The sequence below is a fragment of the Schistocerca nitens genome, chromosome 6, assembly GCF_023898315.1.
Source record: "Schistocerca nitens isolate TAMUIC-IGC-003100 chromosome 6, iqSchNite1.1, whole genome shotgun sequence".
Lineage (NCBI taxonomy): Eukaryota > Metazoa > Arthropoda > Insecta > Orthoptera > Acrididae > Schistocerca > Schistocerca nitens.
In genome coordinates, this window is record NC_064619.1 from 332,244,949 (window position 1) to 332,317,037 (window position 72,089).

General features: G+C 39.4%; 1 protein-coding gene across 1 annotated transcript; it reads left to right on the plus strand.

Moving 5' to 3' along the window:
• Nucleotides 1–2,291: 2,291 nt before the first annotated feature.
• On the plus strand, nucleotides 2,292–58,793 carry LOC126262843 (Golgi phosphoprotein 3 homolog sauron). The gene is made up of 4 exons (XM_049959706.1): nucleotides 2,292–2,639; nucleotides 21,274–21,520; nucleotides 22,279–22,454; nucleotides 57,357–58,793. Exons 1-4 carry the CDS (start codon nucleotides 2,445–2,447, stop codon nucleotides 57,603–57,605), a joined length of 867 nt encoding a protein of 288 aa, XP_049815663.1. The 5' UTR covers nucleotides 2,292–2,444; the 3' UTR covers nucleotides 57,606–58,793.
• The last annotated feature ends 13,296 nt before the right edge of the window (nucleotides 58,794–72,089 follow it).

Consider the following 72,089-nt stretch of genomic DNA (forward strand, 5'->3'; position numbering starts at 1 on the left):
GATCAATGGCTAATAAAGAATCTTGAATAAAGAATCTTGAATCTTGTATGTTCCTGTGATTTTGACGCAAACAACAGCATTGAATGAGCAAATGTTACCAGGAACAGAAAGAGAAAACCAATCCAAAACAGCACAGCAGCTGGATCTTCAAATGGTTTAGCAATATGACTGTCAAAAATAACAATCAGGTAGGTTCTGACGGAAAGAATAGAGTGAAAGGGCCATGCCTAATCACCATACATATTCATCTGAGGAAGGGGAAATAGCTTTTATCAAAATAACAGTTTAATCTCTCTCATCAGAAGCATCTCTTCAACACCTTTAAGAAAAGAGTCCCTTGCAGGAAAACAGAAATCATCTGTCGGTATCAGTCTCTATCATTCTTGTGTAAGTAACAATCACAATACTACTGTCAACCTCCATGGATTATTGATTGGCATCTTACCTGTACACACACCTTACACTTGGCACTGATAATGCTAAATTAGGACCTGCTACAAGAAATAACCAGTGATGTGAGCACACAGGCTGCCAGAGGAGGAGGAGCAGGAGGAGGAGATTAGTGTTTAACGTCCCATTGACAACACTTGGATTAGGGATGGATGGGGAAGAAAATTGGCTGTGCCCTTTCAAAGGAACCATCCTGGCATTTGCCTGAAGTGAATTAAAGGAATTGGGAAAACCTGTATCAGGATGGTTGGATGCAGGTTTGAACCATCTTCCTCCCAAAAGCGAATCTAGTGTGCTAACTACTGCACCACCTCGCTTGGTACAAGGTGCCTGACTGGCTGGATTGTGTCATGATGGAAGCCACAATTTTCTTTACAACACCAGTATTTAACTATTAACCAATTATTCAAATTCAACAAGATGCCTTTTCTGGTTTTACATACTGATTTTTAAGTGTGCCTTATGCCACACAATGACAACATACCTTGCTTAAAAAGTTCCTTATCATTTCTTTTAACTTTATTTCTTTTCCCAATAGATCACCAGTTCACTTAGGACACACCAATAAGGGGACCACAAAATCTGAATATTTCATTATTATCTCTAATTTTACTATTTATTTGGTACCAAGAAAGGATGCTATGGATTTGTGTACCCGACTGAATAGTGTTTCTGCTTCGTGAGTCCTGTCATTTATTTACTTCTCACCATTCCATCTCCTCCTTTGTTTTGCATAAACTGTCCAAAGTTTTATGACTTTCCTCTCAGTAAGACAATATGTGATGCCATAACAAACAGCAATTTGTTGGGGTAACACCTTCTGAAGTGTAATATAATGTCACACTGCATCACACAGACGAATTTTGTGATAAGTATTCATTATACAAAAGAAAGAAATTACAATTACATGCAGAGTTCACACAGACAGTAAGTTATACTTTGTGGGTACAATATCTGTTTCACTGAGTATATTAACCACAAACCTACAGTATAATCATTCAATGAAGAAAATTGTTAGGATCAATTCATTAGCTTTTAGAATAATAAAAATAATCACTAACATAATAATACAAGGAAACATAACTGCGGTAGTTTTAACTGAGTCTTACAGTGGTACAGAAAGGTGTGACAATCACAAAACGTCTGGTAGACAGTAACAGCAGGCTTCTCTCTACGCATACTTGGTTCTTTCTTTCTGGACATTGCTTTCTACAACGCAGAGTAATGACCGAACTTAAATAACTGGTTCATTACATGCCTGAAAAATTGTCAGAGAGAGAGAGAGAGAGAGAGAGAGAGAGAGAGAGAGAGAGAGTGCAACCTTTCTGACACATTTCACATACATTTTATCGTGAATTAACGAACTAATTATGCAAACTAAAATTGTTAACAAAAGTTCATGTCAGCCGCGAATAATAATAATTTTTTTAAATTTATTTTTACTGACAACATCTCCGTAGCTTATAAAATTTTGTTGACAGCAATGAAGAGCCTGAAAGGCGTACTACTTCAGTTCTAAAAGCGAAAAGTAGACGTCTAAAAACAGTTTCTATTAGCCTACATCATCAAACTACAGATTTCAGTACCTCTTCTGAATAAAGCTCTTCGTTCCAATTGCCGATCCTTACACTTGAGGAATACTTTGGTCGATCCATAATTTTGATAAAAAAAAGCAGGCTACCACTTCTGACAAATATGTAAAGCCTACATTTCAAGAGTGATGAATATTACCAGCAAAACAGGCTAATCGTCTGGCGTCCAAGACAGCTGATTTTTGTTCGTTGTTGCCTGGCAACGAAAATCTCTACATCCCTTGCAGTGCATTCTGGGTTCAAGGCTTCGTAACATCAGCAGCCGCCATATTTGTTAGACGTAAAGGAGTGTGTAGAGAGTGTGTTACACATGTCAACAGTAGACTGATGACGTTGAACAGCTAGTAAGCTCTCAGTTGCCGTACAACTACCTACAAAATCTTCAACAGACAATCGCTAGAAATGCATCGAGGTGATGGACTTGTGCAGAGACGGAATGTGTCTCGTGAAAATGGAGAAGGAGTGTCAAGAGATAACATAGATTCAGATGACAAGAAGTCGGGAGACCGAGATGACGACTTGGAGGATGGAGATTCGAAAGAAACAAGACTTACTCTTATGGAGGAGGTTCTGTTATTGGGGCTCAAGGATAAAGAGGTGATTAAACTGTGTGTGTTATATCAATATGCTATGTTAAGGGACAGCTAATGAGAAGTTCTGATTAACTTTTCAGTGCGATAGCAATCTTAAGTTTACAGTGAGAGTCACCATCACACTTCCCAGGCCCTCATTCGTTTTCTGTATATGGCGTACTAAGTGGTTAATAAAACAGTAAGTTTGGCGGAAGTAACGAAGTTACGGCAAGTTGTTTGTTACGAAGCATGTGTAATGTGCGTATTGCGTTAGCTTAACGCTGTTGCCTTCTTCGACGTTCGTTATTATAGTATTCATGAATAAAGCATTTCACTAGACATTTTTGCTTTGCTGGGCAGCCATCTAAGTCTCATCATTGTGACGAAGATTATATTTCTTCCGTAAAATGTTTCGTGACAGGCCACATGCGTGTGTGACATCAATTCTGAGGGGGCGGGGAAGAAATTTGCTGGACAGTTCTGTATGTCCATGTTGTGCTTTCAAAATCGAGATAATAGATTTATTGGTAAAAGGAGTCATTGTCGCATGAGTTGCACACACCATACGGATTTGAGTAACACGACCAAAGCACAATTATATTCAGAAAACTGGTGAGCAGAAGAGTGGCATTAATGTCGTACAATTGGCAAAAACGATTGCCCACATTTCGATATTGCTGTGCACTACATTTTCGAACTTTAATATTATGGAGTTGCTTTTCATGCGTGCCCTGAAATTGCTTCTGAAATACGTAACCAATGAAAACGAAATGTTAATTTCACTTCGGTAGCTAACGGGTATTTACGTAAATGAGAGGCACAACTTAAGGATTGATGAGTGAGCCTGTCAACTCTTGGGTGAACTGCTTCGTGCATGATATATTGGTACAATGTATCATGACATACTCGCGCATTTTCCATGAACATTCTGCATTGTGGAATGGGAGGAAACTGTAATATGTGCTGCAAAGAGAAATACTTTTTGCCACGCACTTAGGTGGCTTACAGAGTATGGATGTTATGTAGAATTGGTCAGAGCAGTTAACCAGAACTTCTTGTGCAGAAAATTGTTTATTCTGATTTCACCAGTGCTATAGCATTTGAGTACTGGCACTCTTTATTCTGCTTCCTACTTGTACATAAAAACTGTCTTCTATATAGAAATGGTGATGTTTCAGCTACTGTTTGTCATAGTGTACACTTAAACCCCAACATGTGTACGTGTTCATGTGTAAAGTTAGCATCAGTTTAGATTATATTGCTTGAAAACGGAGTTGGTGGGCATTCTGACTACTGTTACCAGTATACTTGTTCCCTCATGAAATCATCCATCAGGCTACAGTTCAGAAGGAATGACTACAATACTAGAAAAAATGACCTTGATTATGCCACATTAAGCTTGTCTTTAACACAAATGCTGCAACCAAAATTTTTGATCACTGACTGGTGCCCATTGATAAAAAATGTCTGATAGACAACAAAACCAATTTGAAAATAAACTGGAAAAATTTCTCTTTGCCAACTTCTAATCCATTGAAGAATTTCTGTTTCTGTACTGTGTAGGCTAAAAACTGGTGGATAGAACGACTACATAATTAACATCTGTATGTTTCATGTAAGCATATTTACAAAATAATTTGACTTGTTCCACTTCATAACAATTTATCATACAAAGGATTCATGGAACATGAAACTACCAATAACACTGCAGAAAAGTATAGCACGTGCTGGCTCTATAGCCATCACAACTAATCTACCACCAGATCCCCTTCCTGAGGAGATGCGTTGCATTACGTTTGAAACTGAAAACCAACAGCAGAAACATTGTTTTGCAAAGACTGATACAGTGCAGATGGTCATTTTTTGAGTCAAAAGACATTCATAATAAATGAGTAACTTATTTCTGTAAGGTAACATATTCACTTACATTGTAGAAATACTTCTCAACAGGAAAGATTTTAACTCTGGTCTAAAAGCCATTTCCTTCTCCAATCTCTTTATGAGAGTTTGGAGTGCATTATAATGAATGACACCAAGTGGTCCACTTGTTTTATATGGTGGGAACCACAGTTGTGAGTATTATAAATGTGGTAATCTTGAAATCTTAGTCCCAACATCAACTTATATTTGTATATGTGAAAGAAGGGTATAAAAAGCAAACCTAGTTTTTTAAGTAGGGGCTTGCAGTAAGCCCTAGCAGAGCTACATGACAAGATTTGAATAGCCCTTTTCAGTAATGTAAAGCTTTCATGTAAATGACTATTAATTTTATCCCAGTAGAGTATTCTGTAAGGGGCAGGGGCAGGGAGTAACCAAAATAAGCCATTCTAGCTCTGCCAGAAGAAAGTAGTTCAGAAATAATTCTCTGAGCAAAGTATGCAGAACTGAGTCTCTGGAAAAGTTCAGTTCAGTCTTCCCAATTTGTCTTGATCAAGATGCAATCAGAAAAGTTATGGGCAGTCGTATTTCTGCCCAGCACCAGTTGGAGATCTTGGTTTTGAGTTATCTTCTCAGATTGAATATAATTTGTTTTCTTCACATTAAGGCCAGCCTGGTGGCACTGATTTTATGATCAGAATGCACTGATGTAGAATGTACAACCTGTGATCTATTTTGCAAACTTCTTGTTTTCTATCCATTTTGTACCCATTGCTTGCAGCTTGAATGTGTACAGAAAATTGCAATAGAGATCAACATAAATATTTCCACGCTTTTTATTGCTCATGAAAACCACGCATTGCATGTTGTACCACCACACAGAGAGACCTTCAGAGGTGGTGGCCCAGATTGCTGTACACCCCGGTCCTTCTAATACCCAGTAGCACTTCCTCTTGCATTGATGCATGCCTGTATTTGTCATGGCATACTATCCACAAGTTCATCAAGGCACTTTTGAACCAGATTGTCCCGTTCCTCAACGGCGATTAGGCTTAGCCCCTCAGAGTGGTTGGTGGCTCATGTCGTCCTTAAACAGCCCTTTACAGTCTATCCCAGGCACCTACAATAGAGATCATGTCTGGAGAACATGCTGGCCACTCTTGTCAAGCGATGTCATTATCCTGAAGGTAGTCATTCACAAGATGTGCACGATGGGGGCATCCATGAAGACGAATGCCTCGCCATTATGCTGCCTATATGGTTGCACTATTGGTTGGGGATGGCATTCACGTATCGTACAGCCTTTACTGCGCCTTCCATGACCACCAGCGGTGTACGTTGGCCCCACATAATGCCACCCCAAAACATCAGGGAACCTCCACCTTGCTGCACCCGCTGGACAGTGTGTCTAAGGCATCCAGCCTGACCGGGTTGCCTCCAAACATGTCTGACGATTGTTTGGTTGAAGGCATATCCAACCCTCATTGGTGATGAGAAAATGATGCCAAACCTTAGTGATCCATTCGGCATGTTGTTGGGCTCATCTGTACCAAGCTGCATGGTGTCTTCGTTGCAATGATGGACGTCGGGAGTGAAGTTGTGCATCATGCAGCCTATTGCACACATCTTGAGTCATAATGCAATTTCCTGTGGCTGCACGAAAAGCATTATTCAAAATGGCGGCGTTGATGTCAGGATTCTTCTGAGCCATAATCCGTAGTAGGCCATGGGTGGCCTGAGTGAGGCATGTCATTGACAATTCCTGTCTCTCTGTATCTCCTCCATGTCCCAACAACATTGCTTTGGTTCACTCCGAGATGCCCTTGTTGAGAGCTCTTCCCAGCACAAAGTAACAATGTGAACATGATCGAACCGTGGTATTGACCGTCTAGGCATGTTTGAACTACATACAACACGAGCCATGTACCTTCTCCCTGCTGGAATGACTGGAACTGATCAGATGTCGGACACCCTCTAATAGGTGCTGCTCTTGCATGTTTGTTTACATCTTTGGGCGGGTTTATTGACATCTCTGAACAGTCAGAGTGACTGTGTCTGTGATACGATATCCACAGTCAATGTCAATCTTCAGGAGTTCTTAATTCAAAACTTTTGTGCATTTCATGTAATCTAACACTGTTTCTGTGTGTTAAGTTTGAAAGCCATGTTGATTATTATTCAGTAGATTGTGATTTAAGTACTTAGTGATTTGTTTTCCATTAATTTTTCAAGTACTTTAGAGAATGCTGACAGGAGTTAAAATGGCTGATAATTCTCAAATTTATTCCTATTACCACTCTTTACTTAAGGTGTCCCTTTTGAAATTTCTAATCTGTATGGACGGAGGGGAGTAAGGGGTAGGGGACACTCAATGAATGATAGATTTAACAACGTGAGCCATGGGTTTTGCAAATATGTGAAGCAGTGTGGCACTGGTGCATCATCTAAACCTGCTGACATTTTGTATTTGAGGCTTTTAATTACCTTTACTACTTCGTGTTCACTCGTTGCAGCTAACTTAATGCTGTATGCAAGTGTATAATACCTAAGTTCATCCTGATTTGCGAAATTTAAGATGTGTGTGTGGGAATCATTTATAAAGTAGTCTTGTATGTAATTTTACTGCATGGTTTCGCCTTTTACAATGTCTCACATAGACTGGGATTTATTGCCTGACATTCTTATTGTGCTGTTGTTCGATCTTTCCATTTGAGAACTGAGTGTTATTAAAATCCTACAGGAATGCCTTATGTAATCCAGGAAATGGTTTGGGTCGACAGAAGTGTCCGATCCCACGCGTCGGCTTTGACCCGTGACGTAAGGGTGTTGTGTGTGACGTCATGACGGCGCGGAGTTTGGTTTGAGTGTGGCTGTCTCCAGTTCTGTTTTATTTTATCTTATCTTATTTTATTTACTTTTCTGATCTGTTCGTTCTATCTCGTAAGATTTTTTTTTTTAATTTAAAAACACTTATTACTTATTTTAATTATCTGTTTCCTCCAATTTCTGTTTTAGTTTATTATATTTATCTTTCTGATCTGTTCGTTCTATCCCATGAGATTTTTTTTTTTAAAGACAAAAAACACTAACCAGCTACTGAAGCATCTTTATCTTCTATGGGTTGCAGGGGTTACGACCACTGGGGAGGTGGGTGGGTATTCATGCATGGCTGTCTTCACTTACACGTTGTAGCTACGCAAGGCGTCTAAATTTGTTTACATTTAGTTTGCCCCCCACCCAAAACACCCCATTTCCCGCGCTTGTCCCGTTAGTGTCATTAGGCTTCTTGTGGAAAGTGTGTGTGTGTGTGTGTGTGTGTGTGTGTGTGTTTGTTTCTGCCATATTTGTGACATCATGGGTCAAAGCAGACGGGCGGGATCGGACGCTTCCGTATTTCCAATGGTTTTAGTTATCCAACACGAATGCACTCTGGTCAGTTTATTCATAAAACACATTTCAAAATTGGATATGAATATTGAAGAGAAATCATCATAAGCATTGTTAGTACCTGGTTGTAAATGCACTCCTAACTGTCAGGATTTATTATTTAGGTTTTCAACAAAACCAGAATTTTTTTCCACAGAAAAATTTCTTCTGTAAGAAACAAGAATGTCCCTTTCTGTCACAGATGTAGCTGGAATTGTAAGGATGAGGGGCATTGTGATCAATCATTATAAAATTCACAGAACACCACAGAAAAGAGCAACTGTACAGCTACTTTGAGAACAACAAACTAATTTCTTCTTTGCTAAATGGCTTTAGGCCCTGTCTATCCACCACTGAAATTGTGAAATCGTCTTTTATGTCAGATGTTTCAAAATATTGTGTGTTACCCTCCTTCATCTGAGCGAAGCGCTTGACACTATATGAGATGATACTTCAATATTGTTTGTGTTTTCCATGTGTTCGTTGGAGCACTAAGGCAAATACCAGAATGGTTCCTTATCATGGCCACAGCTGACCACCTGTCCTTTCCCCATAGTTTGTGTCCTATCTTTATAAGGTGTGGTATGTATGCTGTGTTTCGTATATTTTGATCTTTTGATTTGCATTGTATTACCTTGATAAATTGAGTATCATTGAGAGATGATCCTTGAATGAATCTAGGTGAATAAAACAAAAATAACTCTGAATTGAACAAAATGGTGTCAAGGTCAGTGATAGTATCTTTAATTGAATCATATTTCTGTTAAATAAATGTTGATAGATTGCCCTGTCAGTTATGACAGGAATACTGGGAGATTCTGTCTTAGATCCTTTTCTTTTTCTACTGCAAATGAATGATCTCTCTAGTTCTTTGCTGTAAAAGCTAGAGATATGTGCTGATGATACAACACTTTTAATGAATGATCAATGCATAGATGAAGTGAAAAGGAAAACAATGACAATAGTTGGCAAGTCTGCACAGTGGCTACACTGAAACATAGTAATATTAAACAAAACTGAAACTATATACATATTTGTCCATAAAAAGAAGCACTCTGTCTTCAGGCCACAAGTGGCCCACCAGGACTATCTGGCAGGCATGTCATCCTCAGCTGAGGATGTGGATAGGAGGAGCGTGTGGGCAGCACACCGCTCTCTCGGTCATTATGATGGTTTTCTTTGACCAGAGCCACCACTATTCAGTTGAGTAGCTCCTCAATTGGCATCACGAGGTTGAGTGCACCCCGAAAAATGGTAACAGTGTGTCGCAGCCTGGTTGGTCACCCACCTGAGTGCCTGCCATGCCCGACAGTGCTTAACTTTGGTGATCTGACGGGAACTGGTGTAGCCACTACGGCAAGACCGTTGCCGTATTTGTCCATAAACTGGGTGAAAAATATGAGTGTAAATCTGTCCGGGTACTAAGAATTCATTTGTACCCACAATTGAAGTGGAATGTACACAGAGCAGTTGTGCATTGAACTTTTGCAAGTGATGCCTTTACTATGCAAATCAAACCCAGTGTCAGTAAGGAACACCTTCTATCTTTGTACTATTGATGCCACACTCACTTACCATATGGAAATATCCTGTGGGGCAACTCTTCTGTTGCAAAAACAGTGTTATGTGTCAAAAAAGAGGCAGTGAGAACAATTACTAGAATTACAAACATCTCCTCTCAATGAAATATCAACCAGAAACTTTAGTTTGCAAAAGTAAGGTCCACAATTAAGGAATAGAAATAATATAGATTTAGAATGCACTAGATTAAATAAATATGCCAAAATAGTTTTACATATACTGGTGTAAAGCTGTATAATAAGGGATGATCAAAAAGTTTGCTATTGATCTGGTGGAATTACATTTTCTTGGAGACATATGGCTCTCATCTTTATCTTCGATAAGAACAGAAGCTGAAGCAATGAATTAAAATTTGTGCCATTACGTACAAAGCTGGGGTGCTATTCCAGTGTTGGAGAACCTCAGCAATTCATATGATTTAGGAAGGGGAAAATGGGCTGAAGGGGTGATATGATTGTTATGTAAGGGAGGGTATTGGACAGTCCGTGCAACTGTGGTAGCCACAGTTCTACATTGGTGGTGTGATCAGCATATCTGCCTAGTAAGCAGGCTACCTGGGTTCAAGTCCAGGCCATGGCATATATTGTAATTCATTGCTTCAGCTTATGTCCTTATCGAACAAAAGTTGCCATTCAAAGGCCATACAGTCCAGAATTGGTATTTCGGCTGGGCAAAATTGCCATGATCATGGAGGCAACCATCTCACCAAAGAACTAAGTTAAAGGTACCTGTTTGGTAAAATAGCGTGGTTGGCTGCATGAAGTAGTCCATAACTGTCTGCTGCACATCCTCATCCCACAGGAACTGTTGACCCTTAAAGGCCTTTTTCGAGGTACTGAAGGCAGAGTAATCCCATGGCAAAAAGATGAAGGCTATACGATGGGTGCGATTGTCTCCCATTTGAGTTGGGTGAGGCTGGCCTCCCACATTGAACAGCATCTTCTGCCAAATTGTGACTGGCTCAGGACTTGATCATTTCACAGTGGTGGTTATCGACAGACATGCTGCTCCACACACATTTTTATTCTCCAGTATATGTCTACTGATGTTTGTCCTTTGGTGCCAAAGAAAAGAAAAGGCATGTTGGTCCTGTTTGGATGCATGTGGTAGTAACTTCACCATAGTTCACATTTCAGCATTTGCTGCACACACATCAGAAAGACACAAATACTACATAAATGCCTTGCCTACACGTTGGTGAATGTATTTGTGCATCAGAGTTGCACTACATTGCGTATATGCTGCAGGAACGCCCTAAAATGGAAACTTTTTGGGCGGCTCTTGCATGAACTGCCCTGACAATGTGAGAGCTACCATACAATGTCTTTGAGGGATATATACATGGAACCTACTAATCAACCGCTATATTAATGAGGTCCAAGGTGTGCCCCAAAACTAACGAAATATATTTTCTTGCTGTACCCTAAAGGTCACAACATGGGTGAGCCATTTCTACATCTACATCTACATCCATACTCCGCAAGCCACCTGACGGTGTGTGGCGGAGGGTACCATGAGTACCTCTATCGGTTCTCCCTTCCAATACATTCTCGTATTGTTCATGGAAAGAAGGATTGTCGGTATGCTTCTGTGTGGGCTCAAATCTCTCTGATTTTATCCTCATGGTCTCTTCGCGAGATATACGTAGGAGGGAGCAATATACTGCTGGACTCTTCGGTGAAGGTATGTTCTCGAAACTTTGACAAAAGCCCGTACCGAGCTACTGAGCATCTCTCCTGCAGAGTCTTCCACTGGAGTTTATCATGTCCGTAACGCTTTCGTGATTACTAAATGATCCTGTAACAAAGCGCGCTGCTCTCTGTTGGATCTTCTCTCTCTCTTCTATCAACCCTATCTGGTACGGATCCCATACCGCTGAGCAGTATTCAAGCAGTGGGCGAACAAGTGTACTGTAACCTACTTCCTTTGTTTTCAGATTGCATTTCCTTAGGATTCTTTCAATGAATCTGTCTGGCATCTGCTTTACCGCGATTAATTTTATATGGTCATTCCATTTTAAATCACTCCTAATGCGTACTCCTAGACAATTTATGGAATTAACTGCTTCCAGTTGCTGACCTGCTATTTTGTAGCTAAATCTTTCTATGTATTCGCAGCACATTACACTTGTCTACATTGAGATTCAATTGCCATTCCCTGCACCATGTGTCAATTCGCTGCAGATCCTCCTGCATTTCAGTACAATTTTCCATTGTTACAACCTCTCGATACACCACAGCATCATCTGCAAAAAGCCTCAGTGAACTTCCGATGTCATCCACCAGGTCATTTATGTATATTGTGAACAGCAACGGTCCCATGACACTCCTCTGTGGCACACCTGAAATCACTTTTACTTCGGAAGACTTCTCTCCATTGAGAATGACATGCTGCTTTCTGTTATCTAGGAACTCCTCAATCCAATCACACAATTGGTCTGATAGTCCATATGCTCTTACTTTGTTCATTAAACGACTGTGGGGAACTGTATCGAACGCCTTGCGGAAGTCAAGAAACACGGCATCTACCTGTGAACCCATGTCTATGGCCCTCTGAGTCTCGTGGACGAATAGCGCGAGCTGGGTTTCACACGACCGTCTTTTTCGAAACCCATGCTGATTCGTACAGAGTAGATTTCTAGTCTCCAGGAAAGTCATTATACTCTTAACATAATACGTGTTCCAAAATTCTACAACTGATCAGAGATATAGGTCTAGATTTCTGCACATCTGTTCGACGTCCCTTCTTGAAAACGGGGATGACCTGTGCCCTTTTCCAATCCTTTGGAACGCTACGCTCTTCTAGAGACCTACGGTACACCGCTGCAAGAAGGGGGCAAGGTCCTTCGCGTACTCTGTGTAAAATAGAACTTGTATCCCATCAGGTCCAGCAGCCTTTCCTCTTTTGAGCGATTTTAATTGTTTCTCTATCCCTCTGTCGTCTATTTCGATATCTACTATTTTGTCATCTGTGCGACAATCTAGAGAAGGAACTACAGTGCAGTCTTCCTCTGTGAAACAGCTTTGGAAAAAGACATTTAGTATTTGAGGTAGATTGCATCCTAGGTCAGTCTGCTCTGTGCGCCAGTGATGTCAGGACTACTGATTTAGTGCGCCTCTGTTATGAGACCACCTCATGGCAGATACTTTGGAAAAATTTTGGGAGATAAAGTTCTGCACAAAACTTGACAAAAAGCTGCAGAAACTCGTTAAATGCTGAAACAAGTCTTCAAGAAATCTGCTTTTTCGTATGTGCAAGTTATGAGAAGGATGAAAAAGTTCACAGGGGACCAAGAAGGGGATCCCTCTGCCAGGCAATTAAATGTGATTTACGGAGTGTCTGTGTAGATGTAGAAGTAGATGCAAGCGATGACCCTCACTCTCATTGTCCATCATTAAGCCAGATTGATGAAAATGTAACTCTTGTGTGGTGTTACTTGATGCTGACCTTCGAATGAGTGTTCAGCTGTTAGGTAACATTTAGAGCATTCTAAAAACATCACTTTATCTAAAAACTGAACATGTGGGTGGTGTGTACTGAGCTGCTCCTCAAACTGTTGACAGATGAGCAAAATGCTAACAGTGTGTTGATCACAAGTGGACTGAAGAAATGTGTGGAAATTGAACCAGATTATTTGAACGATGATGCTACTGGTGAAAAAATGTAAGCATTTCAGTCCAACTAGAGACAAAGCCCCAGAGTGTTGAATGACACACCCTGGAATCCCTGAAACAGAAGCTGAGGATAAGCAATCCAAATTGAAGGCAATTTTTGATGGTCTTTTTTGATGGGAAGGTTGTGGTTGACAGAGACTTTACACCTCAAGAGCAGAGAACTGTTAACACTGCCCCTGTGTGTATATTCTGGGAACATTGTTGTAAAGGGTTACCTACACGCAAAAAGACATTGGCACCACCTGGCTGCTGCATCACGACATTGTGCCCAGTCACACGTCTCATTGTATCTGAGTTTCTGACAGTGCTGCTACAGCCACTCTGCAGTCCCAACCTGGCTCCGGCTGATTTCTTTTAGTTTTACAAGGTCAAGAACACACTCAAAGGGCACCATTTTGACAGCATTGAGCTCTTCCATGTGGCTGTGACAACAGCTTTAAAGCAGATTACAGTTGAGGTCTTTGATGGGGTGTACAGGCTTGGGAGAGTCAGTAGAAAAGATGTTTGTATGCTATGGTAGGTACCTTGAAGAATTATTAACACTTTGTACGGGTACTATTAATAATACCATACTATTAATATATAACTTCTGGGACCCATCTTGTAGAATAATTATATAATAGTATGGTGTCCTAAATCAGTAATGTAAAATCTAAATGTAAAGTATAATTCTTACTGTAAACTCGTATTGTATTCCTACATAAGTGCAGTTATCAAAATTGGTATCATTTGCATGATCAGTGCTTTATGAATAATATGGGAATAAACAATCCTTTGGAAACAAATGCAACAAAGCTACAGATGGCGAGGAAAAGTTAACTGTATGAAGTTAATTTTGTAATTTTTGTTTTCTCTCTCTTCTTTTGCCCTACAAACAGGACTTTTGTTTCCTTATTTGCGAACTCCACAGGTTCACGAACATTTATTTGTAACCTATAAATCTTCAGTCTGTAAATTCATATTTTTAAAGTCAGATGCATCTTGTAAAGTAGCTACATCTTCACTTTTAGAAGATCCATATAATATAACTTTCCTTGCAGCCTTGCATTTAATATTTTGATTTCAGATGTCATTTTCTTTAAGTCTGCTCTTCAGCTTTTTCTGGTTTTTTAAAGATTTCCTGTTCAATTCAGTTTCTACTTAATACTGATGATTTCTCTCTTTTACTTCCTCAGTTTAATTTTTGGCAGTTGTCTTTGGTAAAGGCTAGATATCATCATCTTCTTCTTCTTCTTCAGATGTCCTTCTGTCCTTCACTTGTGCTTGCTTACAGTTCTTTGTTTTTTCTGTTTCTACAGCTCAGAACAGCTGATTTTCTTTATTTGTGCTAGATTAAGGTTAAGTTGTGCAGTTCATTTCTATAGACAAAGAACCAGCTACAACATCCAGATCATATATTCAAGAATTTGGATAGCTAAAAAAATCTACTCGCCAAGCTGCGGCAGAATGTGTGTGTTCTGCCGCCACTTGGTGAGTAGATAAAAGATAAAAGATTGTTGAGATTGGCAAGCTTCAGGAGCCAGTGGCTCCTCCTTCAGGCAGAAGGGTTGAAGGGGAAGGAAGAAGGGTGAAGGAAATGGACTGTAGAGATATAGTAGAAGGGACAGATTTTACATACGTCTCCCAGAACTGCAGATCAGGGGAGACTTACCATGCTTGATGAGAAGGAAAGATTCTTTCCTTCTCATCCTGCATGGTAAGTCTCTCCTGACCCATGGTTGTGGGCGACTTTCCCAAAATATACTTTTCCTAGACCTCTCCAGTCCTTTCCCTTCACCCTTCTTCCTTCCCCTTCAACCATTCTGCCTGAAGATGACCCCTGGCTCCAAAAGCTTGTCAGTCACAACACTCTTTTATGTGTGTGTTCTGCTGCCGCTTGGGGAGTAGATTTTTTTATCTATACAATTAAATAATTGTATCAATAATTTGAGATCAACTACTCAGTTTTCTGTGAAATCATATGAATCAATGACTCCTCAAGAAATCCTTAAGCCTGTAGTTCCAGTAGTAAAAGTGCACTTTCACTGCCAGTGGCTGTTGCAGTTTGTGCTGATGTTGGTAACACCTTGTGTAATGAACGATGGGAGCTGTGCATCGGTTGTTGGTAGCAAATCATGTTTGTTTGTTTGTAATTATTCAGTTGAGAAGGGCACACCACAGAATTGCTGAAGCACCTAACAAGTCTGTATTTGCAGCGAGAATGTCAGATGCAGGAGATATAAATATAAAAAAAATCTTGCCTACTTCACTTACTTTCATTCTATTATGTCATATGGGATCTTATTCTGGGGTAACTCATCAAAGCTGTCAAAATTTTTTAGTGTGAAAAAATGTGTAATCAGACTCATTTGTGGTGTAAATTCAAGATCATCATGTAGAAACTTGTTCAAGGAACTTGTTATTTTAACCACTGCTTCTCAGTATATTTATTCCTTAGTGAAATTTGTTGCTAGTAGTATGTGTCTCTCCAACCAATAGCTTAATACATAGTTTCAGTACTGGGAATAAGAACAATCTACATAATGACCTAAAATCAGTTACCTTGGACCAAAAAGGAGTCCAATATTCAGGAACACACATTTTCAATAAATTGCCAGCAACCATTAAAAACTTTGTTTCAGATAAAGCACAGCTTAAACAGAGTTTGAAAGAGATGAATATCTTAACAGGGACTGTTAGACCAGCTTAAGTAAAAATGTCTGTTAGATTCTAGTTTTCACTGCACTTGGCCACTACAATCAAGATTATGTATGTTGTTCGTGATAAATTTATTAAAAGTGCATAACATTATTTCATTCTGATAGTGCATTAATTATGTAAGTAATAGCAGTTCCAGCTGATTGTAATGCATTCACATATTTTGACAATTACCTGACAAATGATCAGGGTAGCGAGTATCATATTCAGATGTTTTAATCTTTTTTATGTACTTTCTGACTTGTTCCACACCCATGAGAATCATGCCCCCCCCCCCTTTTTTTTTTTTTTTTTTAATGGACTGAAAACTTAATCTAATCTATGATTTGTAAATAAAGTAGGCTATGACATACAAGTAGGTTATTGCAGTGTGAATGTTTATTTTGGCTGTGCTACACATCAGTATATCACAGTAATGGTATTTTCTTGCAAAGAATCACTTGGTAATGGTCATATTTCAACCTCACCTAGGCCTTGAGCTTCACGATAGGTCAGTCTGTTGGCATATCTTGTTTCTTTCATTTGCCAAATAAATAAGAAAGGCAGTGACCTGCCTGAAAAATCATAAAAACCATGCCATTATAAGTTATTCTTACACTTCCCATATCGAAAACAAAGATAATCAATTCATATAATCTGCCGAAAGACATAAAATTCAGTGATTCTAACTGGCTCTGTATCCTATAACCTGATTGGCTACAAATAATGTCAGTGAATTGCCAATACCAGCATGATACTCAAGAGCTTCCAACACCATAAGTGCACTTTTAGTAATTCCAGCTATTTCATTTGCATCCCAACTACCATGTATGCTTGAGTGCAACCACCCTATAAAATAAATGCTAGCTGCCACATTTGCTTGAACATTAGTCTACTGTTGATATTTTTATCTTTTAATAATGTAATAATAAAGCTTACATTCATCTGCAGTGGAAACTTTTCTTGCATATTTTGGATGATTACAGTTGTTAATGTTGGTATTTGATTGCTGTCAGCCTAATATCACTGCATTACTGTATGTTAATCTGTGAAATAAAACAGATTTGCAGCAGTTCAAAGAGTCATACCATCTTTTACTACTCTCATGGCTTTGCAATGTTTTCCTGACTCGCTTTTCGTATAATACGCATCATTTTTCAAATCCGCACAACTACTCAAGTTTAAAAGAGAGCAACTTACTTTCTACTTATTATTCCATCTATTGAAATATTATTGCTGAAATGATTTATGCAGTCTGGCTGTGCAATTGAGTGGTGTTATTTACACCCAAGGTTTTGTTGAAACCTGCTTCCATGTGGTAGCCATTAAGGTTAAAGTACTGTTTACTTGTTTTGGAAAAGGTGTTCCAAGTGGCATATGTAGGTGCAAAATTTTGTAGTTAATTTTGGGGATGGGTCTCAGTTAATACTGAGTGAGAAATATGCATCTCTGAAACCAGAAATGAGCTTTTACTTTTCATACCATGGAAGAGTACTTACTGAATAGCAATCCTTTTAAGGGTAATAATAGAGAGAAACCTATTGTCTAAATCTACATCCACACTCCGCAAGCCACCTGACAGTGTGTGGCGGAGGGTACTTCGAGTACCTCTATCGGTTCTCCCTTCTATTCCAGTCTCGTATTGTTCGTGGAAAGAAAGATTGTCGGTATGCCTCTGTGTGGGCTCTAATATCTCTGATTTTATCCTCATGGTCTCTTCGCGAGATGTATGTAGGAAGGAGCAATATACTGCTTGACTCTTCGGTGAAGGTATGTTCTCGAAACTTCAACAAAAGCCCGTACCGAGCTACTGAGCGTCTCTCCTGCAGAGTCTTCCACTGGAGTTTATCTATCATCTCCATAATGCTTTTGCGATTACTAAATAATCCTGTAACGAAGCGCGCTGCTCTCTGTTGGATCTTCTCTCTCTCTCTTCTATCAACCCTATCTGGTACGGATCCCACACTGGTGAGCAATATTCAAGCAGTGGGCGAACAAGTGTACTGTAACCTACTTCCTTTGTTTTCGGATTGCATTTCCTTAGGATTCTTCCAATGAATCTGTCTGGCATCTGCTTTACCGCGATTAATTTTATATGGTCATTCCATTTTAAATCGCTCCTAATGCCTACTCCCAGATAATTTATGGAATTAACTGTTTCCAGTTGCTGACCTGCTATACTGTAGCTAAATGATAAAGGATCTTTCTTTCTATGTATTCACAGCACATTACACTTCTCTAGATTGAGATTCAATTGCCATTCCCTGCACCATGCGTCAATTCGCTGCAGATCCTCCTGCATTTCAGTACAATTTTCCATTGTTAGAACCTCTCGATATACCACAGCGTCATCCGCAAAAAGCCTCAGTGAACTTCCGATGTTATCCACAAGGTCATTTATGTATATTGTGAATAGCAACGGTCCTACGGCACTCCCCTGTGGCACACCTGAAATCACTCTTACTTCTGAAGCCATTATCCTGTTGTGGAACTTGTTTAACTGTTGGCCAGTTACACAGAGGTTCCTGTAATGAGAAATTCATACTATTGAAAGATGCTGCAGGTTGAAATGTACCCCCTCTCCCATACAACAAATTTGATTAGTTACTTGTGGGTTGTGACTCACATTAGGCCTACAAATAAGGCAGAGAGAGCTGCTTTTTCCATTGATAGTGCCACAATAAAAGGCATAAAGATTTCATGTGTTTGAAACCAGTATATAATAGTGTGAACTTACATTGTTTTGTTCTCCTTCTCTGCAAGGAATGGGTTAGGATGAAACTTTCCCTTCCTGGATCTTCCTGTTTCAGTTTTCCCATTAGGACTACAATTCATTGCTGCAGCTGCTGGCACTATACATCCAAGCTGCCTTGCAAATATCCATACCATCATGGCTGTTTTGTTTGTTATTTATTTTTTTAACCAGAAATGCTTACAATTTAAGCAGTTTAAATTTTTCACTTATCACAATGTTTCTGCCTAATGTGGTACATAAAAATGCAACTCAGAAAATATCATTTCTTCTGCTTTTATTTTTTCCTTCTCTCTTTGTACTTTAAACTTGCTCCCACACATAAGAATTGGAACAGCTGTTGTGTTGAAAAATGTTGTGTGTATACTTATGACCTCTTTTGTGATTTTTGTGGATCCATGTGCATATAATTTCTTGGACATTTAAGAAGTTGGATGAATATATTCTCTCTTTATGTGAAAAATTCCAAAGTAAGATTGTTAGTTTCTTTAATATGTTGCTATAAGAGCCTAAAGATTAAATTGAAGGTACTACAGATACTTTATATTCACAAATATAATCACATACATTGTTGTTTTCTGTGAATAGTGAAGGCATCTGTGGTTTTGGGGGAATAACATATAAAGGATTGCCTTGATTTTGTAGTTTGAAGCTCCATGAGTGGAAAAGTCACATCTTCACATTTCAAAATGTAGAGTAGTGCCCATAAATTCACTCTAACAAAGATTTCAATGTAAACTTATACACCGAGTAAAACTATTTAATTAGCCTCAAGAGATGTAGTAATGACAGAAAATATGGTAAACAGTATTATGATAGGGATAGTTCTTATCAGACATCAACAGACTATTCATTGATGCTGTACCATTGGAGTGGTTGTGAGAGTTTGAGGACACAGTACACAGAGGCCAACCCTCATTTGTCCCACTTAATGTAGTGTTACTATTATTGTAGTCCTACTCTTGCAGTTAAACTAAGGATCTTTTCTGGCTACCAGTTTATAAATAGAAATTTGTTAGAGGAATAGAAGTTGTCCAGGAGAGAAGATTTGCAGAAAAGCTTCTTAAAGTCTGAGGCATTTCAAACCACCTGTCCTAATAGAGACCTAGCAGTGGATTCTTTCATGACTGAGTTTCAGTGGAATGCTCAAATGTCCATGTTAAGGTTGTCTTTGGTCTTTACACATTACATCCCTTTTTAAAATTTTCTTATTTACTAAAAAAAGTTGCTGGACAAAGCTCAGGATAAGATACATCCACACGCGAAAACTCTTCAAAAGTATGTCATGAGTGCTTTCCAAGGCTGTAGATGGGGCCAGATTGCAGAACTTCCAAATTACATTTTGTATATCTTCTTTGGATCCTTTTTTTCTATGATTTTAGGAGGAAAAAGTCTGTGTTTTCACATAATAAAGCAACTAACTTAGCAAGGACAAGGAAAATGGAGATGGCTGTTCATCTAACAAAACCTCTATAACAAGGAATCTTTTTCCTAAATGTAGAACTCTGACACTATAACACTATCATTGAACCAAAATGCTTTTGTGTTTCAGAATGCTGTTTGTTAAATACAGGTAAACAATTAGGTGAATTATAAAAGAAGGAAAGAAAAATAATCAAGGAAGTCTTGGAACCAAAATTTGAGAATGGGAAATGGAAATTAAGAAGCAATAAAGGCACAAGTTATTTTGTGTGATCCTTAATAGGCCAAACCAATAAAAATGATGATGGTGGTGGTGATACAAAAAATTAGATAATTTACTGGCACTTAATCTACTTTCATATCAGCTTTTAACATCTCTGCAGTTTGCTTCTCACACTTTGCAGTGGTCTTAACAAGCCATGTGTGTAAGTTTTGCTGAGATATTTGCAAACAGAGACAGAATGTTGCCAGTAGGGGGCATTGCTCAGTTTCTGCAAGGGGCGTGCAGTGCATTTGTGTAGTTTGCAATTGAGGAAGATCAATAGATACAGACAAAGTGTGAACTTTCCTGCTAGTAGATAGTGTAATAAATATGCTTTCAGTGTCAAGTCAGCATTTTCTGGATACTCAATGCTGCAGTAAGAAAAGTACTAATTCTCTAAAAGTAATGCATCCATGTGCTGGTCTTGCTGCAAAAATCCGAAAACTGGGTTCATACGAGATGGAATAAAGTTTAGTGTTGTGGTGTATTTATAAAGTGCTAAAAACTAAGACTAAACTGAACAGGGCAGTACAGCACGAAGAGTCATCATTAGTTTAGCTTTTCTTAAGATTTGTAAAAGTTGGTAGGCAGAGTAGAAGGTAACAGTTTATGGGAAACTGGTTGGGGCCTTTGGTGAATTTTGTGTTATGGTCATTAGGCTGTGGCCCAAGGCATATTTATGTGCATAATGTTTCATCTTCTAATGCTGGAGACATCATCAGAGACTGTATGTACTCAGATAGAAGTTTCAAACTTCAACAAGCTCGGGAACTGTGAAATCCTACATTGTATGATCAAACTGGTTGGGCGTAATCATTGTGGACAGTTTGGTGACAGCAGTTCAGTCAAACCTGAGATAGTGGTAGTAAGTGTTACAGCCTGCTTTAGTTCCCATAAATGTACACACACACACACACACACACACACACACACACACACACACACACACACTTAAAATTTATAAGTTTAAAGTTGTTTTATTTTTCAGGGCTACACTTCATTTTGGAATGATTGTATCTCAAGTGGTCTTCGTGGATGTATACTAATAGAATTGGCACTTCGTGGTCGTATTGAACTAGAAAAGCCAGGAATGAGACGCAAGAGCCTTTTGAATAGGAAGCTTCTTGTCAAGAGTGACACTCCAACAGGTGATGTGTTGTTAGATGAAGCACTGAAACATATGAAAGAGACAGATCCACCTGAAATTGTACAGAGCTGGATTGAGTACTTGAGTGGTAAGTCCACATTGTTTACCAGCCAGTGGTTTTATGTGGCTACCATGCCTTACACAGCTGAGTTTGCAATTCTATATGCTATATATTAATTACATAAGCCACTGAATATCATTAAACATTGTCAGTCATATGAAACTCTACACCTGAAATTCATTTAAGAAAAATTGTAATGCTGCCTACGTAGTACATATGTAATTTTTTGTTTTTATATTTTGAATAAAAAAAAGAAAAACAAGATTTAACCTCAGGAAATTCTGATCACTTACACTGAGATGCAACACTTTGTTAGATGTAAGTCGCACGACAGTGCAGTGTGTATTTTGTTATGCAAGTCAGTTGGTACATGATAAATCTTGCACAATGGAAAGTCCAGGATGGAATAATGACAATGTTGTGAAAAGCATAGACTGCTACTCACCATACAGTGAAGATGTTCATTCGCAGATAGGCACAACAAAAGATTGTTAAACAAGTAAGCTTTTACAAAACACACACACACACACACACACACACACACACACACACACACGCGCACACAAACGCATCTTGCACACATGACCAGTCTCTGGCTGCTGAGGAAGTCTGGCCTTGGCAGCTAGGGACTGTGCGTGTGCGTAAGCGATTCGGATGGAGGACTTTCTGGCCAAAAGCTTACTTGGTTGACCGTCTTTCTGTTTTGTCTATCTGCGATTCAACATCTCTGCTGTATATTGATAGATCTCTTGTGTAATCAGAACATTTCGTCATTTCTCTTCTAGGTGAAACTTGGAATCCTCTAAAATTGAGATATCAACTTAAAAATGTTCGTGAGAGGTTAGCTAAAAACCTTGTGGAGAAAGGAGTGCTAACAACTGAGAAACAAAACTTTCTGTTGTTTGATATGACGACTCATCCACTTACTGACAATGTTGCAAAATCCCGTCTGGTAAAGAAGGTAGGTTGAGTAAAACTACTATTAAGTTAAATGTTGTTCTATTTTTCATAATTTAAATAGTCTAACAGTTGCCAAATGAAATGTAACGAAATGGTAGACTTGATTATCTGGTGTAATTTGTTTCATTGATAAGTGTTTCAGAGTCCTGTATATTTCTGCAGTGTTATTTATCTCCAAAACGATGTGTCACTGCAAGATGCTCATTAAGTTTTCTAATTTTTTTCATATACTAAATTTCCATTAAATTTGTGGGCGATATTTTCAAATTCCAAAGTGTGATTAGGTCTTTATGTTGTTGTGGCAGGTTTCCCTCAACTTCCATTATATTTTGACAATCACTGTTTTCAGACACAGGAACTACAGACATTGGCTGCAAACCAGATTGGGATTCAAACATGGTCTTCTGCTTACTAGGCGTCCGCTGTGACCACTAAGCCATCCAGATACAGTGGCCATGGCAACTGCAGTGACTACCCTAACATGCTTCCTGTCAGACCTAAATTCTCAATTTCTCCACACACTACTAATGTAGTGTCCCTGCCCATGATCCTCATTACTCATGGCATTTCACCGATTCTCCTAAGAGTTTGAGCCTGGCATGACGTCTTACTTCTAAAGAACAGACCCCCCCCCCCCCCCACCTTTAATTCGTTTTATTTGTAGAAAAAATTGTTCCAATGTTATGATATGTCCAAAAGTATGTATAATAACTACTGGTTTGAAGCAACGCTGCTGTACATGTTGATACATCATTAAAATGCAACCGATTCAGCGGCGTGCAGCTGGCCGGCTGGCCCATTAAACGGACGGGTGGCTGGGGAACATTATCACCGTCAGCCGGACTCTACGTGTACCTACAATAGCAAAAAAAGAAATGTGAATTATCTTGTTTAAGAATTTGTTAATACGGTACGTGCAATAAAATATTTTAGTCAATACCGGTACGTTTCCTCTCTTACCGCTCTATTCATCACTTTCATCGTCACTACTAGCGGGAGAATCATTGTTGTCTTCACCATCTTCCCATAGAGCATCTTCCTCTGTTCCATCCAGTGAATTTGTGATTCCACATTTTTTGAAGGATTTTTCTGCCAGTGGTTGCAGATTGGAGTCCCATGCACTTTTCACCCATTCACAAATCTGGGACAAATCCGGTCATTTGATTTTTCCACTTGGTGTGAACTTACGGTTTTCATCAGCCATCCATTGCGTATATTGCTGTTTAAGTGCAGCTTTGAATGGCCAATTTATACACACATCTAGTGGTTGTTGGATGGATGTTAGGCATCCAGGGATAATGACCAAGTCAGTTTTCCCTTTTTTTAATTTGCCTCGCACTTCCTTAGTTGTATGTCCGCGGAAGCTGCCCAGGACCAACATGTTTCATAAATTCAGTAACGCACCAGGATGATGATGCCAAACAGGTTTCACCCAGTCAATTATAAGATCATTGTCCATCCACCCTTTCGGATTCGCTCTCACTAATACCGGTATGCCTTTTACTGATATTTTTGGAATAGTTTTCCTTTTAAATATCATTTAAGGTGGTAGCTTTCATCTATCGCCACCACATCATCACTGTACATCTTCGTTTCTCACTGCCGCCAGTTCGTATCATGATGCTGGATTCTCCTTTCCTGTTCACTTTGTTGTTGAGCGGCATCGCAAAATAGACTGGCGTTTGATCCGCATTACCAATTTGTGATAATATATAAGACTGTTTACGCCACAGATTTAGCACATAACGATGAAAATTCACTATTTTTTCCTCGTAATCGCCTGGAAGCCGCTGAGCGATAGTAGTTTTCCTCCGGAGTCCTAAACCATTTCGGTCGAAAAATCTTGATAGCCAGCCCCGGCTAGCTTTGAAACTGGTAATGCCTAGTTCTTTGGCTAAAGACAATGCTTTGAGTTGGCACATTTCACTCGTCACCGCGCATCTGTATTGTCGCTTCTCATCTACATAATCGCAGAGCCTTTTCTCGAGGTCCGGATGCTTCACTTTTTGGCCGTGAAATGCCCTGCGATTACTATTAGTTTCTTGAAGCTGCGTTTTATTTTTTCGCCAGTCACGAATACAACTCTCACTCACGTCGTACTTTCTTACTGCTGCACAGTTTCCAATATTCTCAGCTTCTTCAATAATTTTCACTTTTTCTTGAGCAGTGTACGAACGATAACGAGAACTTGTAGACATAATTAAAAAGTTTGAAGACGTTAATACCTCACTCCTAACGTGCTACAGATGCGTCACAGACTGAGGCCGCAACAATGCAATAGTATAATGGGATGTATTGTTGGAGGTGGAGCAGTACCAACAGTGTTTCGAATAATCCGCGCAGCCCAGTTTTTTGTCCTAAAATTCGGCAAAAAACATGCACGGATTGTTAGTGTATATATATATAAGGTGAGATGGCCAATGATATCTAGAGTGCAGATGCATGCCAGGCTCAAATTTCTATTGGAATAGGCGAAATGCCGCAAGTAATGAGGATAATGGGCAAGGGGCAATACATTAGTAATATGTGGATAAGTTGAGAATTTGTGTCTGATGGGAGATGTGCTATCTGTGCAGTTTCAATGACCATTGTGTCAGGATGGCTTAGTGGTCAGAGCATCTAGCTAGTAAGTTGGAGACTCTTGTTCATATCCTGGTTCAGCACAAATTTTCAACTTTCCCGATTGATTTCAATCAGTGCCCACTTGCAACCAATGTCTGTAATTCCTTTTTGTTTAATTCATAATGGCTGCTGGATCAGAATGGTGTCTGTTCCTTCAGACATGTCCGAAAGAACAGGCAGCGTTCTGTATTTCTGCCTACTGAAGTCTCATCAGCCTTGATGTCAAAATTACATTTTTTAGTTTTAGGTGTTCCATTCCTGTCAGAACAAATGACGTAATTTCTGCTAAGTCTATTTCAGAGACAGTGCCACTATTTACATCCTTAGGGCAGGAATGTTGCAAACACTGACAGTGAGGTGTAATAGGAACACAGGGGGGTGTATCAGTAACTTCTGGTAATTGACCAGTGAGTGAGGAGATAATGTGTTTTGTATCTAGAGTGGAAGCAGTTCTATTAAATTTTGGTATTGGTATAAATGTGAAATGTGTGTGAAAAGCAGTGGCTGCAGTCACAAAAGTTAACAATCACCATAAAATAAATTTGTGGCACATGATATGTAGCCAAAATGACAATGCAGTCTGTATCACACATTAACAGTGATCTCTAACTATTTTGAGAGTAACTGTTGTGTCGGTTTAACAAATGTTGCTGAAGCTGATGGTGTCATATCATATACATTGGCGCCATCCATTCACAAGCGTACTATCACCTTTCTGAGTAATCAATACCTCAGGCTACACTGTAGACCAATGTGACAACCATCTTCATGCCAAAGAAGCAGTAAAAAAAAAAAATGGTGGAAGATGATTATTGAAGATGGCCATTGGTTCCCAGCATATCCACGGCATTTGGGTGTGGAATTCGTGAAAGCAAACAGTGGTTATTTTTTTCTGGTAGAAAAAGCAATTTAAAAGTTAATTTGTGATTATTACATAGGCGTTTGAAAGCCATATCTGATCCTTACATGACATAAAGAAAGAATGAAACAGTTTCCACGATTGGCACACATTTGTTTACTGTCATAATTTTGGTTATTGTGTCATTCTCAAGTCTCTTTGGAGTCTGTGATTGCGTAATCATTTCTCTTAAGAGAAATACAGATAACAGCGCCTAGTGAACTGTACTTCATGATCATACGTAATAGTTAAACTTTTGTCTAGCAAGTTGTTTGTAAGAACATGTTACTCTTCAAAATACTGATTTTGCTCTCTTGTTGCTCCACCTGCCAAACCTTTTCCTTCTCAATCAGCAGCTCATAAATTTCAACAGAAACTCCCCTTTCTCAAAGTTTTTCTTTCTATCTGAGACACATTGCCACCAACATACAGAGTTCATGGCATACAAATTTGTTTCTGCAGATGTACAGGGTGTTTTAAAATTCCTATTACAGGCTTCTAAGGACTGTAGAGGGGCTAGTAGATGAAGTTCTGACAAGGAACCCATGTCTGGAAATGTATGATTTAGATATAAAATCAGTTTGAAGATCGAATCACTTTCAGATGTCCTGCTTCATGGAGCGCACACAAGCAGAGAAGGGGGTGCCATTATCAGTCCCTGTTGTCTGTATGACATTACGTAACACCTTCATCTTACTAAAACGGCTCTGAGGAGCTGATACATTCGAAATTAGGAGAGTTGGCTGTGGTGCAACTCAGATGCACTGCACTCTCGATTTTGAAGAGGACTTCCTTTGTCATGTAAAAGGGAACCCGAGGGCAAGTACTTGAAACATTGCCCGTGCCTTATGCTCTTACAACATGAAGGGCAGAGCTCATTGCCTCTGCTGTGTGCATACCATAAAGTGGGAGATTTGAAAGTGATCTGATCCCCATACTAATTTTACATCCAAGCGATCCATTTCTGGGCATGGGTTCCTTATCAAATCATCATCTACTAAAGCCCCTCTACAACCTGTAGAGGCCTGTGACAGGAAGTTTGAATCACCCTGTATACCCGCAAATAGAGGAACTGTTAAATACTTCTCAGTTTAAATCTGTTGGCAACGAAACTTTTGACCCTCTACAAATAACACTTAGAAAAGTGGCCACTGGTGCTGCATCTCTGTTCTACTCCATCAAAAATAGTGCTACATTCTTTTAGGGTCATCTCACAGCCACACTCATCACATATGTTACATTGATATAAATCCATGCAATATAAAGCACACTTAGTCACTGTGAACTCAGTCAAAATGCTCTGTTTAATTGAAGTGGCAGCCACTGCTCCCACAAAAAATTGCAAATAGCACAAAATCATTAATAACTTGCAAAGAACATAGAATGGTCATTTTACTGCTCTATTATTCCAGTTATCACAGACATCTTCAACCTGTCTCTTGTCAGTAGTACATATCCTACTGAGTGGAAGCATAGTTTAATTCAACCTATACCCAAGACTGACAACCCTAAGTCGCCAGGTGACTACAGGCCGATCAGCATACTACCTGCAATATCTAAAGCCCTAGAATACATCGTCCATGAACAGCTGATGGATTACCTCAAAACTCATAACATCCGTGACAAATATCAGTCAGGCTTTCGAAAGCACCATAGTACCGCAACTGCATTAATCAAAGTAACTGATGACATTAAACATGCTATGGACAGACGTGAAGCTACCTTCCTAACACTGCTTGACTTTAGCAAGGCTTTTGATACAGTTGACTTTGATATATTACTAATTAAAATGAAACAGCTGAATTTCTCAAACAGCGCAATACATTGGTTCGACAGCTACCTCAAAAACAGAAGTCAACAAGTCATTTGTGGGTCGGAAAAGTCATCATGGAAAAACGTGCGCTCTGGAGTTCCCCAAGGCTCTGTCCTTGGTCCATTACTCTTCTCACTGTACATTAATGATATTTCTTCAGTGATTCACTCCTGCAACTACCATCTATATGCCGACGACATCAAACTGTACATAAGTGCAAGCCCCAAGAACATTGCTGACGCAGTAGCGAGTATAAACGCAGATCTTTGCTCTGTTTCTCGATGGGCACAGAACCTAGGTCTGAAACTAAACCCCAAGAAATCCTAGGTCATACTTATATCTCATCCAAAGTTAATCAGCCGGTACTTTCGTGAAACAGTCCCTCAAATACTCCTCAATGGTACTCAACTAGCATACCAAAAAACAGTAAAAGACCTAGGAATAATCTTGGATGAACACCTAAACTGGGAAGAACAAACAGTCACAGCTTGCCGGAAATCGCTCTCCTCCCTACATGCAATTCAAAAATTTAGAAAAATATTTCCAACCCATTTTAAACAAAAATTAGTCCAAACACTAGTCTTGCCTAATCTTTACTACTGTGATGTAGTTCAACAAGGCACAAATAGTGAAAATTCGAGATGCCTCGAGCTAGTGATGAATGCTTGCATTAGATACGTGTGCAATATACGGTTGTATGATCATATCAGTCCTTCATACTCGCAGCTAGGTTGGATACGCCCACATAAGGCACGCGATCTCCACACAATGTGCTTACTTAATCGATTTCTCAGCCACTGGTGCCCCCAATACTTATCTTCCCACATTAAACACCTATCATCATTCCACAACCGCAATACCAGATCGGATACGTCTAGCATCTTGGCTGTACCTTTACATAACACAAAATCTTTCTCCGTGTCGTTCTCTATCTCAGCCATCCAACTATGGAACGCGCTCCCCTGTGATCTGCGTCTTATCCAGAACCACTCAACGTTCAAGAGGGAACTCAAAACTTACATATTAGGGACGGTATAGCCACCATTGTTATGACCCTCTCATCTCTTTCTTTCTCCTCTCCATCATAGCTTCGAATTTTACCATTCTGTTTCTCTTCCTCTAACCCATCTACCTCTTCTATATCTCTTTCACCCCGTTCTATCGTCTTATGTCTCTGCTCCTTGAGAATAACTCACAAGCTGCAAGAACATAACGAGAAAATTCCCAACTAGCAATAGGACTGACATTCATAAAAGAAAAATATGTTTACTTTCATATACATAGTCATTACTATTATTATTATTATTATAATTATTATTATTATTCTTGATTGTTATAATTATTTTTTTGATTGTGATAATTATCATTGTACTACTGTTATAATCTCTATTTTCTTTCTTTAACATGAATACTGTATAACATGTTATATGTCCTCAATGTTCTGTAGAAACTGAAATTCGTTCAATCTGGGTATGCCTGGTTAGGTGTAAGAGAGGGCCTGAAGGCCCTAATCGTGCCAGGTAAAATAAATGCATAAATAAATAAATAAATAAATACATCACCTCCTTTTTCGCTTCTCATTCGTTACTTAAAACTAGCCTCCCATAGGTTATCCAAACCTGATAACATTGCCAATCTGCAAGCCATAGAGCATCATAAATGATGTCTGCCCTGATTTAGACCTTAGCTTCCATTGTTAAATCTGAGACTTGTGGCTGGCAGTTCAAGAGCAACTCTAATTTTGTTGTTATCTACTTCCTTTTTCCCTTCAATTTCATAGAACTGCAGATTATTGTGTTAAATAATAATTAGGGATTGACTGACAAAGTGTCAGATAATCAGTGATCTGAGGCATTCTGATGTATATGCTGCTTCTAAGGTTACTTGCTGTACTGCTGGATCCAGTCATAGAAGGTCCACAATATTTCAGCGAACAACCATTCCGCCGTCACCAGGTGGTGCTGATGGAATGAAGTGTCAACTGCATGCTGATGGTATTCATTCTTGCCGGACCAGAGTTTGGGCCTAGACGGCCCCACGCCATGCTCAGTGGTGAGGGGGAGTGTGGCTGCAATGGTGGGAGTGAGTCTCAGTTGCCTTCCAGCCACTGTCTGTCATATCTCATGTCTGATTGTCACGTTCTGCTTTGATGGAGCTTATTATTGAACCTTGTGCCTTGCTCAGTTGGAAGGCCTCTATTGCAGAATTAATGGGCAACAATAAGTTGTTTGTAAACCAATCTCCAGTTGTGTGGATCATTTGTCCAATATAAATTTTTGTGCATTCACATGGAACTTAGTACACCTTAGACCCAGGTCCTCTTTCACTGTCTCTAACAAAGATCGTGTTTTGGCTGGCTCTGTGTGGTATTTTTGTAGTAGTCTTCCAATTTTTGATGACATGTTGCCAGCAAACAGCACAAAAGTGATCTCATTATTATCGTCTGTGTTTTTGACCATTGTGTCATCCTTGGGGCTCTTGGATTGCAGGGCTGTCCAAACCTGTCAGTTGCTGAATCCTTTCTCATAGGTAGTTCAGTTGCTGCTACAGCTGTCATCGGACATGGTTAGTTTGAAATGGACTATGCCCTCTGTATTAGTGTTGAGCATGTTGTTGTTCTCCACACATTATTTAAAATGGTTTTGATCCCATGAAAAACATTTATTAAAATGGTGAATGGTTTGTCAATCTAAGACTGTTTTCAGACCAACTCTGAAACATAAGTACAATTACAGACTTAAAGGGACATCTAACAACAAGAGATACAAATATAAACATATGAAAGTAAGAATAATTAAAAGAATCAAACAATGAAAAATCCAGGATGGAATGTAACAATATTATGAGAAGGAAAGTGCTACTACCATATAGTGGAGATGCTGAGCCGCAGATAGGCACAACAAAAGACTGTCATAAATAAATAAAGCTTTTAGCCATTAAGGCCACACACACACACACACACACACACACACACACACACACACACAGTCTCAGGCAACTGAAACCACACTGCAACAGCAGCACCAGTGCATGATGGGAATGGTGACTAGGGAGGGTAAGGAGGAGGCTGGAGCGGGGAGGGGGAGCGATAGTATGGTGAGGGTGGCGGACAGTGAAGTGCTACAGGTTAGATGGAAGGCAGGGGAGAGGGGGGGGGGAGTAGCAGAAAAGGAGAGAAGTAAAAAGACTGAGAGTGGTGGTGGAATGAAAGCTGTGTAGTGCTGGAATGGGAACAGGAAAGGGGCTGGAGGGGTGAGGACAGTGACTAATGGAGGTTGAGGCCAGGAGGGTTATGGGAATGTAAGATGTATTGCAGGCAGAGTTCTCACCTGCGTAATTCAGAAAAGCTGGTGTTGGTGGGAAGGATCCATGTAGACAGGCTGTGAAGCGGTCATTGAAATGAAGGATGTCATGTTTCCAGAGTGTTGAGCAACAGGGTGGTCCACTTGTTTCTTGTCCACAGTTTGCCGGTGACCATTCATGCGGACATACAGCTTGTTGGTTGTCATGCCCACATAGAATGCAGCACAGTGGTTGCAGCTTAGCTCGTAAATAATATGACTGGTTTCACAGGTGCCCGTACCTTTGATGGGATAGATGATGTTCGTGACCGGACTGGAGTATGTGGTGGTAGGAGGATGTATGGGACAGGTCTTACATCAAGGTCTATTACAGGGGTATGAGCCTTGAGTGAGGTAAGGGGTTGGGAGCATGAGTTGTGTAAGGGTGGATGAGTATATTGTATAGGTTCAATGGACAGCAGAATACCACTACGTGAGGGGTTGGGAGGATAGTGGGCAGGACATCTCTCATTTCATGGCTGGCAGAGTATGTAATTCAGTTGCTCCAGTCCTGGGTGGTACTGAGTTACAAGGGGAATGCTCTTTTGTGGCCATACGGTGGGACTTGAGGTGGTGGGAGACTGGAAAAATAAGGCACGGGAGATTTGGTTTTGTACAAAGTCGAGAAGATAATTACGGTCTGTGAAGGCTTCAGTCAGACCTTCGGTATATTTCGAGAGGGACCGCTCGTCACTGCAGATGCGACAACCACAGTTGCCTAGGCTGTATGGAAGGGACTTCTTGGTATGGAACCAATGGCAGCTATCGAAATGGAGGTATTGCTGGTGGTTAGTAGGTTTGATATGGACGAAGGTACTAATGTAGCCATCTTTGAGGTTGAAATCAAAATCTAGGAAGGTTGAGTAGGACCAGGTGAAACAAATGGGGGAGAATTTGTAGCGGCTCTGGAGGAATGCGGATAGGGTGTCCTCACTATTGATCCAGATGGCAAAGATGTCATCAGTGAATCTGAACCACGTGAGGGGTTTAGGATTTTGAAACTAATATATTTACAAACCCCTCTCCCTCCCTAACATTTTCATGTCAATATAGAAGTGAAATCTGATGTGTGTTTTGATAAAAACAGTGATGTTCTCAGGTTCCATTGTAATACAACCTCAGGGAGAGCAGTTGTCCAAAACATTTTTTTCTAATTTAACAATAAAATTAAATTAAATTAATTTACAAAAATATAATTGGACAATTCTAACATGTTTTCAGAAACTACGTCTGAATGGATGTTCAGGGAAAAACTGTCAGCATTCCATTTTTTTTATTTATTTTCAAATTTTTACAATTTGCTGTAAAGTAATGCATTTATCAAACTTTCAGCAATTGCTGCCAACAGAATGTAAATAAAGCAATAAATATTAGCAAAAGTTCATGATATTAGATACAAAAGCAGTATACAAAATCTCAGTTCACAACTAGATAATGGGTGTCATGGCCTTGAATGACTTGACATAGAATGACCCATTCCTCTTGTTTTTAGACCCCTTCACCAATAGCCTGTGACATGGTCGACAAAAATCATTGCAACAACTAGACAGGCTCATTGAAGAGCCCTGCAATTTCATAAGTGACATCCTGCACAGACACTCTCATCACTTCATGTGGCTTTGTGGAAAAATTGCTATGTAATTAATTGCAGTAAGAAGGAATTCTGATAGCACTCATCTCCTCCTTGGGAATATACACCTCTTGATCCCAGGTGTGCACCAAGTTTCATAGTCTGCTGGGCTGGCACATACAAACAACTGTTAGATGTTGCCTCCATTGTGGTGGTATTTCTACCAACATATTGTTTCTTGCTGAATGATTATGACCAACTTTGCAACTGTGTGGACATACTTTTTTTGCCCAACTACCTTTGAATGTATTAAAGACAAGTTAAAGACATCTCTATCCCTTTACCCTTCACGTCAAAGTATATAATGAACCTTACACTGGCTGGGATCTCCTTCAGGCTCTTGCCCTGTAAGCCCTGATTTGATTTGTTATTAGATGATCCAAAGAGCTCCATCTGCCCTGGATCTTCAACCATGTTTGTGTATTTGGTTAGAAGAGATATTCCCTTTGCAATGGAGAGACAGTATCATCACAATTCTTAAATCAGAGAAAAACCCAGCATTCATCGACAGCTATTGACTGATTAGACTGACCAACATGCTCTCAAAACTGCTTGAAAAGATGGAAGGCCAATGATTATGCTGGGTTTTTGCATCACAGGGATTTTTGTCGTGCTGTCAGTGTGGTTGCAAACTACAATCCAACAGACTTTTCATAAACAATAACAGCTCAGTGCAATCTTTTTTGACCTAAATAAGGCATATTACACCACCTGGTGCCATATTCAGTATTTTAATGTTGTTGGACAGTCCCAATTTTTGGGACTCTTCTATGATAAAAGCTGACATGCCTCCCCATATTAAACATATAAAGAGTAACTGCATGTGTAAGCATAACATTCTTTGCTTCTTTGCCCACACCTCTTGGGGTATGGATCGTGTTACTCTATACCCTATTTACTAAGCTTTATTCTTGTCCCAACTGTACTGTGGTACATTATTTGCGGCTCAGCAGTACCTTCGACTTTGAAATTATTGGACTTAGTCCATCATCATGAAGTAAGTTCCAACTTTTGCTCACTTAACGAAATCGCTATCTACCAATTTCTTAATAATCCAACTTAACAGATACTTTTTGCGTATAAAGGGTACCGATTCCGTGACACCTACCATTAGCTGAGGTTGTTGTTGTTGTTGTTGTTGTTGTTGTGGTCTTCAGTCCTGAGACTGGTTTGATGCAGCTCTCTATGCTACTCCATCCTGTGCAAGCTTCTTCATCTCCCAGTACCTACTGCAACCTACATCCTTCTGAATCTGCTTAGTGTATTCATCTCTTGGTCTCCCCCTACGATTTTTACCCTCCACGCTGCCCTCCAATACTAAATTGGTGATCCCTTGATGCCTCAAAATATGTCCTACCAGCCGATCCCTTCTTCTGGTCAAGTTGTGCCACAAACTCTTTTCCCCAATCCTATTCAGTACCTCCTCATTAGTTATGTGATCTACCATCTAATCTTCAGCATTCTTCTGTAGCACCACATTTCGAAAGCTTCTATTCTCTTTTTGTCCAAACTATTCACCGTCCATGTTTCACTTCCATACATGGCTACACTCCATACAAATACTTTCAGAAACGACTTCCTGACATTTAAATCTATACTTGATGTTAACAAATTTCTCTTCTTCAGAAACGATTTCCTTGCCATTGCCAGTCTACATTTTATATCCTCTCTACTTCGACCATCATCAGTTATTTTGCTCCCCAAATAGCAAAACTCCTTTACTACTTTAAGTGTCTCATTTCCTAATCTAATACCCTCAACATCACCTGACTTAATTCGACTACATTCCATTATCCTCGTTTTGCTTTTGTTGATGTTCATCTTATATCCTCCCTTCAAGACACCATCCATTCCGTTCAACTGCTCTTCCAAGTCCTTTGCTGTCTCAGACAGAAATACAATGTCATCGGCAAACCTCAAAGTTTTTATTTCTTCTCCATGGATTTTAATACCTACTCCGAATTTTTCTTTTGTTTCCTTTACTGCTTGCTCAATATACAGATTGAATAACATCGGGGAGAGGCTACAACCCTGCCTTACTCCCTTCCCAACCACTGCTTCCCTTTCATGTCCCTTGACTCTTATAACTGCCATCTGGTTTCTGTACAAATTGTAAATAGCCTTTCGCTCCCTGTATTTTACCCCTGCCACCTTTAGAATTTGAAAGAGAGTATTCCAGTTAACATTGTCAAAAGCTTTCTCTAAGTCTACAAATGCTAGAAACGTAGGTTTGCCTTTCCTTAATCTTTCTTCTAAGATAAGTCGTAAGGTCAGTATTGCCTCACGTGTTCCTACATTTCTACGGAATCCAAACTGATCTTCCCCGAGGTGGGCTTCTACTAGTTTTTCCATTCGTCTGTAAAGAATTCGCGTTAGTATTTTGCAGCTGTGGCTTATTAAACTGATAGTTCGGTAATTTTCACATCTGTCAACACCTGCTTTCTTTGGGATTGGAATTATTATATTCTTCTTGAAGTCTGAGGGTATTTCGCCTGTTTCATACATCTTGCTCACCAGATGGTAGAGTTTTGTCAGGACTGGCTCTCCCAAGGCCGCCAGTAGTTCCAATGGAATGTTGTCTACTCTGGGGGCCTTGTTTCGATTCAGGTCTTTCAGTGCTCTGTCAAACTCTTCACGCAGTAGCAATCTCCCATTTCATCTTCATCTACATCCTCTTCCATTTCCATAATATTGTCCTCAAGTACATCGCCCTTGTATAGACCCTGTATATACTCCTTCCACCTTTCTGCTTTCCCTTCTTTGCTTAGAACTGGGTTTCCATCTGAGCTCTTGATATTCATACAAGTGGTTCTCTTATCTCCAAAGGTCTCTTTAATTTTCCTGTAGGCAGTATCTATCTTACCCCTAGTAAGATAAGCCTCTACATCCTTTCATTTGTCCTCTAGCCATCCCTGCTTAGCCATTTTGTACTTCCTGTCGATCTCATTTTTGAGACGTTTGTATTCCTTTTTGCCTGCTTCATTTACTGCATTTTTATATTTTCTCCTTTCATCAATTAAATTCAATATTTTTTCTGTTACCCAAGGATTTCTACTAGCCCTCGTCTTTTTACCTATTTGATCCTCTGCTGCCTTCACTACTTCATCCCTCAAAGCTACCCATTCTTCTTTTACTGTATTTCTTTCCCCCATTCCTGTCAATTGTTCCCTTATGCTCTCCCTGAAACTCTCTACAACCTCTGGTTTTTTCCGTTTATCCAGGTCCCATCTCCTTAAATTCCCACCTTTTTGCAGTTTCTTCAGTTTTAATCTACCGATCATAACCAATATATTGTGGTCAGAGTCCACATCTGCCCCTGGAAATGTCTTACAATTTAAAACCTGGTTCCTAAATCCCTGTCTTACCATTATATAATCTATCTGATACCTTTTAGTATCTCCAGGGTTCTTCCATGTATACAACCTTCTTTCATGATTCTTAAACCAAGTGTTAGCTATGATTAAGTTGTGCTCTGTGCAAAATTCTACCAGGCGGCTTCCTCTTTCATTTCTTAGCCCCAATCCATATTCACCTACCTCTTTCATTTCTTAGCCCCAATCCATATTCACCTACTAAGTTTCCTTCTCTCCCTTTTCCTACACTCGAATTCCAGTCACCCATGACTATTAAATTTTCGTCTCCCTTCACTATCTGAATAATTTCTTTTATTTCATCATACATTTCTTCAATTTCTTCGTCATCTGCAGAGCTAGTTGGCATATAAACTTGTACTACTGTAGTAGGTGTGGGCTGCGTATCTATCTTGGCCACAATAATGCGTTCACTAAGCTGTTTGTAGTAGCTTACCCGCGTTCCTATTTTCCTATTCATTATTAAACCTACTCCTGCATTACCCCTATTTGATTTTGTGTTTATAACCCTGTAGTCACCTGACCAGAAGTCTTGTTCCTCCTGCCACCGAACTTCACTAATTCCCACTATATCTAACTTTAATCTATCCATTTCCCTTTTTAAATTTTCTAACCTACTTGCCCGATTAAGGGACCTGACATTCCACGCTCCGATCCGTAGAACGCCAGTTTTCTTTCTCCTGATAACGACATCCTCTTGAGTAGTCCCCGCCCGGAGATCCGAATGGGGGACTATTTTACCTCCGGAATATTTTACCCAAGAGGACGCCATCATCATTTAATCATACAGTAAAGCTGCATGCCCTCGGGAAAAATTACGGCCGTAGTTTCCCCTTGCTTTCAGCCGTTCGCAGTACCAGCACAGCAAGGCCGTTTTGGTTATTGTTACAAGGCCAGATCAGTCAATCATCCAGACTGTTGCCCTTGCAACTACTGAAAAGGCTGCTGCCCCTCTTCAGGAACCACACGTTTGTCTGGCCTCTCAACAGATACCCCTCTGTTGTGGTTGTACCTACGGTACGGCTATCTGTATCGCTGAGGCACGCAAGCCTCCCCCCACCAATGGCAAGGTCCATGGTTCATGGGGGGGGGGGGGGTAGCTGAGATTACCAGTTGGAATACACATTGAGGACCTCTGCCAGGATCTCCAAATAACCCTCTTAGCGTATGCACGCCATGTTTTCTCACACAGCACTCCTTGGTTCGTACCCAAACTGTGAATTGGAACAAATCTATTTCAAGGACCTAAAGTTTGTCATCCCACATGACCTTTCTGTGTCTCAGTTGCCTTGGGAGTAACAGGGTGCTATCATCATTTACACTGACAGCTCAAAAACCGTTGATAGGACATAATATTCTTGCACAACTCCCATGTGGTCAGGAGCATCATTTGCTGCCAGAAACTTGAAGTGTTTTAATGGGAAGCTACTAGCTATTGATAGAGCCTGACATTGCCTGACATTTTAATAAAACAGCCTCTCTGGGCCATGTTTCTGATTTGAAGTGACTCGATTAGCAGTCTCCAGGCTGTTGATTGGTGTTACTGTTGTCACCTGTGATATGTGCTGTCCATGATCTTTTGTCTAACGTTGGTTATACTGCCTGCTCAGTTGCCTTTTTCTGGGTACCATGTCATCTGAGTATCCTAGGTAATGAACTGGTCGGCTGTTTGCTAGAAAAGTGATTATTTAACCAAAATTGGCTTTGATGATCCCAGGTGCAGATTTATGGGGTGAGATAAGAGCTCTCTTCACTTGGGGATGGAATATAATCTGGTGATCTACTGCACACTCTAAATAAACTTTGTGCTATTAAGGAGACTACTGCTGTATGGTGCTCCCCCTTCCATTTGTCCCAGAAGGAATCTGTTGCCCTATGTCTTCATTGGTCATACCAGATTAACCTGCAGTTTTCTGTTATGTAATGAGCCAGCCCCACATTGTGGTTGTGGAGCCTCACAGACAACAGCCCAAATCCTGGTGGAATGCCCCCTCGTTCTGCCTCTCCATGCTGAGCATGGTCTTCCAGATTCTTTATCTCTAATATTGACAGACAGCATATGGGTGGTTGAACTGGTTCTTAGTTTTCTCTGAGAATGTGGGTTTTATTCTCAGAACCACTGTTTTAAACTACTTTTGGTATAGGTGCAGAGTTGCATGCCGGGGCATCTCGCACCGTATGGTTGGTCTGGGAGACTTTTGACTCTCCCTCCTCTGACAGCAGCCTTAGTTTGCTACATTTTCTGTTGCAACTTGTTTTATGTTTTAGGGGTAGCATTCCATTGAAGGGAAGCCTTTAAGGGCTCCTCATACTCGATACTAGCTGATGACAAAAGAACAGTTGAAGCAAATTATTTTTCTCGCCTTGGCTTCTCACTTTTACTATTATGAATCTCAAAGCTAAAGCCCCTTCTTTCCTCCATAACTGTCATAAACTTTAATCAGGTATGTTTGGTGGGGAGGGGGGGGGGTGGCACCTCAGATACATGTAAGTTTTCTCCCATCACACACAGGCCCTGATGAATCCCTCATCTATCCTCTGATCTGCATACTTGCCCAAGCCATACACTTTTACCTCTCTTCAAATTATTTCTTAACTCTGGCATCAGTATTTCATGATTTGATCAGATTTTTGGCTAATGTCACTAACTCCAGGTGACCGATCTCTTGACCAAGGGACTGATGACCTTGCTGTTACTCCTTTAACTCCCAAACCAAACCAACATAAAAGTGTAACTGTTGGTAGTATTTGATTCTGAAGCTAGTTGATCTGCCAGTCGACTAAGCTGCCAGTACTAATAGAATGTTGTGTGTAAGCTGGCTTCTCCATAGTCTTAGTAGCAGCAGCAGCAGCAGCAGCAGCTGCTGCTGCTTTCTTCATCTGTAGATCTCTCTTTACAAGGCTATAGGACATGTCAAAGTAATTACAAATTTATATCTAAAAACAAAGATGATGTGACTTACCGTACGAAAGCGCTGGCAGGTCGATAGACACACAAACAAACACAAACACACACACAAAATTCAAGCTTTCGCAACAAACTGTTGCCTCATCACGAAAGAGGGGAAGGAGAGGGAAAGACGAAAGGATGTGGGTTTTAAGGGAGAGGGTAAGGAGTCATTCCAATCCCGGGAGCGGAAATACTTACCTTAGGGGGGAAAAAGGACAGGTATACACTCTCGCTCGCACGCGCGCGCGCGCCCACACACACACACACACACACACACACACACACACACACACACACACACACACATATACAGACACAAGCAGACATATTTAAAGACAAAGAATTTGGGCAGAGATGTCAGTTGAGGCGGAAGTGAAGAGGCAAAGATGATGATGAATGACAGGTGAGGTATGAGTGGCAGCAACTTGAAATTAGTGGAGATTGAGGCCTGGTGGGTAACGGGAAGAGAGGATATATTGAAGAGCAAGTTCCCATCTCCGGAGTTCGGATAGGTTGGTGTTGGTGGGAAGTATCCAGATAACCCGGACGGTGTAACACTGTGCCAAGATGTGCTGGCCGTGCACCAAGGCATGTTTAGCCACAGGGTGATCCTCATTACCAACAAACACTGTCTGCCTGTGTCCATTCATGCGAATGGACAGTTTGTTGCTGGTCATTCCCACATAGAATGCATCACAGTGTAGGCAGGTCAGTTGGTAAATCACGTGGGTGCTTTCACATGTGGCTCTGCCTTTGATCGTGTACACCTTCCGGGTTACAGGACTGGAGTAGGTGGTGGTGGGAGGGTGCATGGGACAGGTTTTACACCGGGGGCGGTTACAAGGATAGGAGCCAGAGGGTAGGGAAGGTGGTTTGGGGATTTCGTAGGGATGAACTAACAGGTTACGAAGGTTAGGTGGACGGCGGAAAGACACTCATGGTGGAGTGGGGAGGATTTCATGAAGGCTGGATCTCATTTCAGGGCAGGATTTGAGGATGTCGTATCCCTGCTGGAGAGCCACATTCAGAGTCTGGTCCAGTCCCGGAAAGTATCCTGTCACAAGTGGGGCACTTTTGTGTTTCTTCTGTGGGGGATTCTGGGTTCGAGGGGATAAGGAAGTGGCTCTGGTTATTTGCTTCTGTACCAGGTCGGGAGGGTAGTTGCAAGATGCGAAAGCTGTTGTCAGGTTGTTGGTGTAATGGTTCAGGGATTCCGGACTGGAGCAGATTCGTTTGCCACGAAGACCTAGGCTGTAGGGAAGGGACCGTTTGATGTGGAATGGGTGGCAGCTGTCATAATGCAGGTACTGTTACTTGTTGGTGGGTTTGATGTGGACGGACGTGTGAAGCTGGCCATTGGACAGGTGGAGGTCAACGTCAAGGAAAGTGGCATGGAATTTGGAGTAGGACCAGGTGAATCTGATGGAACCAAAGGAGTTGAGGTTGGAGAGGAAATTCTGAAGTTCTTCTTCATTGTGAGTCCAGATCATGAAGATGTCATCAATAAACCTGTACCAAACTTTGGGTTGGCAGGCCTGGGTAACCAAGAAGGCTTCCTTTAAGCGACCCATGAATAGGTTGGCGTACGAGGGGGCCATCCTGGTACCCATGGCTGTTCCCTTTTATTGTTGGTATGTCTGGCCTTCAAAAGTGAAGAAGTTGTGGGTCAGGATTAAGCTGGCTAAGGTGATGAGGAAAGAGGTTTTAGGTAGGGTGGCAGGTGATCGGCGTGAAAGGAAGTGCTCCATCGCAGCGAGGCCCTGGACGTGCGGAATATTTGTGTATTAGGAAGTGGCATCAATGGTTACAAGGATGGTTTCCGGGGGTAACAGATTGGGTAAGGATTCCAGGCGTTCGAGAAAGTGGTTGGTGTCCTTGATGAAGGATGGGAGACTGCATGTAATGGGTTGAAGGTGTTGATCTACGTAGGCAGAGATCCGTTCTGTGGGGGCTTGGTAACCAGCTACAATGGAGCAGGATTTTCTGACTTCCAGCCTTGCATCTCAATCCTTCTTAAAAAACCTTAATCCTACTCCCAACATCACCACTGCTGAAGCCCAGGCTATCCGTGATCTGAAGGCTGACCGATCCATCGTCATTCTTCCGGCGGACAAGGGTTCCACGACCGTGGTACTTGATCGTCGGGAGTATGTGGCTGAGGGACTGCGTCAGCTTTCAGACAACACCACATACAAAGTTTGCCAAGGTAACCCCATTCCCGATGTCCAGGCGGAGCTTCAAGGAATCCTCAGAACCTTAGGCCCCCTGCAAGACCTTTCACCTGACTCCATCAACCTCCTGACCCCACCGACACCCCGCACCCCTACCTTCTACCTTCTTCCTAAAATCCACAAACCCAATCATCCCGGCCGCCCCATTGTAGCTGGTTACCAAGCCCCCACAGAACGGATCTCTGCCTACGTAGATCAACACCTTCAACCCATTACATGCAGTCTCCCATCCTTCATCAAAGACACCAACCACTTTCTCGAACGCCTGGAATCCTTACCCAATCTGTTACCCCCGGAAACCATCCTTATAACCATTGATGCCACTTCCTTATACACAAATATTCCGCACGTCCAGGGCCTCGCTGCGATGGAGCACTTCCTTTCACGCCGATCACCTGCCACCCTACCTAAAACCTCTTTCCTCATCACCTTAGCCAGCTTAATCCTGACCCACAACTTCTTCACTTTTGAAGGCCAGACATACCAACAATTAAAGGGAACAGCCATGGGTACCAGGATGGCCCCCTCGTACGCCAACCTATTCATGGGTCGCTTAAAGGAAGCCTTCTTGGTTACCCAGGCCTGCCAACCCAAAGTTTGGTACAGATTTATTGATGACATCTTCATGATCTGGACTCACAGTGAAGAACAACTTCAGAATTTCCTCTCCAACCTCAACTCCTTTGGTTCCATCAGATTCACCTGGTCCTACTCCAAATTCCTTGACGTTGACCTCCACCTGTCCAATGGCCAGCTTCCTACGTCCGTCCACATCAAACCCACCAACAAGCAACAGTACCTGCATTATGACAGCTGCCACCCATTCCACATCAAACGGTCCCTTCCCTACAGCCTAGGTCTTCGTGGTAAACGAATCTGCTCCAGTCCGGAATCCCTGAACCATTACACCAACCACCTGACAACAGCTTTCGCATCTCGCAACTACCCTCCCGACCTGGTACAGAAGCAAATAACCAGAGCCACTTCCTCATCCCCTCGAACCCAGAATCCCCCACAGAAGAACCACAAAAGTGCCCCACTTGTGACAGGATACTTTCCGGGACTGGACCAGACTCTGAATGTGGCTCTCCAGCGGGGATACGACTTCCTCAAATCCTGCCCTGAAATGAGATCCAGCCTTCATGAAATCCTCCCCACTCCACCATGAGTGTCTTTCCGCCGTCCACCTAACCTTCGTAACCTGTTAGTTCATCCCTGTGAAATCCCCAAAGCACCCTCCCTACCCTCTGGCTCCTATCCTTGTAACCGCCCCCGGTGTAAAACCTGTCCCATGCACCCTCCCACCACCACCTACTCCAGTCCTGTAACCCGGAAGGTGTACACGATCAAAGGCAGAGCCACATGTGAAAGCACCCACGTGATTTACCAACTGACCTGCCTACACTGTGATGCATTCTATGTGGGAATGACCAGCAACAAACTGTCCATTCGCATGAATGGACACAGGCAGACAGTGTTCGTTGGTAATGAGGATCACCCTGTGGCTAAACATGCCTTGGTGCACGGCCAGCACATCTTGGCACAGTGTTACACCGTCCGGGTTATCTGGATACTTCCCACCAACACCAACCTATCCGAACTCCGGAGATGGGAACTTACTCTTCAATATATCCTCTCTTCCCGTTACCCACCAGGCCTCAATCTCCACTAATAAGTTGCTGCCACTCATACCTCACCTGTCATTCATCATCATCTTTGCCTCTTCACTTCCGCCTCGACTGACATCTCTGCCCAAACTCTTTGTCTTTAAATATGTCTGCTTGTGTCTGTATATGTGTGGATGGATGTGTGTGTGTGTGTGTGTGTGTGTGTGTGTTATTATTATTATTGTTATTGTTATTATTTATTATTATTTGTATAACATTTTTTTATCAAACCCCTACTCTGTTTTAGCCAAGTAATCTTTCAGTGTATAAAACGTATTCCATAACATGTACTTTTTAGCTGCCTTTTTAAATAAGTGTATTTTTGCAATTTCTTTAATCTCTTTTGGTAATTTATTATACAGTTTTATTCCTAGGTAGAAAATGCTGTTTTGAGTTTTATGTTTATTTTTTCTTGGTAAATGTAAGTTGAGTCTATCTCTTGTTGCATGGTCATGGACAGAGCTGTTTATGCAGTAATTACCAATGTTATTTTTGATGTGTACAACTGACTGGTAAATGTATTAACATGGAGCAGTTAAAATCCCCAGTGTTTTGAACAGATCTTTATAATGAGCTCAACTGGTATTTTTGGTTATTATTCTTTTGGTTCTTTTCTGGAGTTTGAAAATTGTGTTCATATTTGTGCATTTGTTTCCCAAAAAATAATGCCGTAGCTAAGAATTGAGTGTACATATGAATAATACGTAACTAAGACACTGCATGTTACACGCTGATGATAGGATTGTAAGGGCATAACATGCTGATGACATTCTGTTTGCAAGTACCTTTGTGTGTTCACACCACTTCAACTAAGAATCAATATTCATTCCTAGAAATTTTGCATTTGCTACAGTCTATAGAGGTGTCCGCTTCAAACTGAAATTCGTTGCATTAGTTTTCTTTATGTTCAATGTCACTTTATTGCTTATTGACCAATCATAAACTTCCTTGAGAGTTTAATTTGCTTTCTCGGCAAGGAGTTCTCTTGTTTTCTCAGTGACTATAATATTGCTGTCAAGAGTGAAGAGAATTTATTCACCATGAGTTACACTACTGGAAAAGTGATTGATGTATATCAGGACTAGTACTAATCCTAATATGCTACCTTGCGGAACCCCTATATTAATGTTTTTTGGTTCTGGTAAGTGTTTCACTAAATGTTTCGATCTATTTGAAGTATATTTTATCTCTATTCTCTGTACCATATCAATTAGGTATGATCGAAACCAGTCATTAGCTACCCCTCTTATTCCCAATGCTTCTAATTTATTTAATAGAATCTTGTGATCGACTGTATCAAATGCCTTAGAAAGATCCAAAAATACGCCTGTGACACACATCTTTATCAAGAGCATCAAGTACAACTTTTGTGAATTCTACTATGGCTGACTCTGTATTTTTGCCACTTCGGGAACCACACTGTGATTTGCTTAAAATATTGTATTTATTCAGGTAATTCATTAATCTGTCTTTCATAATTGCTTCTATTATTTTTAAGAATGGTGACAGCAGGGAAATGGGCTGGTAATTTTCTATGTCTTCTGCTTTACCTTTCTTAAGCAAAGGTACAACTCTTGCTGTTTTAACTGCTCTGGAAATGTCCCTGATGTGATGTGAAGGATTCATTTATTATATTTGTTAAGGGGCCTTGTATAATCCCTATGCATTGTTTCAATACACACATTGGTACTTCATCTAAGCCTACTGACTTATTATTTTTTAGTTTTTGAACTTCATTCTCTGTGGTTGGAAGTAACATTATTGTATTTAGTGCAACATTATTTACAGGTGTTTCATTTGTTTGGAGGATTTTTTGCTGTAGCTTCTCTGCAATACTTGAAAAATGTTCGTTTACATAGTTTGCCAAGTGTTGTGGATCATTTATTGCCTTGTCCTTCTCCCTTAGCAGTATATTATTCTGTGTTTGTTTGCTTCTCCCTGTTTCCTTTTTTATAACATCCTAGTCTCCTTTGCTTTTATTCTCTGCATCATATATTATTTTGTTGTAAAATGACTTTTTTTTGCAGCAATCAGCAACTTCCTATAGATAGTTTTGTATCTATGATAGAAATTTAAGAATTCTGTATCATTGCAAATCTTTTTTGTGAAAGTGAGATGTTTAAGTGTTTAGGAGAACTTCTTAATACCTGCGGTTATCCATCTGTTTTAGTGAGATGTTGATACAGCTAAGCATACTTTTGGAAATGCCTTTTAAAGTTCAATTTAAACAATGTGGAGAATTTAGAGAATTTAATATTCACATTGGATTCCTTATGCACTTCATCTCAGCTTTGTTTTTCTAGTTCTTTTGAAAAATCTTTTATTTTGATTTCTGATAGAGGACATTAGTAGGCTTGTAGTTTAGGGAATGATTCGATGCCTGATTTTACCGTTGTTATTTGACAGAGATGGTCTGATAGTCAGAGACCTTTTACAGCAACATCACATTTTTCCCTATCCATATTTGTGGCCACATGTTCAATTACTGATGAAGTCATAGTAATCCTTGTTGCACTATTGACCAACAGGGACATGCCAAAACTTTGAAGGATGTTTATGAAGGTGCTGATGGATTCATTTATGATATTAGTGTTGATGTTGATAATGTCCCCACGCAGAATTATGTTGACCATTGTACTTGAGGCTTCATCTAAAACTTCTGTTAACTTACTGAAAAAAGTGTCCATACTACCACTGGGAGATCTATACACACACAAAATGATTAATTTCTTGGTTATATCAATTCCTGTTAATTCAATAACTGATATTTCAAAGTGTTTGTTTTCACTTACTGTACTGAGGTCATGTCTTGATTTGAACTGTGTTCCTTTTCTGATGTAAATGTATGATCCTCCACCCCTTGAAGTAGTTCTGCGGTAAGAGTTTACCTTTTCATACAATGACAATACTACATGTTGAATTTCTGTCTCTACACCAGTGCTCAGTAATACAAACTACTTTTCAAAGATTGGAGCTCAACTTCTAATACCTGTATTTCTAATACCTGTATTTTATTTTTTATTGATTGCATGTTTTGATGCAGGATTGTTAGGTCTGTGAAATGCCACATGTTACTCTTTCTACTGGTTTGTTTTTCTTTGTGACATCTGGTATATGTGATATTTGAGGTGTTAAAATCTGTCTTGTGAGTGACTGTTTCAGTATTTTTTAAAGTGCTGGAGATACTCTTTAGGTGGGGGAACCTGTTGTCTGGATTTATCCTAAAAAAAGATGTACTTTTCCTACCTATGGCAACAGGTATTTGATCATGTGTGGCCCGAGATCCACTCTCTATACTTTCATGAATCAGCTGTACCAATCTTCCCTTCCCATTCCAGTTTAGGTGTAGGCCATGCCAAGTGAAACCCCATCTGTTGATAGTCCCGATGGGCACCAGAGAAACATGAGCAAAGTTGGCTGTCCTCGGAGCCATCCCTAACCCCACATCGATTCGTCTCACAGCTCCATCAAGGTGTAATTGATCATGACGCCAGAACAGCTCAACAAAGTATATGTTGGTGCCATGAGACAGTCTTTCGCAAACTGCATTGAAGAAAGTATTCACTAAAAAAATTGGATTTTTTTTTACTTGTATATTAGTTTCATGGTGCACTGCCTGTATTTTTGGTGTAGTTATTGTGATATTCCGATACTAAGTATCTCATCATACAAAATTTGAATAGTTTATGGTGTATCATACGAGTCACTTGTAGTTCACATTTTGTGCACATTAGGGTATACATTGCTTTATATGAAATGTAGATAACATCTTGATGTATTTTTTTTTCTTTTTTACCTGTGAGGAGATCTGTCTCTCTGGTCGTGACAGAATGGGTTCCGTGTAGCTCACTCACTGCTGTCCATGCGCTACAGTACATTGAGACTGAACCATTAATAAAATCCCATCATATTTTTTTAAATGGTTCAAGCTATTGTGAAATGTGATTTTGGCAAATGATAGTACTCTGAGGAAATACTAGATGATATGATTAATAAGCACAACTTTTGCATATGTAGTTAGAGATAAAAGTACATATTTTTCAGTGGGATAGGAAAAATTATGTTGGTTTGCAACAACATACTTGTATGTGAAGAGATAACATATTTGTTTTTAAACTGTTAATGAGCTTTCTTGTAAGCTATTGATCTTTCTTGTCCTCAGTTGCTTGTTTAATAATAGACTATGACTCAGGTTTCTGTAACTACTACAAGTATATTAGAATATTAGTGGGGTGAAGTTTGAAACTCTACTGTTTTTTGACAGAAGAAGCAATTTAACATAGATATTTCTTGAAACTTACTACTGATGACCCTTTTCTCAAAGAAAAAGGGTAAATAACTCAGGTGAAAATAAATCATATGTTGCAATTTCTGGGGATTCCTGTAATCCAGCATGCTTTTGCTAATGAACATCTGGGTCTGAAACTTGCCGTAAGATTTTCTTTCCACTCCTCTATGATCAGTGAAGTAAAGATTCCCAACAAATTATGTACCAGCTTTTTGTTCCTATCCTTGTGCAGTGAAGGACTGAAGTTTCTCACTTCAAATGTATATTACCAAACAGTCGAAATGGTCACCTGTTCCCAGTTCCAGTTGCCTGTCTGACAGCATGCAGGGCTGTGAAAATCTGGTTTTCAGTATTTCATATAATTACTGACTTAATTTAAAATTCTGTCTTAAACTACTTAGGAGGAGGTATAATTATATATTAAAGATACAACACAATATATTAAGTGATACAGGAAGAAACTGTGTATTTCTTAAGGCAGCATAACTTGTGCCACGCATATTACCAGGACTGTTATTGATCCAATATTTGAGAATAAGAGCACTTAGCAGCTTCCAGCAGACTTAACACATAATTTCAAACCGTTTTGAAACTCATTGCTGCCCACATAAAAAAGATCAGTTAATACATTTTCACTTTTCAAGCAGTTCAACCTCAGTGCCAGGCATGACAATTTAATTTGTTACTTCTTGACTACCAACTATAGTCACAACACATTTTGCAGAAAGTATCCACATACACCTACAAATTTATGTGCAAAACTGTATCATTGTACAGCGTAAAGTTCACGAGATGTCATGAACATTGAGACGCATGAAAAACCAGCTTCTTCTTATTCTTCTTATTTTTACTGGTATGTTGTTGTTCATCAAAGGTATCGATAATCTGTTTTCAACTAGACGAGTAGTCAGCAGGGTTCTGCTAGTTATTAATGTGTACACAACTCATTAAAAACACTGGATTATAGGATTGTACCAAAATCGCAAAAGAAGACTCTATTTTTTCTGCCAGTATTTTAACATTCTTTCTGCCAGGAACACTATTACTTACGAGTTTTGAGTAAAGCCTACCTGTTACGTAAAATTTTGCTTTTGCTAAGATGTGGTGGAGTTTACACAACTACACATCGCTAACAACTGCAACGGAATCCTGAATCATAATCTATTATTAAACTAGCTCCTGAGGGCAGGATAGATCCATAGCTTACAAAAAAGGCAATTCTCATTACAAAAATAAATGTTAATTTCTTCACATGTTATTGCAAACCCACACAAATTCTCTTGCCACTAGCTGTCGGTGGCTCCTAGAAATAAAATTACTTCATTGAAGAAAAAAACTATAGCTACTTCTGTATCACCTTAGGGAAGAAATGGTAGTATATTAACTATATAGAAAATACTTGCCTCTTTTCATTCTATCAGTTGCCAGAACATCATTTTAATATCTTTAAGTGTTCATGAAATATGATGAATATTGTACTTCCCTCACACTGTATTGTAACACTTGCGGACAGTAGTGAGTGCTCTACGTACAGTCCTTTTTTTTTTTTTTAGAGAGATTATAGTTATTCTGCAGAGTTTAAAGAAAAATTAAATATGTTAGCCATATCTTACACGCAGCAGTGGATGTGAAATGCACCAAATGCAGACTCGTTGCGACTTCTCTCTCTTATTGCCGTCTGTTGGGATTTTGTGTGGTGGGTTACAATTTCATTTACATATATTTTGCCAAAGTGGAGAAAGAATGTTTTGTTCAGTCCGCCTATGCAGACAATGCCCATCTGCTGTGGTTGATGCTGCCACATGGATGCCACAATGTGCTCCCCCATTAGATAACATAAGAATATTCTTCGTGCTGCTTTGAGCTCCCTCACACTGGCCTCTGCTACTTAGGTAACCTGCTTTGTTCGTGTGCACACCTTTAAGGGGGATGTAACCAAAAAAGGAAACATTTATTTAAAAAATAATTACAGCCATATTTATTAATGTACAAATCTAAAATTTTGCATGTGTAAAGCAAAAGAGCTATGTTTTAACCAAAAAATTAGTAAAATGTGCAGGATTAGTATATTGCCAGAAATTTGAATTTTTTATTCTTTATTTTCCTTTTATAGAAAGCCATAACTCAAATTCTCATCATGCAATAAATCTGAAAATTTTACTGTAGTGTCCTGAGAAGGTTATGTTGTTGTTGTGGTCTTCAGTCCTGATACTGGTTTGATGCAGCTCTCCATGCTACTCTATCCTGTGCAAGCTTCTTCATCTCCCAGTACCTACTGCAACCTACATCTCTTTGAATCTGCTTAGTGTATTCATCTCTTGGTCTCCCTCTAAGATTTTTACCCTCCACGCTGCCCTCCAATACTAAATTGGTGATCCCTTGATGCCTCAGAACATGTCTTACCAACCGATCCCTTCTTCTAGTCAAATTATGCCACAAACTTCTCTTCTCCCCAATCCTATTTAGTTATGTGATCTACCCATCTAATCTTCAGCATTCTTCTGTAGCACCACATTTCAAAAACTTCTATTCTCTTCTTGTCCAAACTATTTATCGTCCATCATTCACTTCCATACATGGCTACACTCCATACAAATACTTTCAGAAACGACTTCCTAACACTTAAATCTATACTCGATGTTAACAAATTCCTCTTCTTCAGAAACGCTTTCGTTGCCATTGCCAGTCTACATTTTACATCCTCTCTACTTCGACCAACATCAGTAATTTTACTCCCCAAGTAGCAAAACTCCTTTACTACTTTAAGTTTCTCATTTCCTAATCTAATTCCCTCAGCATCACCCGACTTAATTTGACTACATTCCATTATCCTTGTTTTGCTTTTGTTGATGTTCATCTTATATCCTACTTTCAAGACACTATCCATTCCATTCAACTGCTCTTCCAAGTCCTTTGCTGTCTCAGACAGAATTTCAATGTCATCGGCAAACCTCAAAGTTTTTGTTTCTTCTCCATGGAATTTAATATCTACTCCGAATTTTTCTTTTGTTTCCTTCCCTGCTTGCTCAATATACAGATTGAATAACATCAGGGATAGGCTACAACCCTGTCGCACTCCCTTCCAAACCACTGCTTCCCTTTCATTTCCCTTGACTCTTATTTACAAATTGTAAATAGCCTTTTGCTCCCTGTGTTTTACCCCTGCCACCTTCAGAATTTGAAAGAGAGAATTCCAGTCAACATTGTCAAAAGCTTTCTCTAAGTCTACAAATGCTAGAAACGTAGGTTTGCCTTTCCTTAAACTATCTTCTAAGATAAGTTGTAGGGTCAATATTGCCTCATGTGTTCCAACATTTCTACGTAATCCAAACTGATCTTCCCTGAGGTCGGTTTCTACCAGTTTTTCCATTCGTCTGTAAAGAATTCACGTTAGTATTTTGCAGCTGTGGCTTATTAAACTGATAGTTCGGTAATTTTCACATCTGTCAATGCCTGCTTTCTTTGGGATTGGAATTATTATATTCTTCTTGAAGTCTGAGGGTATTACGCCTGTCTCGTACATCTTGCTCACCAGATGGTAGAGTTTAGTCAGGACTGGCTCTCCCAAGTCTGTCAGTAGTTCTAATGGAATGTTGTCTACTCCTGGGGCCATGTTTCGACTCAGGTCTTTCAGTGCTCTGTCAAACTCTTCACGCAGTAGCAATCTCCCATTTCATCTTCATCTACATTCTCTTCCATTTCCATAATATTGTCCTCCAGTACATCACCCTTGTATAAAGCCTCTATATACTCCTTCCACCTTTCTGCTTTCCCTTCTTTGCTTAGTACTGGGTTTCCATCTGAGCTCTTGATATTCATACAAGTGGTTCTCTTTTCTCCAAAGGTCTCTTTAATTTTCCTGTAGGCAGTATCTTACCCCTAGTGAGATAAGCCTCTACAGCCTTACATTTGTCCTCTAGCCATCCCTGCTTAGCCATTTTGTATGTCCTGTCGACCTCATTTTTGAGACTTTTGTGTTCCTTTTTGCCTGCTTCATTTACTGCATTTTTATTTTTTTCTCCTTTCATCAATTAAATTCAATATTTCTTCTGTTACCCAAGGAATTCTACTAGCCCTCGTCTTTTTACCTATTTGATCCTCTGCTGCCTTCACTACTTCATCCATCAAAGCTACCCATTCTTCTTCTACTGTATTTCTTTCCCCCATTCCTGTCAATTGTTCCCTTATGCTCTTCCTGAAACACTGTACAACCTCTGGTTTAGAATGTTTATCCAACTCCCATCTCAAATTCCCACCTTTTTGCAGTTTCTTCAGTTTTAATCTACCGATCATAACCAATAGATTGTGGTCAGAGTCCACATCTGCCCCTGGAAATGTCTTACAATTTAAAACCTGGTTCCTAAATCTCTGTCTTACCATTATATAATCTATCTGATACCTTTTAGTATCTCCAGGGTTCTTCCATGTATACAACCTTCTTTCATGATTCTTAAACCAAGTGTTAGCTATGATTAAATTATGCTCTGTGCAAATTTCTACCAGGCGGCTTCCTCTTTCATTTCTTACCCCCAATCCAGATTCACCTACTAAGTTTCCTTCTCTCCCTTTTCCTACTACTGAATTCCAGTCACCCATGACTATTAAATTTTCGTCTCCCTTCACTATCTGAATAATTTCTTTTATTTCATCATACATTCCTTCAATTTCTTCGTTATCTGCAGAGCTAGTTGGCATATAAACTTGTACTACTGCAGTAGGCGTGGTCTTCGTGTCTATCTTGGCCACAATAATGCGTTCACTATGCTGTTTGTAGTAGCTTACCCGCATTCCTATTTCTTTATTCATTATTAAACCTACTCCTGCATTACCCCTATTTGACTTTGTATTTATAACCCTGTATTCGCCTGACCAAAAGTCTTGTTCCTCCTGCCACCGAACTTCAGTAATTCCCACTATATCTAACTTTAACCTATCCATTTCCCTTTTTAAATTTTCTAACCTACCTGCCCGATTAAGGGATCTGACATTCCACGCTCCGATCCGTAGAACGCCAGTTTTCTTTCTCCTGATAACGACGTCCTCTTGAGTAGTCTCCGCCCAGAGATCCGAATGGGGGACTATTTTACCTCTGGAATATTTTACCCAAGAGGATGCCATCATCATTTAACCATACAGTAAAGCTGCATGCGTGTGTTATAAGACCACTGAACTACAGTTATTAATTCATGGTACAAACTGTATCATTAACAGTTTTTAAATTTGCACATCCAAAATTAACTTTTTTCTACGTACAATCATCTAAAAATCAGACTGTAATTGCAGGATCTCGTATTTTTTAGTTCCAGCGAGACAGTAACACGTTGAGAACAGTTCCTGAAAATTTCATAGCACTAATGCATATACTTTATGAGAAAAGGCTTCTTATAACGTAAAAAATGTAACAGAGAAAATGAGGTTCAAAGATTTTCTTCTCATTCTTCTACATGTAACATGCTTACCTCAATTTTAAAATCCTTCATACTGATACTTCTCATCCTCCAGGTTTCTCTTCTCTCCTCTTTGAATCTGCCTGGCTGTATTCACAGATAATACACTGATCTGTTAGCTTTCTTGACCCTGCTCTTGTTGATGGTGTAAAATGCCTTTGTAGTAAAAACACCAGGATCTACACCAACTCTCTTCAGAATATCAATTCTGCCATTATTTCCGTTATTGTAACATAAAACTGCATCATAGGTGCTTATTTTGAGTGCTTCAAGTCCACAGAATGTCCTTTTTGCGCATCTAATCCAAATTAAATTATTGAGGCTTTCATTTACATTTTGTGTCTGTGCATGAAGACACTTCCTCAATAAATCAGGGTTTGCAAGAAACCTGAATGTGGGCTTAATTGCATTCATAACAGGTTCTGGTAATGAGTGTTTATGTGAATATGTCTCATTTCTGTTGTTGAACTTACACCAATAGTCTTTCAGACACAGATAGTGCATTGGTGTTTGGTCAGTGGATAGTTTGTGGCGAAAAAAATGCCCACACATCATGCCTCATTGCCTCTAAATTATGTGTGTGTATGGTTTTTTTCTTTTTTTTCGTGATAGCTGTCCCATGAAATAACTGAAGAGAATAAATTTCTTTCAGAGTAAGCTTGCCTTTTCCTCCTAATGGTCTTCCATCCTCGAGTACTTTACCTTTCTTCTCTTTCAGCAAGCAACGAAGCCTACCACCAAGCCTCTTTTGGATGTGGCCAACACATTCCAACTTTCCTATTGTTGTATTGTATGGATTTTTATCTGTTACAGCTTTGAACGAAGAGGAGTCCCCATCACCCAGGTATTTAGTATATCTAACACTGTACTTGTCCTCAGATCTGGAGAACATCCTCACAACTGTAGCAGCCTCCATGTCCCCACTTGAGCCCCTATAATTTTTAGAGCATGCTTTTCTTGCCACAGTTTCTCAGTGTCTTCCTTGCTGCACACTGGTGGCAGTATTTTGACATAGTTTCTACATTTAAAACTTAACCTGAGTCAATACCAATAAATATGTAACTCCATAGATAATGTGACCGCATTTCATCCAAGTCCCACACACACACACACACACACACACACACACACACACACACACACACACACACACACAGGTCACTGTCATGAATATCTACCACAGGATCTATTTCTTTTCTGTTTATTTCCACCAATTCCTCCACTGCTTTCTTCACAGAAACTTTGGCAGTATCGCATACAGCATTAGACATTTCTTTATTTATTTTTTTGAACCTTGCACAAGGTGGAGGCATGTTCAGAAAACCACACAATGAATTACCTCCTTCCTTGCCGTGTCCAAGGTATCTCAGAGTACATGCTAACCTAAAATTGCTTTCATAGGTACCAGTGTCAGATTTTTTTTTTTTTTTTTTTTTTTTTGGAAAATTCATAGCCACACGAATTACAAATTAATTTTAAATCACAAGCTATTCCCACTCTATTTTCTTCAACAACAATCATGCATTCCATATTTTTACAGCTAGCACATGAACACGAAAACTTTATAGCCTGGCAGAGAACCTCTAAATCAATAAGTCTGAATCCAATGGAATCCATATCATCATCATTCACGCACCTGTACATTTCTCTTGTCCCAAGTTTCGATGCTGAAGCTGAGAGCTTATGTTCTTCATTTCGAGCTGCTTCCTCCTTTTTGTTGGTAAATTGATTTCCATGGAACCTCTGTTTCCTAAACACAGTTTGTCCACCACGCGTTATGCATAAATCTTGACTTCTACATAAAGGTTTGCGAATTCAACCTTCCAGCTACTAATATTTGTTAGTATTGTCAAAACTAAATGAACCACATGCAAGAAAGTTTTCAGGTAAAGATATAGATGTCAGCCAAAGATATCAAAAGAAAATAGCCTTCACACTGACAAAAAATTCTGCTGAAGCAAGCAGTTTCCCAATGCCAGAAAAGGTGGGAGTGGCTGCCAGTGCAGAGTTAAAGTTTTAACAATTTAAAGGCATTTCTAAAGCTACTACCGTGATAAAATTCACACACAACATAGATTAATCGGTGTAGATCAAGAAAATAATATTTTTGAAAAATTGTTTTTTTGGACCAAAATCCATTACATCTCCTTTAAACACTTAAATATTGCATAAAATATTAGGATCTAGCTTTGACGCATGCTTTCATTTGTACACCAAGGACATACCAGAAATCGGCTTATAAATGTAAATGAATGTGCAGAATGTGAAAATGGTGGAACACAAAAACACATGTCTACTGTGAAGTGGCTAACCTGTAACAGTGCTCTCAGGGACCCATACTCTACTAGAACTGCTATTCCAAGTCTGCACAGCACATCTGTATGAATAACTTCAGATTTTTCATTTTTCTGGACTGCTGCAAGAATCTCGTTGTTCTTAATTAGCAAGCTTCATATGTTCTGACGGTAAAATCCGGTTGGATTATGTTACCTTTTGTGCTGTCCAAGCTGGCATTTTTTTTGTTTCTCCACTAGTTGTTGCAATTGTTTTGACCAGTATTCAGCATTTACACATTTTGGATAACTTTATCCTTAAGAAGTTCTAGTGAAAATATTGTAAGTCACAGGGATTGGGCACACCCAGTACTCTGATCATCCTGAATATATCCACAATCCTGGAATTCTAGTGTGTGTGTGTGTGTGTGTGTGTGTGTGTGTTTCAACCATGTGAGGAATGACACATCTGTCGTAGCTTCACTTTATAGAGCAACTGCTGAAACTGTGCATTTTGATGTTCAACAGAATGCATCATCCAGGCAATGTTGTATACCTCAGTGGCGACACAGTCTTCACATTAGTGTAAGGAGCATTCCGAGCAATGAGCGTCACTTGTGTAGTTGCAGTTATGGGCGAAACTGTTCCCAGCATAGCCAATAATCACTGCATGACCTTTATCGAAATCTTTCCGCAGAGTTCTAAATCAGAAGTAATATTACTGAACCATGCATTTGGCTTAAAAATAATGGTTTTCTGGCAATTGTTATAATTCTAAGTTTGACGTTCCGCTTCTATGACTGCTCAATAGTAGGAAGAGTTCCTAGTTCTCTTACCCTCTGACTGCTGCTAACCTTAACTTTCACTTACTCCTCTATTTTATCTGAGTGTTCATGAACTCCCTGAGTTACCTGCTCACTTTTATTCATAACCTCCAGAACAATGAAACTGTTCCAGATATCTAGACTAAAACTAGCAGACCTGTAGCTTTTCTTGAACATTGTACCTGATTTGGCAGGTTTGATCACAGTCAAGTCATCTGTCATATTCTTAACCTTACTGCGGCCCTAATTGCTGTATTTACAACTGTGCTACTGTCAGATCAGCTTTGACTTAAGATCAACTGCTCCTACATAATTGTGGATTGATAAGCACAACTACTGCAGTGATAAAAGCTAGCTACATCTCCATCCAGTTTGGTTGCTTCACAGCATCCAACACAATAAAAGTGGATGCAGTCTTCACACTGTCGACCATTTCTCACTACTTTAAGAGTGCACCATGCAAATTTCTTGTAAACTGGTAAACATTTCCTTAGCACAAGAGGTCACATTCAGTCTTGATGGTATCTGTCTATGTATGAGGTGATCTAAATGTAATGGAGTGTCTGTATTATGATTGAGTTCTACTTGCCACAAAGAGGACATGGAGAAGAGGTTATTTAGCAGGTAATCATATGGACCAAGTCTTCCCTGAGAGGTAACGCAACCACGCAACTCATGCACACACAGCTACTCTTCCAGCAATAAGGCCTGACTGATAGCTCTCTCACTTTTCGAAGATGCTCATATCTTCATTGAACTTTTCTACAAATTTGCCTAACGTGCATTATTTTTACCGTTTGTCTGATTATTGATATGCAGTATGTCATTATTAGTGCTCTAGAATTAGGGCCTTTACCCTTTATCTTGTCCATTTGTATTGCCTCATCCTGAGTAACATGTCACTTTCATTTGGGTTTACTTCATTTCTCTTTCTGTCTACTTTTGCCCTTGATGATGAAACTATTTTCAAATTTTCAAAGGCTTGGCAATTGATGATTGTTTTTTCAATCTCATTTGCTATTCTTGTGTCATTGTTGGTAAGCAGCCATTGACATCTATCCCATATGTCATATAACGTGTGTTTCAATAAACTTTTTCTCCTTAATTTGTGGCAAAATTTGTGGAATTAAGAAATTCCATAAATTATGACTTGTATACTTGGTAGGAGTAAAACATGTTGTAATATCTCTGATGTACCAGCTCATGTTTTTCATTTCATATTAAGGTACTTCATTTTCAGCATGTCCTGCAGATATTTGGTTGTGCACTAACACAACTGTCATAAGAAATAATGTACCATATTTAATTGGATTAATTGAAGATAACCACAGATTGTAGAAAGCAAAGCTTGTAAGTTGAGTTGTCATATTCCAGTTGTTGTTTTGTATCTAACTACAGTTTATTTCTTCTTCTCTACAGTCAGTGTTTATCTTCACCCATTCTGTGAATTGTGCTCATAACAATTTTTTAAATATCTTACTGTCTGAAAACTGAATGTGTGTAGATTTTAATTGTTATTTATTGAACATGGGTTAATTTTATGTTCAGGTTCAAGATGCAGTCCTTGGAAAGTGGGTCAATGATCCTCACCGTATGGACAAACGATTGTTATCCCTCATATTCCTGGCCCATGCTTCTGATGTCTTAGAAAATGCTTTTGCACCTCTGAATGATGATGACTATGAACTTGCTATGAAGAGAGTGCGTGAGCTCCTTGACTTAGATTTTGAGTCAGAGAGCATGAAACCCAATACAAATGAAACAGTATGGGCAGTATTCGCAGCATTTACAAAATAAACATCTGATACTAAAAGTCATAGAGCTGAGAATATTGAACTTGTGTGATGACATTTGTGCACTCTGATAGGACAATATGTTAAACAATTATTTGACCAGATTCACAGTTATTGAAAGGAAAGTGGTTTTTAAATTTTTGTTGGAAGAAAAACGGTTACAAATCCCTGAAAGCATGTTATCTAGTATTAACCATTCCATTTATAGCTATATTACATTTAATGTGTTGGGCACTGCTACAGGAAGAGAATTCTTTGGCTAAACTGACATAGTGTATATTCAAGCAGTGACCACTCTTTAGCCAAAATGGAAAAGCATTTGCAAAAATATGTAACTTGCACTCCTTTTTTTGAGTGTGTTCATTCAGAAGCATGAATTGTTTTTGTGGAAGGAAGATTGTGATGATGTAATGAAATCTGTGTGAAAGACTTTTTATCCCTATAATAGAGGAAGCAGTTTATTTGCACAAACATTCAAACAATATTTTTGATCTTCTTAATTATTGGATGATGTATTTCTTTCAAAACACTTGATTTCTTGTACATTAACTGAAATTCATAGCCTTCGAGTAGTTTCAGTTATGCTGTGCTTTCTGTTTTAATAACTGTACATTGCAAGTAACAGATTAAAATTGCCATTGTGTTTTGTTTATTCAGTTGTTTGCTAAGTGTGTATGTATTGATAATTTGTATCAGAGTGTTGATTACTGTGGAGCTAGTTTTCGTCTCTATTTATTGCACGCAGTTGAAAACGGTGAATGTTGACACTTCAGACACTTTTTAAGTAATCCAATGCTCCAGGCATTAAAAATTTTAAGATAATGTAGTTCAATGTTATTTCATAAAATATTAATATGTTGATTTCTTGCTGTACATACTTAAGCAGTTTTGTATCTATGCATATCACATTTGTATTATGTTTATATTAGATTCATTTCATGTTTCATAAAATGTAACTACCATGAATGAATTGCAGCATTATCTGTGAAAGTGATCATGAACTGACTGCAGTTGCAGGTTTTTAGTATGTGAGAATGTGGCCATACATTTGAGAAGACAATGTAGGTTGTAACATGGATTGTGGGAAGATTCCTATGCAGAGGATTTATTGATGCCAGTGAGACTGCAGATTTAGATTGTTGGTTTTGTAAATAAATATATTATCAGGCCTCTTCTTTGTGCCTGCATTTTATTTTCTTTGTTTCCTTTCATTGTTTAAAAGAACTGTTTGCTGTAATTGATAATACATTTTGCAGTTCCCCCATTAGTAACTAAAAGATACTCACCATAAATGATCATTAGTGTATTTCATTTAAAGTGCCTGATCACAGAGGGTAAATTTGATTGTACTTTTGTATGGGAATACAAACATTTTCAGATTCAGTTAGATCTGTGTGGTGCAAAAGTATACATTTATTTCAAACCTATGTACAAGTAGATGTTTACAGCTCACATGTAGTCTTTTGTATGCACCCATTTATTTTTTATTGGCTGCTTTGCACATGGAGCACTGGTTCCATGAACTAGTCTCATGTATTTATTTCAGTATCACAATGCTAAATGCCCTGTAGCGTACTTATTTGTCGTTACTTGGTAGTCACTTTAACTTTCATCTATTTATGACTCACAGTTGTCCACAAATTGAATTGGATCCAGGCACGACCAGGGAACTAATTTTAGTTGCATTTCATCCAGATGCTTGAAGGCACTTTGATTTTACATCATGATGACCATTGTGTATGAAGCAGACTTATTTTTGTTTGTTCTAAAAGCTCATTACAAGGACTTGATTATATGAAATGTTAATGTTTATCATGCTTAATATTTCTTTTAGTGCAGTCTTCCAGGGTTCTCCACTGACAACATATTAGGCGTTGATTGCTTCTGACAGCTACATACACTCAGATTCGAATACTTCTAGTCTTTTGTGATGGTGCTTACTTCTCTTATCCATCACAGTGGACACTGATTGATACTGTATAATGCACACAGAATTAAATGTATATTTGGAAAAAAAGACATGAGTACCAGTAATAAGTAGGATAACATGGCAACACTGATTTGTGCAACTTGAGGACAACATGAAAGTTTAGAGTAAAAATTTGATTTCAGCATACTTACTCATAGCTTCTGTTAACTTTTTGTTTCTCAGTCTTCGGTTACCCATTCCTTGTACATATTACGTTATTGAAATGTCTTGGGCTTAATTGATGGTGTAATTTTCTGTTTTCACACTAGTCAGTAAGTTTTTAAACAAGCTAAGCAACTAATACAGTGTAGCCATGTTTACAAGTTTTGTACTTTTTCTGTGTGTTGTTTTCCTTTGACTTCCATATTTATCCACGCTCTTTCCTTCACATCTCTCACCCTTTTTCGTTGCTGTAATGAAAAATCCTTATGGAATACAATATGTATGAAGGCAGGTACATAGTCACTGTTGCCTCCGATCATTGTCTCTCCACCCACCCACCCCTCCCCCTCAGGTGCCAAACTCAGATTGGTTAAGTGGAGAGAGAGGTACAGGACAGGGGTGGGCTGGGGTGGGGTGAAAGCTGATGGTAGAGTGGGCAGATGTGTGCAGGTGTAAAGTACTGCGAAAGTCTTCTAAGACTGAACAGATATGGTGTAGGAAGGAGAGAGGATGTGCAAAAGATTCATCTGGAGCGACAGGAATTGGAACAAGGTGGGAATGGGAAGATGGCGGAGGGTGGTGGACTAATGCAGACTGACACCAGAGGGTTTCGGGGCCTGGTTCCTCTGTTTCAGTTTGGCAGTGGCTATTATTCTGGGTGAACAGTTTGTATGTGGACACACCCATGTAGAATGGTGTACAGTCATTTCTGCAAAGTTGCTATATGATGTTGCTGCTTCCATAGGTAGCTTTACATTTGATGGAGTAAGAAATGTCAGTGACAGGGCTGAAATAAGTGGTGCAGGACAGGTGTTTGCTCCTTTCCTTGTGTACGTGTATGCCACGTGAAATGGCATTGGGAGCAATATATGTAAAATGACAATCAAGGATATTACGTATCTCAAAACTGTGGCAGAGAATGTGATTTAGCTGTACCTGTCCTAGGTGGTATTAAGTGGCTAAGGAGATGTGACAGATCATCAGGTATGTGCAAAGTGTTGTGTGTTTGGAGAGTGTATGGGAACTGATTTGGGACAAGGTTCAGAGGGTGATTAATCGATGAAAGTTTCAGCAAGACCGCCAGTGTGCCAGAAGAGGGCTGCTTGTCACTGTAAATGTAGGTTCCTGAGATTGGCAGAATGACACTTCCAGTGCTGGTGAAATGAGTGGGGAAGTTTTAATTCTCCATAGGAATAAGGTTTTGGTGACCTTACTAGTCCAGATCGCAAATATGTCATCAGCGAATTTGAACCAGTTAAGGGGCTTAGGAATCTGTGTCTAGAAAGATGGCCACAAAGTGATGTGGCACAGCTGTTAGAACACTAGACCCATGCCCACTTTCCTTCTCCATCCCTTATTATCAGAGCGTCTGCTTTTTCTCTAATGACTTTATTGTTGACAATATGTTTAATTCACAGATTCATTTTTGTGTGATGCTTTCAGAGGAGAAGTAACTGTGCTTGGTGATACAGTCAGTCATGGTTATCTGGAAGGACGTTGCAGGTTTGGAGTCAACTGGGCACTGGGGGAGGTAATCTTTGCTGGTGACAAGACAAGTAATGTTGGAAGAAATAGAGCTGGCACTGCCTGATAAGGAGAGTAGTAAGTGGAAAAAAAAATAGTAGCTTTTGAAAGCTAAACGGTTAGTTAGTTGGATACAGGAGAGTATGTAGCTGACAATATGTGGGAAATCCTTTCAGTAAGGATGCGGTGACTAGGCACAGTGGGCCATTTCTGGTTGCTAGGATTGTGGATATTGGATAGAATGTAAGAATGGGGTGTCCAGTGGTTGAAGAGAGTGTATAGGGAGGCAGATTCAGACAGAGGGTGCTGTTGGATTTAGTAGGGGTTGGACTTCTGGTCTGAGGGTCTTGTAGGTGGATATGTCAGCTGGCAGAACCCCTCTGCCATACACTGAAGAGCCAAAGAAACTGTTACACCTGCATAATATCATGTAGGGCCCCCACGAGCACACAAAAGTGCCGCAGCACCACTTAGCATGGACTACTAAAGTCTGAAGTAGTGCTGGAGGGAACTGACACCATGAATCCTGCAGGGCTGTCCATAAATAAGAGTATGAGGGGGTGGAGATCTCAGCTGAACAGCATGTTGTAAGGCATCCCAGATATGCTCAATAATATTCATGTTTGGGGAGTTTAGTGGCCAGTGGAAGTGTTTGATCTCAGAGTGTTCCTGGAACCACTCTGTAGCAATTCTAGCTGTGTGGGGTGTTGCATTGTCCTGCTGGAATTGTCCAAGTCTGTTGGAATGCACAGTGGACATGAATGGATGCAGGTGATCAGACAGGATGCTTATGTATGTGTCACCTGTGAATTGTATCTAGACATACCAAGGGTCCCATATCACTCCAACTGCACATCCCCTACACCATTACAGAACCTCCACCAGCTTGAACAGTCCCCTGCTGACATGCAGGGTCCATGGATTCATGAGGTTGTCTCCATACCCGTACACATCCATCTGCTTGATACAATTTGAAATGAGACTTGTAGGACCAGGCAATGTGGTTCCAGTCATCAACAGTCCAACGTCAGTGTTGACAGGCCCAGATGAGATGCAAAACTTTGTGCCATGCAGTCATCAAAGGTACAGGAGTGGGCCTTTGGCTCCAATGATGTTGTGTTGTTGAATGGTTTTCATGCTGACACTTATTGATTGCTCAGCCTTGAAATCTGCAGCAGTTTACGGAAGAGTTGCACTTCTGTCACATTGAACAATTCTCCTCAGTCGTCGTCGGTCCCAGAAAAAGGCTGCAGCGATGTTGGAGATTTGATGTTTTACCAGATTCCTGATATTCACGGTACACTCGTGAAATGGTCATACGGGAAAATCCTTCTTCATAGCTACCTCAGAGATGCTGTGTTCCATCACTCATGTGGCAACTATAATTCCTTGTTCAACCTCATTTAAATCTTAATAACATGCCATTGTAGCAGCAGCAACAGATCTAACAACTGCACCAGACACTTGTTGGATATAGGCGTTGTTGACCGCATTGCCATATTCTGCCTGTTTACATCTATCTGTATTTGAATAAGCAATCCTATACCAGTTTCTTTGGTGCTTCAGTGTATAATCACAGTGGTTCATAGTGGCAGTGATTGAGCTTTTTCTGCAGGGAGGCTGTTCTGGCCAGTATTGCTGTCACTAATAATTTTCATGTGCAAAAATATCTTCTACCCTTCCCCATAATCTGACACTGGTGCATAATCAGAATTCTGCATTCGGTTTAAGGACATGAAGTTCACAGAAATGATGCACACAGATGCCGCCCCCCCCCCCCCCCACACACACACAAATCAACCAGTGGGCCATCTCAGGTTAAAAAATAAAGCAGAATGTCAAATTAAACTTGTTTCAGCCTTCTATTTTCCAAACTCGTTTTATTTGGCTACCAGTTTTGGCAATTTAGTGCCCCATCTGCAGGCCCCTGACCGATGTGTAGGAAGATTCTACCACGGTTCTGATCAAAACGGGCCAGCAGTAGATTTCTACTTGCTCTAGTGATCACTTAAGCCATCATCTGCTTAGTGTCAGATAACATTTTGATCAGAACTTAGGTGGAAGCTTTCTAGACGTTGGTCAGGGGGCTGAAGATGGTGTAGTAAATCTGAAACTAGTAGCCAAATAAAATAAGTTTGGAAACTAGATGGCTGATGTCCTGTATCAAACAGCCGAATCCCGCAGCCATCTCTGAAAAGATGGACATACAAGACAATAAGAAGGCAGTAGGCATGCACAGGTCAATTTGGAGGAAAAGGCATGTGTGGTTGTGCTCAAAAAAATCACCTTTACTTCGTGTGAAGAGAATTACTATAGCACATTCAGCTATGTCAGTTGTGATCACCAGAAGGTACAGCATGTACTTTAACTATTTGTATGCCCCAGAATTTTGTAGTTTCAATAAAGCTTATAATTTGAATGTGTCATTGGTTTGCACATACTAATTATGCAGGAAAATGTGGCCTTTCTGTTTATTTCTGTCAGACTGTGCAAATACTAGTATTTTATCAGGTACTGGCAACTTTTTTATAGGACACACAATAAAAAATGATTCATATGAGAACTTAACTACAAAAGATGAAATAGCCATACTGGATTTAGTGTACTACACATGGTGGCCCAGAAAGACTCTGTAGTCTAATATTTAGAAATGAATTTTGTTCCCCAGAAATGGAGTAAGAAATAAGTCATAAGTAGCCTGTCGTAAACCTATTTGTTCAGTTTTATTTAGCATACTTTCTCAGAATGGGGGGAATGGCAAGCGGTGCCACATGAGTAGCAGGTTGTTGTTGTTGTGGTCTTCAGTCCTGAGACTGGTTTGATGCAGCTCCCCATGCTACTCTATCCTGTGCAATCTTCATCTCCCAGTACCTACTGCAGCCTACATCCCTCTGAATCTGCTTAGTGTATTCATCTCTTGGTCTCCCTCTACGATTTTTACCCTCCACACTGCCCTCCAATGCTAAATTTGTGATCCCTTGATGCCTCAAAACATGTCCTACCAACCGATCCCTTCTTCTAGTCAAGTTGTGCCACAAACTTCTCTTCTCCCCAATCCTATTCAATACCTCCTCATTAGTTACATGATCTACCCACCTTATCTTCAGCATTCTTCTGTAGCACCACATTTCGAAAGCTTCTATTCTCTTCTTGTCCAAACTAGTTATCGTCCATGTTTCACTTCCATACATGGCTACACTCCATACAAATACTTTCAGAAACGACTTCCTGACACTTAAATCTATACCCGATGTTAACAAATTTCTCTTCTTCAGAAACAATTTCCTTGCCATTGCCAGTCTACATTTTATATCCTCTCTACTTCGACCACCATCAGTTATTTTTCTCCCCAAATAGCAAAACTCCTTTACTACTTTAAGTGTCTCATTTCCTAATCAAATTCCCTCAGCATCACCCGATTTAATTTGACTACATTCCATTATCCTTGTTTTGCTTTTGTTGATCTTCATACAGTAGAAGAAGAATGGGTAGCTCTGAGGGATGAAGTAGTGAAGGCAGCAGACGATCAAGTAGGTAAAAAGGCGAGGGCTAATAGAAATCCTTGGGTAACAGAAGAAATATTGAATTTATTTGATGAAAGGAAAATATATAAAGTATGTAAGTAGCAGGTAGGGTGAAGAAAAAGTTGTTTTATTATATGGGAAGTTTTAATGTTTTTTTGGCAATTGTATTATTTTCTGCAAATTTTGTCATTTTTTGCCAATTTATTAGTTTCTGATGACTTATTTTTGTGTGTTTCTTATCTTTGCCATATTTCATTGTTTTTCAGCATAACATTGAGCCTGAAACTGTACCGATCAATTACATAATACTTATTCTCATTGCAGATCACACTTACATAAATTATTAAAAAGAAATCATTTACATTAAACCTATTCCATCTAATTAGTTAAAGAAAAAATAGCTTTGCAACAAAATATTTTTGGAAGTTTTTCAAAAGAAGACATTGTCATAACTTCAGAGTTCTTTTCTGAGACATTTTGCTGCCCATCCTTCAACACTTCACTGTAAGATGAAAATATCTGCCAAGAATCTAAATTTGAACATGGGTAACAAACTTCCAAGAACCTATATTTGAACATTAATGACAAACTGCAGTTAGCACAACACCAGACATTTTTTCTCTAAATTAGGAGTGGATTTGTATCCCTTCAGAATATCTTATAGGGCTGAGATTTGCTGTCCTATAGACACAAAACAGGCTCTTTGCCATATCAGCATTAATATAATTATCCTTCGGTTGAAACAAGTGTGTAGAGCTGTGAACTTAGATCACGTGGATCTGTAGTTGTAAGAGTTGTTAAGGCAGTTTGAAGGTACAATCATTGTGTTCCAGTGTTTCCTTCACCTTTACGGTAAATGTTCTTCTCTTTAGATTTCTCAAAATATTGCTGCTTTAATCAGAAAAATCTTTTTACCATGATAATAAAGCAATCTTCACTTTATCCAACGACGTCAGATTTCCCATACTTTTGCCCAACAAATCGTACAAAAAATTATTTTTTTTTTTGTGAAGATGTTAAATGTGACACATTAATTAAACTGCATATATTTGTAGTACAAAAGTAAGAGTATGATTATGAAAATCACCGAATACAACACTTTCACTTCACAAACATGTTAATCAACGTGGCACTCGTTGAATTGCTTGTGTGAGCCAGTCAGAGAACAGGACATTCAATGACATGCAAAAGTGTTTCTGGTGAAAAAACAGAACACTAAGAATATTTCTTTCAATATTTGTGCAGTATTGTTTTTACTGTATCAAGAATTATGTTAGCAGTGACAGCATGATCTGTTGAGTAAACTGGGGCATAGGTTTGCATAATAAAAGTGCCATCCATATTTAGCATTTTTCACATTTATGCTTGAGTACTATGAAAATATGTAATTCAGTAATGCGTCATTTTTTGCGATATAGTTTGTCCAGAAGTGTCTGGAGAATTCACATTGGTGACTAAAACTGTTACTGGAATGAAGATTGTTGTGAGTGGAGTATTTCCATTTGACTTCATATCTAAAGCAATCAGTCAACAAGAATTTCCTGTGTGTCCTGTTGTGCCATAGTTCTGTATGCAGGAAACCGTAAGTCATTTTAAAATCATACACAATTCTCAGTGTTGAGAAAATGGTCAAAATACATTTTCAGCATTCAGTAACTGTTACGAACATTAGTTAATGCTCCCCACAGATTTATGGTATTGTCACAATGGAACAGTGAAAATGCCAAATTTTACATTTTATAAAAATGTACCAGTTTTGTGTTGTCACTAAAATTGGGTTTCACCTTATCATTTACCTGAATGTCCTTAACATACACCAGGTATTCTCACCAGTCAATAGATAGGGAGCATTTGACTGCAATGAGGGAAAAAAATTGTTAATTGAGGTTTGATGCTCAAGCTCTCTCTAGATAAGTTTGTTAAAAGCTGCATTTTATGTCTGTCTGAGACCTGGTGTAGTTAATGTGTGCTGTTCAACATCAGCTCAAAGAAAATATTGACAGTGGTTCAACCATGGTGAACAGCAAAAGGTTCCTAGTGCAGTTGAATGTGAGGTTTGGAGATTCATACATGTTAATGATGTGATGACCGAGCACAAAGTAGTTAAATGATAACATAAACCTGACAGCCATGTTCAAACAGTTAGGCTATTTCACTACATGCTTTCACTTGTTCATATAAATCTGTGAAAAGTGATTAATTTGTTGCTTGGATGTTTACTGAATGGAAGTCCAATTGACATTGAGGCCTGGATTTTACATTGCTCTGGGGATAGGTTTGTGCGTGCTTATATCAAGTGCAAGAAATTACAAATCTGTCATACATTCTATACAGTTATGACAAGTTATGTTGTGGGCTGCATGTGAAAATCACAAAACTTATATCTTGAATTTTAGGTACCTGTCAGTTGATTGGGAGTGTCAGGCAATGCTGCATCTCTACATAACAGTGGCATGTTTTGATATAATAAGCTTTGTACACATTCACTACATTGACACTGAAGGCCACATTGGATACTATGGTAGGCCACATCACACAACTGTCTGAAATCTCATTGAAAATTAATTGTACCTGAATGCTGTTCTAGATAAAGTGGAGTGTACATACAAGGTGTTGGGCATAGCGTCCTAATACAGTGATTATGTGAAAGTAATAGCATCTCACAAAACAGTTTTAAATGAGCATATGAAAAAGTTATCAGTTTGAAAGGGCGTAATTTGTAAGTTGGAAGTATTGCTAATATTAACAGGCACTTGCTCAACTCATACGCAATGGTAAAACAAGAAAGTAACTAAATTTTATTTATGGAAAATTCATTATTAATCATGTACAGAACAAATAGAATGTGGTATGTGATCTAAGTGGAGAAAGTAGTACAAAATCTGCAAATCTGTTGTGCACATAACTCCAAAGTAATTCTCAGCTGTACAAGTATTAACCCTCTATTGCACAAGAACAGTAAAACTAAGAATTTTCCAATAACAACTTTGGATTTATACTTCATAGTGCCCATGAATGAAAAATAGATGATGATAAACTTTCTAGTATATATATTTTGGAAAATATCACTCTGTATGTTCAAATATACACTGCGCAAATACGGATGTAATGAGTACGTACATATTAGTTCGTATAAGGTACTACATTTTTTGGAGAACAGAGTTCAAAATTTATGGTACATCGACAAATTAAGGCTTTAAATTAAATTTTATTTAAAAAACGAAAATAAAAAACATTATAAAAGTTGGGTGTACATCAGTTAGCAAAATGTCATTACTATGCAGTTACATATTTCCAGAATTTATACATTGTGAATATTGTAGAAACAATTTCTATCTGGTACAAAACACAAATAGGTGTTACATTTGGTACACATTACTTTTGTTATTTTTTGACATTTATTATATTTACATCTGGCAGATTTTTCACAGTAGTTAGGCCAGTGATCGATTCTGTCCTTCCTGATGTCAGCATTTGCTGTATTTGGCTGCCTTCTCTTTTTGGTGCCACTGCCTGGTGAGCTATCCAGCGATTGTCTCTTGGATGGTTTTCCTGACCAGCATAAGGATTCAGCAATATCAAGATTGAAATCAAACAAAGCCATCTGGGTTTTCTCTTCAATACTATTTTCATGACAGGCTCTCTTGTAAAGTAGCCAAGCAACAACACAACTCATGTCCAATAAATGGAAGAACAGTCTCATGTAATATTTCTTTGACCTGATTTTCGTTCTGTACAGAGCTAATAAGGAGTCAATAGTGTCAACACCTCCCATAAACTTGTTGTACTCCTTCACAATCTTTGGGCATTTTATTTCGATATGTTGCTTTGTTTTTTTGTCATATCTTGCAACCTGGCTTTCTGGGTGAGTGCCTGAAAAGCTGCCCAGAAGGCTGACACACCTGTTGTCTTGCCATTTCACAAGAATCAGGTCATATCCAGAAACAGATGCAGTGGATTCAACAGATGTGCCTCTTCCCTGCTTTTTCATTTCAGCATCAGATGGCATCTTATTGTTTCTCACTCTATTCAACTGTACTGTTCCCAGACAGTGAATACCACATTTTACCAGCTCAACTTGAAGCTCTGGACTGCAGAACCAGTTATCATAGAACAGTTTATGATTTTTGTACTTTGGTATTCTTTCAGCCAATCTGAGCACTACATTTCCACTGGCGTTTACATTAGGAAGATGACTGGGTTGATTGACGGGTCCAGAATAGATTTCGAAATCATAAATAATACCACTGGCACCTGCTATGCAATATATTTTGTAGCCCCACTTTTTTGGTTTCTTGGGATTATACTGTTTCACGCTACTGTGACCTTTGAATGGCAAAGTTTGTTCGTCCACTGCAAGGTGTTCTTCATTTGGTATTTTTGATAAATTTTTTCGCAGCATATCTGAGTATACAGTGCACGTCAGTGGCACAGTTACATCACATGAGCCAGTACAGAGTTCTGAAAATATACATATTTAAATATACACAGTGCAATAGAGGGTAAAACTACAAATGCTGAATATGAGAATGGAGGATTGGAATCATAGCATGTGTGAGCATCCAATGTAGATTTACCAGATCTGAATGCTTTGTCAGATCACGTTTGCCAAACAACACAACACCTCTAGGTGACGAATGCTCAACTAACAGAAGAAAATGTTGTCAAAATCTTGTGCTAATGGTTTAGTGGAATAATTTAGTCCAAAAAAGTCAAATGATAAGTTGAATGTGTTCAATTGATGGAAAGATCTTTTTATATTTTCTCTTACTGTAGTGTGGACCGTTTTCTCTGAGAGGGACAAAATGTGTTCATGTACAATATAAGTTGTGATCAAGAGCAGGTGCAATTGGTAAGCAAGAGCACAACCAAGATACGAGCTAAGAAGTGGTGGTGAGGTGTAATTTCATTGAAGTCACTTTATATCTGATAACTAGTAACTCCAATGTCCTTAACAGTGAGAGTATGGTTTGTATGAGATTTGTACAGTTTATTTTGCTGGGTTCAGTTAAATGCAAGTAACTTCTGTATTCACATTTCATTAATTTTTTGCACTTGGTGGTAATATGAGAAAAACATTGTGAATTAAAGTAAACTACTGGAAGCTTTCAGTGTGTAGAGCCATTGGGCATTTTCAGTGGCACTGAGAACAGTGTTGAAATAATTTTGAGATTTCAAGACATTGTCCTGGGTGAATTTGATACTAATTGATATCCATTACAAGTTTTCTCTGCCCCCTCCATTATAAGGCTCTTTTTTTGAAGGGGGGGGGGGTGTAGTACAGCTTTTTTGGCCAGTAAGCAAGTTGGAACACAAGTTTCCACTACTAAACTTATTTTCGCATCAGAGAATATGAGCATTATGGTGAACTTCTTAGGAGATTGAAACTGTATATTCAGTTGAGTGTATCTGCAAAACAGCTTCTGTATCATGCTAGGTATGCCCCAACACTTTATCATCATCAGATATACCACTGCTGTAATATGGTGGTGCCTGTTTGATATGTATGCCAAATCAATGAAAAAATAGTACATAAGTCAGAAAATTGTGTACTGTGTGAACAACAAAACCTTTTGCTTGCATAACAATCAAAACCCAGACAATACTATCAGAACTTAAATTATGTTGTAAGGAAAAGTCTGTTTCACAACTATTAACAAAAAATCTACCAAGTGTTTTGAATGGGGTTAGAGTAAACAACAAATAAGCAGTCACAACTGGAAAAATTCCTCTCTCCTGAGGAAACATATGATTCTGCACAAAATAAATTTATAATTTTTTAATTAAGGTTTCTGTCAAAGTTACATATAATATTTTTATTGGTAACTCAATTTTAACATTTTTGTTGTTCTCAAGATATTACCTGCATTTGTAATGTTTGATTGTGCATAATTTGAATGGAGCACGTAATAGATTTGTTTTTACATCAGATCAGTATAACAAATGTCATTTTACTGTATTATGATTCTCTTGCTTCACTCAAAATTCAATAGGTGTCTTTAGTGATAGATCTTTATGAACTCATAATAGACAAAAAAAGATGCCTATCAAATTTTGAATGTACCAAAAGAATTATAATTCAATCAAATAACATTTGTTATGTTAATATGGTGTAAAAACAAATCTGTTATATGTTCCATTGAAGTTATATACAGTCAAACATTTGAGAAAGAATGAAAATGTTTGAAACTGGTCACTATTAAAAATACTGTATGCAACTCTGATGGGAACCTTAATAAATTACAAATATAAGTGGCAATCAAAGTGTTTCCATTTGAGGTCATTGGTACAGTGTACAGGCAATGTGGTGCAATTCAGGTGTGGGTATACAGGCACTGACATATTGCCAAGGGATTAATGTGGCATTCATGTCTTTTTGAGGTATATATGGTAAATGCGGAAATGTAAACTGTGGCGGCATTATTACCAGATGTGTCTGAACAGGTCCAATGTGCTGTTATTCTTTTCTTGGCTGTGGAAGGACAAACATCAATAGACGTCCATCAGAGAATGAAGAATACACGTAGGGCAGTATGTCTGTTGAAAACCACCATTGTGAGCAACAGGTAGTGCTGCTTCAAGATAAAGCATGTCCCAATATCGCAAATGTTGTAACGCAGAAGTGGGAGACACTTGAGCACCCGCACTGTAGTCCTGATCTCTCCCCATGCAATTATCATGGCTTTGATTCCTTAAAAAGGCCTTGAAGGCTTCATGATTCCAGTCAGACAAAGTTGTGAAGCAAATACTAACAAAGAGATAAAGGGGCTGGCCAGTACTTACCTCAGCTCAGTACAGCTGATAGATACACAAAAAAACAGAACTGAAAATTTATGTTCCTAGCTTTCGGAACAAATGTTCCTTCATCAGGGAGGAGAGAGGGGAAAGAAAGGGAAATAGGGAAAGTGGGTTCAGTTACTCACAACCCAGGTTATGAAGCAACAGGGAAAGGAAAACAGGGAGGGTAGCAAGGATGGAGGCATGGCTGTCAGAGGGAAGCCAAAGTTATTCTAATGTAAGTACTGTGCCAGCTTCAAACCAAAGAGGATGCATACAGAAGTGAAGAGGTATATAGTATAAAGATAAACACAACTATGTAGGATGAAAAGATGCGTGAATGGCTAAAGAGGAAAGGGAAAGAGGAGAAGACTGAAGAGTAAATGGGAGTGAGGTTGTTTAACGTAGGTTCAGTCCAGGGCGATGGCGGGATGAAAGGATGTGTTGGAGTGCAAGGTCCCATCTCCGCAGTTCAGAGGGACTGGTGTTGGGTGGGAGAAGCCCTCCAGCATAATTCTAGGAACCTGCTACA

What these genes read in the sequence shown, in the direction of transcription:
- LOC126262843 (XM_049959706.1), top strand. Translation starts at nt 2,445, where the DNA reads ATGCATCGAGGTGATGGACTTGTGCAGAGACGGAATGTGTCTCGTGAA. An exon ending in TGGGGCTCAAGGATAAAGAG is followed by an intron (nt 2,640 to 21,273) that starts GTGATTAAACTG and finishes TTTATTTTTCAG; the next exon opens with GGCTACACTTCATTTTGGAA. An exon ending in AATCCCGTCTGGTAAAGAAG is followed by an intron (nt 22,455 to 57,356) that starts GTAGGTTGAGTA and finishes TTTTATGTTCAG; the next exon opens with GTTCAAGATGCAGTCCTTGG.